The 52,477-nt window shown below is 47.2% G+C and overlaps 1 protein-coding gene across 1 annotated transcript; it reads right to left on the bottom strand.

Annotated features, from left to right (window-relative positions):
* Positions 1-18,373: 18,373 nt before the first annotated feature.
* WDR18 (WD repeat domain 18) lies at positions 18,374-51,259 on the bottom strand. Its single transcript, XM_020969418.2, has 10 exons — positions 51,011-51,259; positions 43,668-43,778; positions 33,265-33,398; positions 32,990-33,131; positions 31,441-31,584; positions 30,812-30,876; positions 30,505-30,629; positions 27,018-27,184; positions 19,880-19,948; positions 18,374-19,006 (listed from the first exon to the last, which is right to left on the bottom strand). Exons 1-10 carry the CDS (start codon positions 51,218-51,220, stop codon positions 18,875-18,877), a joined length of 1,299 nt encoding a protein of 432 aa, XP_020825077.1. The 5' UTR covers positions 51,221-51,259; the 3' UTR covers positions 18,374-18,874.
* Between the last annotated feature and the right edge of the window lie 1,218 nt (positions 51,260-52,477).

Below are 52,477 nucleotides of genomic sequence, written 5' to 3'. Positions count from 1 at the left end.
ATGTCCCTGGTTGGTAACCATCTTCCTTCTCAGACCTCCTAGAGCACTTAGCATGTCTCTCATGAACTTCTCATGTCATCTTGATCATGATAATTATCTGTGCTCGAGTCTTAATCAGCACCGACCCTTACATGGTGCCTTGGGATTTGCAAAGTGCTGTACATATGCATTTGTGATCTCATCTGAGCCTCACAACTCTGTGAGGCAGTTGCTACAGGCATCATTAGCTCCATTTTGCAAATGAGGAAACTGAGACTCAGGAAACTGAAGTGAAGCATCTACCAGGGGTGGAGGGGTCACTTCCGGTCTAGACTCACACAGCTGGTGAGGGTCAAACGCAGGATTTCAGACCCTGCTGTCCCTGATTCCAAGTCCAGCACTCTGACCACTCTTTCTCATGATGTCTGCTTATTCCTCTAACAAAATGTGACCTTTCTGAGGGCAGGGACCGTGTCTTTTCTAAACATAGGAGTCAAGACCTAGAACTTGGAGGGACTTTGGAGACCATTTAGTGATTAACCTCCTGATTTCACATGTAAAGAAACCAAGGGCTATAGATGTTAAGGAACTTGCCCAAGGTCATATAGCTAGTGGGTGGGAAGAAAGATGGGAGTGGAACCCAAGACCCATGACAGCAAGTTCAGCACTCTGGCCATTATACTTGGTTGCCCTCTACAAAGTTTTGGGTTCCCTTTGTATCCACCTCAGTCTTTTGTTCTCTTCTGGGCCAGGAAGTCAATGAATATTTGTGGGATGAGTGAAGGAGCGAGCGAATAAATGTTTGTTGAATGAATGAATGAGTGAATGTTGAGGGAATGAAAAAAACGAATGAATGACTGTTGAAGGAATGAAGGAATGAATGAATGAATGAATAAGGAATGGAACTTCTAGCCCTGGGGTTCTGCCAGCCAGCTCCCTGACCAGCCCAGTGACTAGGCTTCTTGGGGTGTTGGCTTCCTAACAATGACCTCCCTTTCCATATGAACAAGACTTGAAGATGCCACATAGCACTTAGCATGCATTAAAGGTTTACAAGCTGCCCTCCTCACTCTATCCTAGCCAGACAGGCAGTACCATCATTATTGCCTCCAAAGAGATTTATGACCGTGCCCAAGTAAATTTCAGAGCCAGGGCCCATCCCGCCATGCCATGGCATCATGTGGCCCTTTGCCTGGTGCTTTTGTGCCCTGACCCAACCTATCCACCAGGCATTCATTATGGGCCTATTATAACAAATATAAACAAAATTAAAAACAGCCTTTGCCCTCAAGGAGCTTACATTCTACTAGGGAAATCAAATATTGACACTAATAAAGAAATACATCAGAATTTGAAGTAGGAGGTAGCTAAGGGACACAGGAGATAGTGTCACATACTAAGATCTGAGTCCAAATCTTCCTTCAGTCACTTAACAGCAGTATCACCCTGGGCAAATAACATAACCTGCCTCAGTTTCCTCATCTGTAAGATGGGGGTAATAACAGCTCATATCTCACATGGTTGCTGTGAAGATCAAATTAGATAATATATGTACATATTAGCTATATAAATGCTAGCTGTTATACTTAGGGAAGGAGAGAGTATTAACAGGGGTGAGGGGAAATCAGGAAAGGCTCCCCAAAGAAGGTGGTACCATGGGATTATTCATAGGACCATAGGAGCTAGAAGGAACCCCAAAGGCTATCTAGTCCAACTCACCTCATTTTACAGATGGGGAAACTGAGGCAGCCTCAGAAGTGAAGTGACTTGCTAAGATCTCAAGGAGAGGGAGCAGAAGAGGTAGGGTTTGAACGCAGTACCTCTAACTCCAAATTAGTGTTCATTCTTCGCACTGCATCACAGTGCCTTCCCAAGAAGGCTGCATTCTATCCGTGTCCCCTTTCTCCTTCTGCCTCTGCTGACATCATCTTCCAATGCCTCATCCAAGTGTGGAGGTGACCCTGGCTATGAAGGCTATGCCAGCTAAGTGCATCAGCTGGCAGTCTCTACCAAGCCAGGAAAGCCCAGCCCAGTGGCAGACATGTCTGTCACTGGAGTTCCAGCCTGTCTAAGGGCAGAAAAACACTCCACCAGAAGGCTGGGAACCAGGTAAAGGAGTTTGCTTTTTGGCCCTGGAAGTTCATGGAAATCTCCTTTTGAGGTATGGAGGTATAGGGACCTGCATCAGTGGAGGGACTATGGGGGAAACCTGTAACATAAGCCCCTCCTATCTTTCTATTCTTTCATCTTACTTCCCAAGTTCTCTCCAACCTAGTGGCATTGGTTGCTTGGCTTTTCCATGAACAAGACACTCCATCTCTCAGCTCTGGGAATTTTCTCAGACTCTCCCCTATGCCTAGAATGCTCTACCTTCTTATTTCTACCTCCTGGCTTCTAAAGTCTCAACTGAAATCTTCCGTCCTCTATAGGAAGCCTTTCCTGATCCCTTTTAATTCCAGTGCCTTCCCTCTCTTAATTATTTCCTATTTAGCCTGTCTATAGTTCGGACACGTTTGTTTGCATGTTGTCTCCTCTGTTAGATTGTGAGCTCCCTGAGGGCAAGGAATGTCTTTTGCCTCTTTTTTGTATCTCTGGGACTTAGCACAGTGCCTGGCACACCGTAGGTGCTTAATAAATGCTTTTTGGTTCACTGATTGAAAGTATGTATATTTAGAAGTGATCATTCTCCCTTTGACTTCTGTGTCCCCTTTGACTCATTATTTTCTCTCACCTCTTATTTCAATTCAATTCAACAAATTTATTCAGTGCCCACCATGTGCAAAACACTGACCTCAGCAGCTGGACAAAATGAAATAGACCTGCCCTCAAGGAACTTACATTCTATTAGTGGAATATTACATGTGCACAAGTAAGCATAGGGGAGGGAGGGAAGACGTTGTTCTTCCTCATCTTCTCCTTCCAGTTTAGTTGAGATTGTCTTAGGATGTGATCAGAAAGTACTAGTCAGCTGTTAAACTGACTGTAATATATAAATCTGAGCCCTAATCCCTTTATGAAATTCAAGAGTAACTGGAGGCTTTAAATAGTTAAACTCTGAGGAGCTTGGAGACAATCAAAGCTTTAAAAAGTTGTAGAATTAGACAACTGAGGTTGGGGGGAGTGCAGGATTTCTCTTCCCCTCCCCCCAATTGATCATGGCATCTGGTGGTGACTTAAAGGTTGGAGATACTGTCTATGGAAGAAGGAATTTCTCTCTTCTCCCCCTGGATACTGGCCTTATAACTTTGAATATTTTTGTTCCCAATTAGATGTAAAAACAATTTTAACATTCTTTTTTTCAAATTTTGAATTCTAAATTCTCTCCCTCCCCCCTCATTGAGAAGGCAAGCAATCTGACATAGGTTATACATATGTAGTCATGCAGAGCACAGGGCTGTAACTTCAAATGGAAACAAGTGGACCAGTAGGAGATGCTGCATCCAGCAGGGGGCAGAATTATCACTGTGGTGATGTAGTACGCAGACAGACAGGTAGTCTACCTGAGGCATAAATAGACACAAAGAGACAGTCATACAGTAGAAGAAGCAGTTCAAGAGTAGGACCTCTGGCAGTTGAGAGAGAGTCAAGCTGCGGTGAGAACCCAGCTGAGCAGCCTGTCAGCAGAGATGCTGCACCCGACTGGAGCTGTGTGAGGATTCTATAAAGGGTATATCAGGAGCTGTAGGCTAAACGTGTACCTCTCTACCATCATAGGTTAGATTTGGACTCATTCTTCCCATGGATATTGTGTATATTGATGGGATAGTACACCCTGGTTTATGGAAGGAGTGATATGTAGAAAATGCTTTTAGTATGCCATCTAAGTAAATGTCTCTACTAAGAGCTCATTGTTAAAGGCTGACAGTTAGTAGGAAGTACACTAGTGGGGGCTTTTAAATTCTAAACGTTATGTATAACCTATACCAAATTGCTTGCCTTCTCAGTCGGGGGAAGAGGGAGCAGGAAGGGAGGAAGGGAGAGAATTTGGAACTCAGTTTTTAAAACAAATGTCAAAAATTATTTTTACATGTAACTGGGGAAAAATAAAATATTAAATAAATTTTTAAAAATTATAAATGTTATAGAAGTCCAGTCTCACAGGATTACCCTTAGAATCCAAGATAGCAGCCTCCTTCTGGGATCCTAATTCATAAATGTAAGTTATGGGAAGTGTCCTAGAGGGAATGTTACATAAGTAATTATAAAAGTAATACAACGTAATTTCAAGAGGAAGAGAGTATAATAGCAAAGAATTCGAGACAAAGTAGATGCCCATCAGTTGGGAAATGGCCAAATGGATGGTGGCACATGAATGTTGTGAAATGTCACTCTGAGAAATAATGAATATGAAAACTACAAAGAAGCTTGGAAAGACTTATTTATGTGAATTGATGGAAGGGGAAGCAAGCTGAATAAGGAAAACAATTTCTACAATGACTATAACGATGTAAGTGGAAAGAATGACAATGAAATTGAATTATTGTGGAATGATAATAGCCAAGCTTGGTTTGGAAGAAGAGATGAGAAAATGTACCTGCTTCCTTCCTGTAAAAATAAAAACAAAACACTTTAATCAATTAGACAACCACAAGTACCTCAAACAATAGGCTATTGTTACAACACTTGGGGATCTTTTCACAATCTAGTTACTGCAAAGGCACGTGAATAAATTTAAATGGACAAAGTCAAGAAAAAGTGGCACCATAATTGTGTAGAACTGGAAAAAAAATTACATTCATCCCACTGACTCCTAAAAGAGGTAAAATACCTCTGTATATTAACATTCTAAAATCTGCATGGCCACCTGCTCCCTTTCTTTAAAGTGGTGGATTATGGGTGCAGAACACTGCATACATTCTAAGACTTGGTTCGTGTGTGATTTTGCTGAGCTGCTTTTCTCTCTCTCCAGGGTCCTGTCCTTGAAGCTTAAAAAACATTGATAAGCTGAAGAGAGTCCAGAGAAGGGCAGCGGGGACCATGTAATATAAGGACTAGTTAAAGGACCTGGGGATAGTCAGCCTGAAGGAAAGAAGGCTTAGGGGGGGCACATGTCCATTGTTGTCAAATATTGGAAGGGCCCGAAGGTGTGAGGGTGAAGACGCGTTTGGTGAGGGCCCATGAAGAGAAGTGAAAGGCACATTCTAGCTCACTACAAAGGAAAAAAACTGCCTATCAATGAGTCTCCCTTTAGTAGAGGTATTCAAGAGGCAAGTAGGGGGATAAAGGATAGAGTAACATACTTAGAATCAGGAAGATCTGAGTTCAAATTCTGCCTCAGACACTTACTAGCAGTGTTTTTTTTTGGTGTGTGTGTCATTGTTTAGTTGTGTCTGATTCTTCTTGACCCCATTTAGGGTTTTCTTGGCAAAGATACTAGAGAGGTTTGCCATTTCCTTCTCCAGCTCATTTGACAGATATGGAAACTGAGGCAAAGGGGGTTAAGTGACTTGCCCAGGGTCACACACTAGTAAGTGTCTGAGGCTGAATTTGAACTCACGAATTCTTTCTTGACTCCAGGCCAGGTGCTCTATCCATGAGCCACCTAGGTGCCCTTATTAGCAATGTGACCCTGAGCAATTCACTGAACCTCTGTCTGCCTCAGTTCTTATTTCTGTAAAATAGGGCTAATAATAATGCCTCTATCTTAAAGGTATCTCATTTGGTCTTAATGAGATAATATCTGTAAGGCACTTTTAAGTTTTATAAGGTGCTGGTTATTATTATTTTTATTGAACAAAATAATGAAATGAAGAAGCGTTCATTTCTAAATATGTCCTACCCCCTCCCCTCTCTATCATTTAACAAAGAATAAGAAAGAGGGGAAATTATTTCAGCAAAATGAACACATCTTGTCAGCACATGCAATGGTCCATTCTCCTTACGACCCTGCCTTAGTAATAGTAGTAAGAGTAGTAGCTGACATTTCCATAGCACTTTAAAGTTTGCAAAGCACTTTACGGCCCTTATCTCACTTAAGCCTCATAACCCTATGAGACAGACATTACAGGTATCATTAGCCACCTTTTACAGATGAGGAAACTCAGGAACAGGAAGGTCAAGCAATTTGCTCAGGATCACACAGCTGAAGAAGAGTCAGAGGTGAAATCCTTAGCATTCCCAGTCACTGCCAACAGCCTCGTCCAGGCTCTCATTCCCACTTGCTCATAGTAGCCCCCTAACTCGTCTCCTCATTTCTGTTCCTGCTGTCAGATTTATCTTCCTCGTGATGCGAGTTCAAGACACACACACACACACACACACACACACACACACACACACACACACACACACTCCTCTGCTCATTGCCTCCTCCCTCACACTGGACTATGAGTCTATGAGGGCAGGCATCACATCCTGGTCATGTTGGTATTTCCCTTAACACCCAGATACAGCCTGGCATGACAGAGGGGCATACTAGAAGGAGTTCTAGATTTGGCATACTTACTGGCTGTGTGACCTTGGGCAAGTCACTTGACCTATGTGAGCCTCCTTCTCCTCATCTGTTAAGTGGGTGAAATGATCCTTCTATTGCCTGCCTCTCCAGATTGTTGTGACTTTGTAAAACAGAGAGCTGAAAAAAAAATGTCTGTACATTAGAACCATAGATTTAGAGCTGGAAGTGTCCTTCAATCTCATCTGGTCCAAGCTCCCTTTAGTTTACAAATAAGGAAACCAAGGCCTCAAAAGTTCAAGGCTATATAAGAAGGCACTTAAATGGCATATCCAGCATTCGAACCCAGGCCTTCTGACTCTAAAGTTTTTGCTCTTTTGTCGTTATTGACAGAATTTCAGAGCTAGAAGTGTGCTCAGAAACCACCTAGGCCAATTCCTAAGTGAACCGGAATCCTGGCCCCCTTTTGACCTCTATCAAAGAAACTCCCACTGTCCCCAAGGCAGCCCAATCTGCTCTGGGAAAGTGCTAAGTGTTAGGAATTATTTTTGTGTTGGTTTTTTTTCCTCCAACAAGACTCTCCCCCCACTCCCCCAACCATTTCTGCCTTCTGGGGCCAAGCGGAACAAAGCTAATTCTTCTTCCCAGTGACAGCTTTTCAAATACTTGAAGACAGCTCTCGGTTTCGCCTGACTCTCCTCCTCTTCTCCAGGCTAATGGAGACATGAATGGCAGACAGAAGGAGGCTGCAGCTGATTACCAAAGATGACCCGCACAGGACAATTGTATAAAAAATCCCCTCTAGATAACGTTTTGTTAGGATGGGTTTTTGTTGAACCGAAGGGGAGGCTGGTGTGGGGTTGGGGGAGGCTCAGGTAGGGGCAGTTTATTGTCCTGGAAGTAAGAAGCGCTGAGAGCGATCAGGGATCCAAATGTCACAAGCAGAGGCAGGGAGAGAAAGGAGGGCTCCCGATCTGGTTTCTAACCACGTTCTTAGCCCCCCTCTTGGGGCACCACAGCCTCTGGCAGTTTAGCACAAGCAGGAAAAAAAAGGGTTTGAAGCAACACTCAGCTCAGACTGGAGCTCATAGTTCCAGAGTCTGTTACTAGGTGTCTTTAGAAATGAGGGAAGATTTCATCCTCATTCCCTGTCCCAGAATAGCTGGGATGGGTGGGGGCAAGGAGCATCTCTTTTCACCATGCAAGGTATGACCTTCATCTCCACTGACCCACTGGCACCATCACAGATGGACTTCTGTCACTGGCCACCCTCCCTCATGCGTCTTGCTGCCCTCTTCTTCTTCCACCTAAGATGCCTAACTTTTTCCTAAGATGGTGAGATTCCTTTGGAGGGGAAGTTATGGTATAGTGAAGACTGCTGGATTTGGAAACAAGGAAGCTGGACCTGGGTTTTGAATCCCACTTACGGATAATCCTACAAGACAGATAGTATATGTTACCCTCATTTTACAGCATTTATAAGATTCTCTGTAGATCTGAGGTGCTATTTACAGATGACATTGGGCTGGTGGCATCAAACCCTAAAAAAGTTTCCAGATTCCTAAATACATCCCATAAGTGCTGAGGAGACAGGTGGTCTTCATATCCACACAGGGAAAACCAAATGGATGACAAAGCATATCTTCCAGAGTATGATATGCAGCTGGTTGGCTCCTCCAGAGCTCACCAATCAGCCCCTGTATTTTGGACAGACACTGCAAATGGAAAATTAGCTAGCCTCAGAATTGAATAGGAGGAGGAAAGCAGATCAGATTGGGGTAGTTTGATAATGCTTTTTAAGACCCCAAGATTCTCCTTGAAACAAAAACGCATCTTTTACTCACGATGGAAAATGCTATCCATATTCAGAGAAAGTACTATGGAGTCTGAATGCAGAATGAAGCACACTATTTTCTCTCTCTTTTTTTCTTTCTTGCAGTTTTTCCCTTTTGTCCTGACTGTTCTTTCACGACATGACCAATGTGGAAATATATTTAATACGATTGTACATGTATAGCCTATATCATATTGTAGGCCATTCTGGGGAGGGGCGAGAGGAAGGAGGGGGAAAAATTAGAACTCAAAATCATAAAAGTGAACGTTGAAAACGCTAAATAAATAAATACATTTTTAAAAAAGAAGAAAAAAAGCTCATCTTTCCCCCCATCAGTATTTTTCCAGTTATGCTGTACGATGTCATGGAAATAAAAGGCATTGGAGAAGTACGTGGTAGACATGGGTAGATGGCAATACATAAGCCACCAATAGATGAAGTGGTGAAAAGGCTGTCAGGGGAGAAAAGTGGGACTGGAACAGTGAGGGGGCGGGACTGACTAACTAACTAGTTGGCAGCCTGAGGGCCCAAGAGCATCAGAATAATGTCCAGACACCAGGGAGTCAGGCAGGCTTTTGCAAACAAGCTATACATAGGATAAATAGGAGATAACCTACAGAGAGAAGGTATTCCTAATAAGAGGGAACAGGGTGGAACCAAGATGGAGGATTAGACAGAGCAACCCAGCTCAATTCTCAACGTTCCCCTTCAAACTTTAAAATAACACCTCCAGTCAAATTTCGGAGCAGCAGAGCCAGCAAAAGGTCAGAGTGAGACATTTTTTTCCAGCCTAAAACAAATTAGGAGGTTGGCAGGAGAGGTCTGTGACACTCAGCCCAGAGAGAGTAAGAGGGTGGACTAACTGGTCAGAAAGAGATGATAGGGAACCATTTGCTGGTACTGGGTACAGCTGGCACTGATTGGCAATTCTGTTGCTCATAATGCAGTTCTGGGTGGACAGGAGCTCTGGGATTGGTCATGAGGGATCAGGGGCCCTGACAGCAGTTTCAAGGCAGAGAGGAAACTTCCCTGAGATCCTAGAAAAAGAGGGTAAAATAAGAATGGAAAGAATTCACCCACTACCTTCTGAAAGAGATCCCCAAATGAAAACTCCCAGGAGAAAATACTGCAAGCAACCAGAAAGAAATAATTCAAATATTGTGGAGTCACAGTCAGGATCATACAAGATTCAGCAGCTTCCACATTAAAGGAGCAGAGGACTTGGAATATGATATTCTGGAAGGCAAAGGAGCTAGGGTTACAACCAAGAATAACCTACCCAGAAAAACTGAGCATAATCCTTCAGGGGGGGAAATGCATATTTAATGAAATAGGAGTCTTTTAAACATTCCTGATGAAAAGACCAGAGCTGAATAGAAATTTTAATATTCAAACACAAGACTCGAGAGAAGAATAGAAAGGTAAACATGAAAGAGCAATCACAAGGGACTCAATAAACTGTCGACATTCTTATATAGGAAGATGACACATGTAACTCCTGAGAATTTTCACATTATTATAGCAGTTAAAAGGAGTTTAGATAGAGAGAAGGCATGATAAAAGGGAGGGCAGATTAAGGGAGGCAGCAGTCAGAAGCAAAACAGATAAAAAGTGAGAGAAATGAACAGGAGAAAATGGGATGGAGGGAAAAAACACAGTAATCAGAACTGTCAATGTGAACGGGATGACTTCACCTATAAAATGAAAGCAGGTAGCAGAATGGATTAGAAACCAGAATCCAACAATATGTTGTTTACGAGAGACACAATTAAAACAGAAAGACACACAGAGTTAAAATAAAGGGCTGGAGCAGAATGTAATGTAATATGCTTCAGTTGAAGTTAAAAAAAATAAACGTAAGGATAGCAATCATGATCTTAGAGCAAAAGCAAAAATAGACCTAATTAGAAGATAATAAGGAAAACTACATTTTGCTAAAAGATACCATAGACAATGAAGTAATATAAAAATATTTTCCAGGAGTTGTGAACTGATCCAACCATTCTGGAGAGCAATTTGGAACTATGCCCAAAGGGTTATAAAATTGTGCATACCCTTTGACCCAGCAATACCACTTCTAGGTCTGTATCCCAAAGAGATCAAAGGAAAAAGATCTATATATTCAAAAATACTTATAGCACCTCTTTTTTTGTGGTAGCAAAGAACTGGAAATCAAAGGGATGCTCATCAGTTGGAGAATGGCTGAACAAGTTGTGGTATATGAGTGTGATGGAATATTATTGTGCTATAAGAAATTATGAAAGAAGTGGTTTCAGAGAAACATGGCAAGACCTATATGAACTGATGCAAAATGAAGTGAGAAGAACCAGGAGATCATTGTGCAGAGTAAAAGCAATATTGTAATGATAATCAACTATAAAAGACTTGGCTACTGTGATCAATACAATGATCTAAGACAATGAAAAATGCTATCATCTCCAAAGAGAGAGAAGCGATGAACTCTGAGTGCAAACTGAATTATAATTTTCTCATTTTCTCTTACCTCTTTTTGTTTCTGTAATATGGCTAATATGGAGATAAGTTTTGTGTGATTTCTCATATATAATTAACATCATATTGCTTACTTACCTTCTCAGTGGGTGGGGGGTGGGGGGTTAGGGTGGTAGAGAGTTTAGAACTCAATATAAAAAGAATGTCTAAAATAATGTGTTGGGTTTTTTTTAAAAGAAGGATCAGGAAGCGCTTCCTATAAAAGGTGGGATTTTAAGTGCCTGCTGCGACTTATAAGAAGCCAGGGAAGCCAGGAGGTAGAGATGAGGGGGAAGAAAAGCATTACAGGTATGGGGGATGGCCAGAGAAAATGCCCAGAGATGAGAGATGGAGTGTCTGTCTTGTTTGTGGAACAGGAAAGAGACTGATGTCACTGGATCCCAGAGGACATGGGGAAGAGTCATGTGTAAGAAGACTGGAAAAGGAGGAAAGGGCCACTTTGTTAAAGGGCTTCGGATGCCAAATAGAGGATTCTTTATTTAAGCCTGAAGATGATAGGGAGCCCGCTGGAATTTATTGATCAGGGACTGACCTCGTCAGATCTGTGATTCAGGAAGATTAATTTAACAGCTGAGTAGAAGATGGGCTGGAGAGGGGAGAAACTTGTGACAGGCAGACCTAGCAGAAGGCTCCAGGTGTAAGTCCATTAGATCGTGAGCTCCTTAAGGACAGGACTGTCTTTTGCCTCTCTTTGTATCCTCAGTCTTAGCACGGTGCCTGGTACATAGGAGGTGTTTAATGTTTAATGGCTGAAGCGATGAGGCCCCGTACGAAGGTGATAGCAGTGTCAGAGGAGAGAAGTCAGAGTGAAGAGATGTGACAAAAATTAAATGGACAGGACTTGGCAACAGACTGGATAGAGAGGGTGGGAGAGATGAGAAGTCAATGACGTCTTTTGGCAGCCTGCATGCCTAGGAAAATGGTGATACCTTCATCAGTAATAGGGCAGCTTGGGAGGGGGAAGGGTGTGGGAGGAAAGACAAGGAGTTCCATTTTGGACACACTGATTTGAAGATGTCTACAGGAAACCAAATTTGAGATGTCTGAGAGGCCGTTCAATTTTTGAGACCAGAGATTAGGAGAGAAGGCTCCCAGCCAATCATACTGCCCTTGTGGAGGATTTACGGTAGGGCGTGGACAAGAGTAACCCAGGAGGAGATAGATCGTGATCTGGAACATTGAAGGAACATCTACTCTGATAAGGTCACAGTCCCACTGAAGTATCAAAATTTACTGATCAGAAAGTAGAATCTGAGAGATGAAGTATCTCAAAGCTACTACTGTAAATGTCAGAAGCAGGATTCAAACCCAGGTCTCCTGATTCCAAGCCTCAGTGCTCTAGGCATCTGGGGGATGCAGTAGATAGCATCAGACCTAGAATTAGGAAGACTCAAGTTCAGATCTGGCTTCAGAGATGTATTAGGTGTGTGACCTTGGGCAACCTGTTTGCCTCAGTTTTCTAATCTGTAAAATGGGGATGATAACATTACTCAGGATTGTTGTGAAGATAAAATGAACTATTTAGAACTCCCTTTGCAAACCTCAAAGTACTATATAAATGCTATTATTATTATCTGCTATACCATGCTTGTGTCTTAGTTTGAAAGATAAAGGATTTATGGGAAATGTGGTATCATTCAGAGAACTGGCACTGTACATGGCTCAGTCGGCAAGTGTTTAACTGTATTTTGTGACTGGGGACTGAGATGGGCTGATGGTTGGGTGAGCCACACATACTAAAGACCCACTAGAAAAATCCCACCATAAGGAATTACTACCACCAGGCCTTGGGAATAGACAAAAATGATACAGGTGCTTGACCTCAAGTAGCTTAGATTATTTTGAGTGGAAGACATGTACACACATATCAGGAGATACAAGATGTGCACCAAGAAAAGATGATTTTGGAAAGTACGAGAGGGATCAGGACAGGCCTCATGTAGGAGCTGGCTCTTGGAAGGACGCTCGGGATTCTAACTAGCAAAGGAGGGGGTGCATCCTGGCACGGAGAACAGCCAGCCTGGGGAAAGGCACAGAGCAGAAGATGAACTCAACAAACCCAGTCTGCCTGGATTGTAGAGTGTGTGAAGGGGAGTATGTGTACGAAACCTGGGAAGGTAGGCTGGCACCAATTTGTGAAGGGCTTTGAAGGTCAAACAGAGGAGTCTGGATTTGACTCCCCGGGTAACAGTGAGTCACAGGACTCTGGACTGAAGAGACTAGAGGCAAAGAGTCTAATTAGAGGTCTATTACACTAATCGAGGGGAGAGGTAATGAGTCGTGTCCAACTCTTTGCGACCTCATTTAGGGTTTTCCTGGCAAAGATATTGGAGTGTTTGCCATTTCCTTCTCTAGCTCATTTTACTTTTTTTTTTTGTTTTTGGTGAGGCAATTGAGGTTAAGTGACTTGCCCAGGGTCATATAGCTAGTGTCTGAGGCCGGGTTTGAACTCAGATCCTCCTGACTCCAGGGCTGGTGCTCTATCCACTGCACCACCTAGCTGCCCCTCTAGTTCATTTTAACAGGAGCCGAGGCAAACAGGGTGAAGTGACTTACCCAGGGTCTCATAGCTAGCGTCTGAGGTCCAATTTGAACTCGTGAAGATGAGCCTTTCTGACTTCAAGCCCAGTGCCCTGTGCACTATGGCACCACCTGGCTGCCCTTAACAACAACAACAGAGGGCCTGAACTAGGATGGTGGTCACGGGATGGAAGTGGATAGATGAGGCAGAATTGACAAGACTTGACAACAGATGGGACATAGGAGGGTAAGTGAGAGTGAAGTCTGGGGCTGTAAATGCGTGAGGTTGGAAGGATGGTGGCGTGCTCGACACTTAAATTTAGAGGAACGGCTTCGGGTGGTAGGAGGAGGAGGAGTTCTGTTTCAAACACGCAGAGCTGGAGATATCTCGAGATCATTCATTGTGAAATGTTCACTAGGCAGTCGGTGGGACTGGAGCCTGGGAGAGACTAGGGATAGACAAATCAATCTGGGAGTGATCTGAGTAAGGATACCTGAAGCTGGTGGAGCTGATGGAATCACCAAGGGTGTAGAGAGGAGGGCTGGAGACAGAACCTTGGGTGCTGTGGACAGCTACAGGGCAGCATGTGGAGGATGACCCAGCAAAAGCTTGAGGAGTTAGGAGGCTACATAGGGGGAAAGAGAAACTACTGTTTGGGGCAGGTGGGACTGTGATAACGAATAGGTTAAAAGAAGAGCTACTAGGGGCAGCTAGGTGGCACAGTGGATAGAGCACCGAGGACCTGAGTTCAAATCCGACCTCAGACACATAACACTTACTAGCTGTGTGACCCTGGGCAAGTCACTTAACCCCATTGCCTGGCCAAAAAAAAAAAAAGCAGAGCTATTTACACTTTCACTTTGTTCATTCTCCTAACTCTTAAAGTGGGCCACCGACCAGTCTTTGGAAGCTGACAGGAGTTGATAGCTCCCTAAGTAGGAAGGGAGCAAGCCTTAGATGACTTCTAGCTCACAAGAAGCACATCCCAGGGTACTGAGGGAATTGGCTAAGGTAAGTGATCTTCGAAAGGTCACAGAGAATGGAAAAGGTACGAGAGGGCTAGAGGGCAACAAGATGGCACTAGGCCTGGAGTTAGGAAGATCTGAGTTCAAATCTGACTTTGGACACTTCCTCGCTGTGTGACCTTGGGCAAGTCACTTGCCACAGTTTCTCTTCTGTAAAATGGGGACACATTGGAGAAGGAAATGGCAAACCACCTCAGCATCTTTACCAAGAAAACCCCATGGACAAAGGTCCATGGGGTCACATACAGACACAACTGAACTGGAGTAAGGCAAATATTGCCCCAATTTTTAAAAAAGGTAGAGAACAGAGCCTGAAAACTATGGGCCGGTGAGCCTGACTTCAATTCTTGGGAAAAATCTTGCGTGAAACAGTAAAGGGTGGTTAGTAAAAATCTTGAAAGGGAAAAATAAAGAGCCAGCATGACCATATCAAACAGGTCGTGCCAGACTAACGTTATTTCCTTTTTTGGACAGGGTTACTAGGCTAACAGATCGCGGGAGTGCAGTAGACAACAGATGACCTAGATTTTAGTAACATACCTGGACAAGATCTCTCATGGAATTCTGGAGGAAAAGATAGAGAGGTATAAGTTAGGCATTTAGTTAGCTGGGTTTGGAACTGGTTGGAATAAAGTAGTCATTTATTTACTGGAAGGTCTCTAGTAGAGTGCCCCAAGGATCTGTGCTGTCTAACACTTTTATCAATGCCTCGGGGAAAAGTCACAGAAGGCACACATGTCCAACTTGCAGATGACAAGGCTAAGAGGGCCAGCTAATATTCAGGATTCATTAAGATCTTAACAGACTAGAACACTGGCCTGTATATTATAGCGTGTATGAAATTTAATAGGATAAATGCTCATACTTGGGTTCAAAAATTCACTTTTACAAGTGTAAAATCAGGGTGCCACAGCCAGAAGGCTGCTCATATGAAAAGCCTGAGGTTTTTCACAGACTTTTAAGTTCACTACGAGTCAATGTGGGACGGCAGCCAAAAAGCTAATGTGACCTTGGGCCACACTGAAGATCAGAGAGCAGTGAAGCAGTAATTAGGACAGGGTGATCAGAGCTTTGTCTCAGGGTGCAAAAACTGTAATGTCCCAGGTGAGGAAGGACATTGATTAAGGGGGAGGGCATCCAAGACAGGGAAGGGCCTGAAGTTCAGACACAACATGACAGAAGTCTTCGAGTATTTTAGAGGTTTTCATGTGAGAGAGGAATTAAAATTTGTTCTGTTGGAACAAGGAGAAACCTGTAAAGAAACAAATTTAGGGGTGATTAAAGCAGTAATTGCTTACCTAACAACCAGAGATGACTCAGGAAGCCTTGGGCTCCCTCTACTGGATGCTTCCAAAGGCAGGACGCCCACTTGTAGAGAGGATTCTCATTCAGTTACAGATTGGCTTAGATGGATTGAGATCCTGGGGGCCCTAGGGCCAGACCTCTTGCTCTAGGCCTTATTTCTTCTCTGTAAAGTCAGCAAGCTCCAGCACCTGGCATGACCCCACGGGCAGTCAGCCTGTCCTCCTGCTCTCAGCGACCCATCAAGCAAATTGCTTTCCCTCACTGCCTGTGTGCCTGCACTAGGGCCACTACCTAGGGCCGATGCTGCACACAACCCCACTTCACGTTTCAGGAGATACTGACCAGCTGGAACCCATCCAGATGAGCACAATCACGGCGGGAAGAGGGCTTGAGATTATGTCATAGGAAGTTTATTTGGGAGTTCATGATTGATGAGATCTACAAGCCTTTATGATGTCTCCTATGTGCCAGACTCTTCGTGCTCAGTGCTTCGTAAATATTATTTTATTTGATCACTAGGTATAGGACTGGAATGACCTCAGAGGCCAGTGAGCCAATGTGCTTTCCACTGTACCAGCTAGATGGCACAATGGAGACAGCGTCAGACTTGGAGTTAGGAAGACCCGAATTCAAACCCTGCCTCACTTACTAGCTGTGTGACCCTGGGCAAGTCATATTCCCTCTACCTGCCTCAGTTTTCTCAACTGTAAAATGGGGATAATAGCAACCTGCCTAACAGGATTCTTGAGATCCAATGAAACGGCACCTTTGTAAACTATTAAAGTTGTGCAGCTAGGTGGCACACTAGACAGACTGCTGGGCTTGGAGTCAAGAACACCCAAGCTCAAATCTGGCCTCAGACATTTACTAGCTGTGTGACCCTGGGCAAGTCATTTAACCCTGTTTGCCTCAGTTTCCTCACTCATAAAATGAGCTAGAGAATGAAACGACAAACCACTCCAGTATCTCTGCCAAGAAAACCCGAAGAATAGGTCATGAAGAGTCAGACATGACTGGAAATGATGAAACAGTAACAAACCTTAAAGGGCCGCGGGAAACGCCAGCTCTGGACATTCCTGAGATTTCCAGGCCTCGGTAGGCTATAGCTGTGAGTTGTCGTGTTTTAAAAAACAAAACCCTTTATGGAGCCACTCATTCCTTCATTTATCATTCTGGTGATGCCTAAGGACTCTGATGGAGCCTGGCTGACAGATGGGGGACACACATCAGAGACTGACACCCCCTAGAAATTGGAATCCCACGGTCTTCCAGTAATGGGATCTCGGGGGTCTGCACTTGCACACAAACCTCCTCTCGGACCTTCTCTATGTGGTCCCCCAGCTTCTGCTTAGACAGTGCCACTGAAGGGGATGTCACTCCCTCTCAGGACAGCCCACCGCACTTTAGGCAGAAGTCATTACCTTTCAATCTTTCCCTGGACCTCCTACACCTTCCTCCTAGTTCTACCCATCGGCAGAGGCAGGGCAGGCCTAACCCCTCTTCCACGTAGTGGCTCTCCCATTCTCCCTAAGAGTTCTCTTCCTGTAAAACCAATCCTCATGAGATTGGGTCTTCTGGAGGCCTTCCGGCTTATCCGTGTCCTCAGAGGTTGCATCCCTGAACTACTCCTGATGCAGCCTAAGCAGCACTGAGGTCAGCTGGGGGTGTGTGGGGGGAAGGAGCAGGCTACTTAATGCTCTCCTCACTGCTAGAAGTTATCAAGTTGAAGGTAGTTGATGTATTCGATCTGAGTTTGCCAACCAAAATCTACCTTGTCTCCTTTGCCTTAGCAGGCCATTGTAAGGGAAGCCCCCAATAAAGCTGTGAAGGCCACAGAAACGGCTACAAGGCAGTAAAATGATGTGAATGCCCGGCCCACCCCAACTCTGGCAGAGCAACGCGCCCCAGAGCCAGGTGGGAGAAAGCCAGGAGCGGGAGTGGGGTCAGGATGAGGGCAGAGCAGGACAAAAGGAGGATCCATCAGTTTCTTAAGTCCATGGGCTTTTCAGAAGACCTACAGCATTAACAATTGGGTGAACCAGTCCAAATTTGCCAAGGATCGCCATCGGTTTACAAAAGAGGGGTTCAGAAACTCTGCATTAGCTAATAGCTAGGTAGGGTGAAAGCAGCCCCCGAAATGGTTATGTGCTCACTAAGGCCAATTGTGAAGACTTAGCAAACAGTGGGAAGGGGGAGAAAGAGCCCACACCTTAAAGCTAGGAAGAAAAAATACCCACACAGGTTTGTGACCTTTTTTGTTTTAAAAAAAACCAAACAATAAAAAACCTCAACTATGTGTGTGTGTGTATGTGTATATATATATATATATACATACACAGAGAGAGAGAAGAGAGAGAGAGAGAGAAGAGAGAGAGAGAGAGAGAGAGAGAGAGAGAGAGAGAGAGAAAGAGAGAGATGTTTCCTGAGACAAAGAACACCAAGTCTCCAAGGTAAAACAAAACCAAAACAAACAGGTCTGGCAGGGGCCTGGCTAATCCACACCATCAACCAGGGCTCCCAAGGTTGCTACGCAGAACCTCAGGTATGGTCAAGCCAAGGATGTTGGTGCCAACTCAGTGAGCGTGGAGCCCCCAAGCCTGTTGACCGTCTATTGCTCTGCCTCAATATTTTAAAAGGGGGAGGAGAATGTGTAGAGAACAAAGGGGAGGGTGAGGCTGTCCCGGTTATTACCGGGGATGCTCCCTCTTGGGCTACAGGGTAACGAGTATACTGACTGGGGGGGGGGGACTGATCAGGGTTACTGAAGGGAGCTAGGGCCTTCACCTCATGGGAGGGAAAAGAGAAAATGAAGGAGGAAAAAAGCCCTTTTATCAAAATCCAGGATCTCATGGACTAAAAAACTGTAAATTGCCCCTTGGTCGGTTGGTGACGTGTGCTAGCTGTGGTATCCGTGGCTCAGGAGACCCCGCATGACAGGGGCTCCCTCTCCCCTGTACCCGGCCCCTCTCTCAGCCCCCAGGCAGTTCTGAAGAGCCAGCATCTGAGCAGACAAAGTCCGGGCCTCAGCTCTCACCACAAGTGCAGAGTCTATGGCAGCTGGCCATTGTGGGCCCCCACCTGCTCCACAGCCCAGGATGTCACGTGAAGGCCATGCATTCAGAATCATAAGGGTGGTCTGTGCCCAGAAGGAGGAGTGGTCCCAGTGTGTGCGCTGAACTGTGGGATGTGGCCATCAGGGAATGTTCTGCCCCCAGAACTCATGGCTGTCAGGAGACCAGCTCCACGCAGCTCCGGGGCCGTGTGGCTGCTGGCTTCTCCTGGGCAGGCTGAGCGGGTGGAGCTGGGAGTCATTTGGGCGGCTTGGTGATGATGTGGCTGGAGAAGTCAAAGAGGTCCTTGTTGATTTTCCGCAAGGTGTTCACCTCTTCCTCCAGTTCAGTCACACGGATTTTCAGCTGCTCCTGGTCTCCCAGGGAGTTCTGGGGGGGAGACGAGACAAAGGGTGGGAAAAGGGGAAAAGGCAGGCTCTGGGCTGTCCTGCTTGGGAAAGCTCAAGCTCCTGGGTCAGATCGGAGGGAGCCTTGAGTTCCCACGGGCCTGAGGTCGCCCAGGTTGGGAGGCTCTGGCAGTGGAGTGCACACTCCTAGAGGCGCTCCCAATTTGGGAAGGCCCTGAAGGGGGGCCCCCGACAAACTCTGGGCATGCTGTCTGAGGACTTGCTCACCAAAGCGAGCAGACCCAGCATGTTGTACTTCATGAGAAGCAGCCACCGAGGTCTTACTCTGCACAAGTGGGTGGGGTGCGTGCAGGACACCGCCGTGAAGCTGTGACGTGTCACAGCGCAGTAAAAGGTGTTAGTACTCCAACCCTGGCCCCCAAACCGGAGAACCTGCCATCTGACTTTGGAGGACCAGAGCAGCTAGTTGTTTTCCTTGCTGTGCAGATCTGGCATAGGCCACAAGGGCACAGACCACGGGGCAGAAGTCCCAGAGGTCAATTCTGAGAGAACACAAGGAAAAACCCAAGTTGCTCAACAACGAGCTAATAGGTAGGTGATGAGTTCCCCATCACCAGATGCATCTAAGCAGAGGGAGAAGGCAGAAGGGATTTCTTCTTTGGGTGGGGCTCGGGCCTCTGAAGTCCCCCCAGTACTGAGAGTCTGGGATGCTGGGAGCTCTCTTTGGGTCTCTGCAATGACCGGCACTGTCTGCTCTCTGACCCACCTTCCCCAGCAGAGAGTCACAGCTCCATCCCAGGGAGGGCCAGCAATGGCCACTCCCTGGAAACGGTCTCCATGGGTTCGAGCTTGATCAGGCAGAAGGCCAGGGAGCTCTGGCATCCCAGACACTCACCTTGTCCAACGTAGTGCACATCACCGAATGCAGCTTCTCTGCTCTCTCCAAATAGCTCTTCTCAGATCCCTATAAGAGGAAGAAGTCGGGGTTTTCTCTCCATTCATAACACCTTTAATCACTGCCATTTCAGTGTAATCAGGAGTGAACATTAATCCCGTATCCCACCCCAAGCAGGGACTGTCAGTTTCCAAAATTTTCAACCTTAGCTAGTCTTCTCAGAGGTCATGCTATTCCACACAGGAAAGAGGGAGGGCTGGGAACCATCTCCTGGGCTCCGCCCCAGGCCTAACTGGAGGCCACGTGATGCCTGTCCTGGACCCTGTGCCCTCAGTGATAAACCTAACCTACGCAGCACCCGGCCAAGTCTCTTGGGTTGTGAGCTGACCTTACTAGTCACGTGATGGCCAAGTCCTGTTCTTTTCTGGGCCCTAGTTTCCTCACACAAAAGATGAGAACTGGACTAGACCAGGCCTCCCAGCTCAGACATCCTTGCTGTAACAGTCTCTGTTCTAAGAGTTCTGCCAACCTGACATTCTGTGTCCTATATTACAAGGGCCCTTCCAGCCCTGATGTCCTGAGTTCTAAGGACCCTCTCAGCTCTGACATCCTGTGTTCTAAGGGCCTTTCCAGCTCTGACATCCTGTGTTCCAGGGGCCCTTCCAGCTCTGACATCCTATGTTCTGAGGGCATTTCCAGCTCGGACATCCTGTGTTCCAGGGGTACTCTCAGCCCTGACATTCTGTGTTCTAAGGGTTCTCCCAGTTTTGGTAACCTAAAATTCTATGCAAGAGAAGGGGCTGGAGGAGGATAAGACAATGGTTCTGATTCCAGACTAACAGCACAGTTAGACAGGATGTGGCCTAGGCAAGAAAGAAAGGCAGGTGATCCCTAGGGGAGCAGAGGGGAACATGCTGTGTGGAGGTGGGGGGAGGTGAGTCCCTCCAGGGAAGGCCTCTCCTCCATCTAGGCCGCCATCCTAGACAGTAGGTAATCCCAGGAAGAGATGGATGGGCTGGGTTCTTTGATGCTTGCAGAAAGAGATTTGTTTCTTGGCTCAGGGCTGTCTGAAAGTTGTGCCTTTCATTAAGCTTGGGAAGGCTGCTCTCTGCAGAAGCGTCCTCTAGGCAGAGTTAATCCATCAGGCTTGACAGCTGACTGCTCTCTGGAAAGCCATCAAGCACCTGACAAGAATGGCAAACTGGGCACCCAGCATCAGGGCTACCCTCACCAGTCATGGGCCTGCAAAGAGAACCCCCCTCCCGTTTCAGAGAGAGAGATGCTGAGGCACACAAAGAGAGGCCCTGCCTGAGTTAGTGATGGATTCCCTGCACTCTCCACTATAGCAGACTGAGTGATGAATAGAACAGGGGCCAAGGCTTTCACTCCCTACAGGGCTTCAGTTCCCTTAACATGCCATGTCAGACAGTGGGCATTTCACTGTGTGCCAAGCACCGGGAAGGTACAAAAAAAGACAAAAACTGCAGCCTCTGCCTTCAAGGAGCTCACGAGCTAACGGGGGCAAACAATGTGCAAACAGCTGCATGTATGAGATCTACTCTGGGCAGAGAATGAGACCTATTCTGGGCAGAGAGGGGCCGACCTTAGGAGGACTGCACTGGCCCAGGAGAAATGTGCATGGTGGGGTTTTAGCCGGGATCTGAGGGAAGCCAGGGAAGGCTCTGCCACGAGGCAGGGAGAGCACTCTGGGTACGGGCAGGGGGCACAGGGAAGAGCCTGAGCTGTGCCCCGTCACGGGCCTGTGAAAGCAACAATGGCCAGTCCAGACTGGTAGCCACTGAAGGGATGGAAGATGGCATGGCTACAAAGGAGCCCAAAGGCTAGAGTGAGGAGCAAAAGCCGCTTATGACTCTGTACAAGTCAACCCCCCTTTAAAGCCTCATGGGATCCCAGAGGCCATCAAGTCCAACCCTGTCAGTGACCTGCCCAAGGTCACATGGTGATCATGTGACAGAGGCATATCTGGATGCTTTCCCCTGTACCAGACTGCTGCCTCAGTTTTCTTATCTGTCAAATGAGCTGAATGTTCTCATCTATTCTGGCTGATCATCAAGGTTCCCTGTGGCTTTAAATCCTACTAGGATTAACCTGGCTCCATAAACTTTCTTCTTTCTTTTTTATTTTTTTAGGCAATTGGGGTTAAGTGACTTACCCAGGGTCACACAGCTAGTAACTGTCAAGTGTCAAGAGGCCAGACTTGAACTCAGGTCCTCCTGACTTCAGGGCTGGTGCTGTATCCACTACGCCACTTAGTTGCCCCTCTTTCTTTTTTAAATATGCTGATTACTACATTTCCATTTTTTAATCCAAAGGATTTTATGTTATTTAAGAGATGATTCTGAGAAGGTGTCTATAGGCTTCAACAGACCGCCAAAGGGGTCCAGGTACAGTGCACAGAGCTTCCAGGGTTGGAGTCAGGAGGACCTGAGTTCAAATCCAGCCTCAGACATGTGACACTTGCTAGCCGTGTGACTCTGGGCAAGTCACTGAAACCTGACTGCCTCACCAAAAAAAAAAAAAATTAAGGCCAGTGTTAAATAAGCCTCAGTTAAGGGTTTGCTTTGTGCAGGAACCTGGGGACATAGAAAACCAGCCTCAGGGAGCTTACGCCAGAGAGAAGTGGTGAGTGAGGAGAGGCTGGGCCGCTAGAAATCAAATACAAAATCAGGTACGGGAATCATGCAAATGACAATGACTGGAAGCTCTCTCAGGGTTCTGTGGTCAGGAAGCTGTCTAGAAAAAAGGCGATCTGCACCGGACTTCGAAGGATAGGGAGGATTTTAACAACTGGCAGGGGTGGGAGTCAGAGGAAAGGAGAAAACGTATTTTAAATATTTTGGATGGAATGAAGCTCCCAGGGTGCATCAGGAAAACAGGCTACCAAGGGAGAATGAAAACAGACAGGGAAGGCATTGAATGCCAAGGTCAGCAGCTGGGACTGTATCTTTAAGACAACAGGAAACACCCGAAGGTAAAAACGGATTCGAAAAGAAAAGGAAGGCCAGGGAAGCTCCCCAATCATTCCCCTAGGACTTATGGCCTCCCTGGGGTAAGGTGCAGCGCAGGCCCATCCATCAGCCTTCCAAGGCTACCCTGGCAGCAGTTCGGAGGACAGGACAGAAAAGCAGCTGAAGGAAGTTCAGGTGATATAGTCCAGCTGTGAGGGGTTAGTGTCAGCAATGGGAGGGGGAAGCAGGGGATGCATGGGCCTCAGTTTCTCCATCTGTCCAATGAAGGGGGCTGGGCTAGAGGGATGACTTGTAAACTTCTTGCAGACCAAATTCTATGATCTTTCTAAACCAAATCTGAGAGATCCGAAGGAAGAATTATTAACTCAACTTTTTTTTTTCTGGTGGGGCAGAGGAGAACGTATGGGAGCTAGACCAGAGATGTCATTCGTGTAGGGAATTCCTAGTGTGGAAACTTCATTCACCAATGCTACCAGCCAATCAACTGTAACTTGTAGTCTTTAAGAGTTATGGAGGAAGGAAGTATCTGAGAGACTAAGAGATCTGAGCATGGCCACAGAACCTGGGGATGCCCAGCCAAGGCTAATCTGCTTCCAGTCTAACACGCTGCTGAAGTTTTTAAAGTTGCAGAGCACAGTAATCAAATTTTCATTTGAGCCTCCCAACAATCCTTGTAACTTGGGTTCTCTAGGCATGATTATCCCCATTTTACAGATGGGATTAACTGAGGCCCAGAGAGGTTCTGTGACTTGCCCACAGTTACCCAGCCAGCAGTGTTAGAAGTGAAATCCGGACCCAGGTCTTTCTAACTCAACACCCAACACTATCCACTTTGCAACACTGCTGCTCTGAGTATGAGGAGGGAGGGAAGAGGAGGATGAGCTCAGAGCTTCAAGCCTGGGCGATGTCACCATCATCAGAGACAGAGAAACTCTGAGGGGGAGCTGCTTCTCCTGCCACCCCGCCCCTGGCCAAGCTGAGGAGTGCTGTCTGGCCTGCCCCTTGACTTCAGCAGGCAGCCCCTATTGGGAACGCTTTCCCCTTTCCAAGTCACCCGGACGAGCTCGCCGAGGTCATTGGGCCAGGCTGGTGACTCTGGTCCCACAGACCCCTCCATCACAACCTCCAGTGAAAATGATCAGAGGCGGCCAAGGCTGAGCTCTCCTCCACAGCCAGAACACCCGGTCCGTGTACAATTCATCCTCTTTAGAAACACTTAATTTAAAAAATTTAAAAAATTATGTGAAAAACTTTTAAGTTATCTCCAGGCAGCTAGGAGACAGAGTGTGGGAGAAGTACACAGACGACAAAGCAAAGTGATTTTGCTTAAGGTCGGCTCTTCCTAGATGAGACTGGCTGCCCTACGGGCTCAGAGCGGGGGAGACCTTTCTAGCACCACGGCCCTCAGGAATCTGTGGGGCGTAGTAGACAGGGGAGGCAGACACTCAAGTCCTAGCCTTGGTCATGCCACTGGCTGGCTACTGATCTGGAGGACATGTCCCTCTGAGCCTCAGTCTGCTCATCTGTAAAACGGGGACAACATCATCTGCCCCAGAGACCTCACAGGGTTAGGTGTGGAAAGATGTAGAAGTCCTGTTAACTGTTCTGGTAAGGGCCTTCAGGGGCCAGGTGCTTCCCCAGGATTAAGGGAGAATGCAAAGAAGCCACTGAGATCTATGAGACCCCAGTAAGCATTTAATTACACTGATCTCGGCTTTATCTGCAGACAAGCCCTGTCTCCCAAGAAAGAAACCTTTCCCCTCCAACAGCAGACAATGGCTAGCACGGAAAAGATTTCAAGAAGTGGCTTTTAGGGGGCAGCATAGAGCTCCCAGCCTTGGAGTCAGGAGGACCTGAGTTCAAATCCAGCCTCAGACACATGACACTTGCTAGCTGTGTGACTCTGGGCAAGTTACTTAACCGCAATTGCCTCACCCCCCCCCCCAAAAGTTACTTTTACCATTAGAGGGGTGACCCACAATGGAGGCGCTGCCAACACGCACCCTCCAACCAACCTCCTCCTCCAGGGCTTCCCTGTGGCATGGAAGAGATCCCAAGTTCTCTAGGGCAAACCATAGGTTTGGGCAGGCGCTACCCACCTGGAAAGGCTCCAGGCTTAGGCTGGGCAGCACATCCGTCGTATGAGGACCAGCCTGGCTAAGCATGGAAAGGCCGGCCACAGAGAGGGAGGGATTTCTTTCCCCAGCCACAGGCTATTCATAGAACCAGTATGAGTCTTAAAAGGGGTCTGCCCTCTTCAGATGGAAAGGTGGGGGATTTGGCTTCAGAGCACTTGTATCTCAGTTCTTTCAGGTCCCTGTGAGACCCTGGGCAAGCACTTGCCTTTCACGGCCCAAGGGACCAGACGGCCTCTGTGGGCCCCCCAGCTCTGACTGCTGATCCTACGAGCCCCATTGGTGAGAGGTGAAAGCACACCTGGGAGATCACAGATCTCTCCATCACAGGACCCAGAGCACCGAAGACAGGGCTGGCTGAGGTGGCACTAGCTAAGATCCACAGAGCGAGCTCCCAGCATGGGAATTCCCTTCATTAAGGCAGGACCTAACTCACAGATGAACTGCGGAGTCCCAGGGAGCTGCGGGAGGCGCACAGGGGTTTAGGTGTTGTGTCTGAAGCAAGATTCAAACCACGGTCTTCCTGACCCCCAGCCCAGCACTCTACCCACCAACCCACAGTACTGTATATTACACACATCTGCATGCATGGGCATCAGCCATGACCACACCAGACCTCTGACAAGCGGGCGGGCCGAGAAGCAGGCTGGGATAAATAGGAAATGTTCATCAGACCCAGGTGGTATGGGTCTGGCCCAGCTCTGTAAATGGACAAGGGCCAAAACAAAGCCAGTTTTCAAGTACAAAGAAAATGGGCATTAGGCTAAGGCCAGGGAGAACGTGGGGGAGGGATTTTTCTGGGGCCCCAAGAGTATTTCTGCAAGGAGAAGACAGAAAGGCATACGTGGACCCCAAGCGATCTGCATAGCCCTGCTCTACTGCCCTTTTTGGTAATGACTTGGAGCAAGGCACAGATGGCATACTTATCAAATTCACAAATGCCATACATTTGGTGACTTAGCTGACAGGCCAGCATCCAAAAAGACCTTGACAGGCTAGAGTGATGGGCTGAGTCTAGCAGATGAAGTGTATCAGGGATAAATGTAAGGCCCTATTCTTGGACTGAATAAAGAACCCCACGAGCACTAAATGGCAGAGTTGAGGCCAGAGAACAGATCTTCAGAAAAAGATCCAGGGGTCTTAGTGGAGTACAAGCTCAGAATGTCATAGTATCACATGGTAGCCCGAAAAAGCCCAACAAGATCTTAGGTGTCACTGAGATCTCATCTGGAGTAATGCACTCTGGGTACCCCATTTTAGGGAAGACAGTGACAAGCTAGAATTCTTCCAGATAAAGGTGACCAGGACACTCTACAAAAAATAGCTGGAGGAAGGGAGGATGTTTATCCTAAAGTAAAGAATGAGGAAGGACACTGGAGTTGTCTTCTAGTAACTGAAGACCCTTCAAGTGGAAGAGAGAGATTAGGTGTGGGGGCCACCGGGCAACCGAGAACCCCAGGTGTGAGGTGTGGAAAGGCAGATTATTGCTGCTGCTCAACGAGAAGCTGGAGGATCACTTGTTGGGGAGCGATCGCTCACTCAACAAGCATTTCTGAAGCACCTACTGTGTGCCGCAGGGAGGGGGCTCCTATTCTGGCAGGGATAAAGCTGTGCCAGCCATGGAGGCCAGAAGAAGAAAACCTCAGGACAAGATTCTCGTGGTCTGTGACTGAACAAACGTGGCCTCTGCAAGCTGGTTAGACCTCCTGCCCTCCGTTCCCTCACTGGCTGGTTAAAATCCTCTAAAATGACTCGGGCCTTGCCTCTGAGGCACAAAGGACGACAAGAACAAGGTGGGCGCTCTCAGGGCGGCCCTGGAAGGCCCAGGATGCTGGCTGGGAGAGAGGATTTATGATGTCGCCCTTCAAGGCTCGTAAGGCACTTTTCTTACCACTACCTCCGGTGTTCCCATTCTGCAGATGAGAACACAGAGCATCGGCTAGGTGGTCAGAGAAAAGCCCAGGCAGGACAGCTTCCCCCTGCCCCAGGCTCCGGTTCTGCCAGATGTCATACCTGCCGGTGCATGCCAAGGCGCAGCATCACTGCCTCGTTTCCCGATCCTTCACTGCTCTCAGTTCCCAGAAGGTTCTTGCTGAACTTGGGCAGGGGCAGAGTTGGCTTGCAGTCTGGGTTGAACATGCTGGCTGGGGCCAGCACGATGAAGGCGTTGGTGACGGGACCTAGAGAAGGGAGCAATGACACGTCCTCAGGCACTGCCTCCCAAACACGGATTCGAGAACTCAGCAACCAGAGGGAAAAACTCCAGCTGTCTGAAGTACAGTGGGGGTGGGGTGGCATGGAGTAGCTTCTTAATTTCACTCACAGCAACCCCTGCCATGACCTACAGCCACTCCCCCATATGCCCCCCCCTAATCTGAGCAACTCCTGAACCAGGAAAGAAATGAAGGGTCCCCGGGAACAGCATCCCACAGCACCCTAGCAGTTTCGCTCTGGCCAGGGCAGAGAACAGGTCTCCCTCATTTGCCAAGGCTGGAAGCGCAGGACACTCATGGTCCTGGCCCACGGCACTGAAGCTGTGACCTCTTCTGTTTTCCCAGCCTGGGCTGGTTCACCTCATCACCACGGCTGGCTGCCAACCTCAACAGAAGCCACAGAATTGGAAAATGCCAGCACACAGAGGCCCCCACTTTGGCCTCCTGAGTTTAAAGATGAGGACACAAAGTTCCACAGCCATCACACAGTGAATTAGATGCTGAACTCAGAGGAAATTTTGCTGTGAAAAGGAAAAAGCCCGGCAGGAAGAGAGGAAGCCAAAGGGAGAAAATAGGCCATGTGGGTCTCCCAGTCTATGCAGAACAGCAGCCGGAGCTGGGCAGGAGCCCCAACTTCTAGGGCAGGGCTTCCTCACCTACACAACGTCCTAGGCCCCACAACAGGCCTATGGACTCCTTTCTCAGAACCATGTCTTTAAATGCACAAACTCCAATGCACAGGATTACAAAGGAAACTGAGTCATCAGAACATTCTGGGTCTGGCTTAGCCAGTCCTCACTCCCGAACACCAAACTCCTTCACACTGCAAGGTAGCAACCATGGGCTTCTGTGTCCTGAGCCTGAGGACAGCCAGCGTGTCGCTGGAAGGGCTTCCCAGGGACAGAAGACGGATCGTCTACTGCCTGAGGGGAGACCTGGATATGCCTCAAAAAGCATTCCACCACCTGGGTGGAGGGGGCTGAAACTGGGGGCCACACTGACTCTGTAGGCCCAACATCAACCCCAACATTAGGGGATCCTAAGCTGAGCTCTGCAAACTTGTTTTTCAAACAACATTTTGATAACTGAAAGTGGCGTCCTCTGTAACCTTCTGTACTTCACTATACTTTACAAACGTGATTCTTCACCAGCCTGCCCTCCCCAGGGGCCCAGGGAGTCAACAAAGTGAAGCACCCCATCTACACACTAATGAAAGCGTGGGTCTGAGTCTTCACACCCTCTGTACGTCTGCGGACGAGGGCGATGGTTCCTCTCGCGCCCTGTGCAGCCATCCCACAGAGAGGTGGACTGCTCAGCTCCCCACCGGCAGAGGGGGTCCTTTCTGATGAGAGGCCAACACCTCCTCGATGCAGCCAAGGAAGGCAGAGCCAAGGGGCACACCCCAGGGGCCTGATGCCCCCTCTGTGAGCTATCTCCTTGGAGGATACACAAGGACACTGTGTGTTCTGGCGGCAGGCAGATGGAGAAGGAAGCCTTGCCACTCCAACTGGCCCAAGTGGCAGAGGCGAAGGCCAGGGCTGAAGCCAAGGGGAGGGATGGGGAGGAGGAAGAGGAGTCAGCTTCCTCAGGACCAGGAGGGCTGGCCTTATACTCTGCCTTTGGGGATTTATGACTGTGGGCCCCACTCATCCTTCTTTCTGGAGTTCACTCACAGGTCAGGCATCGTTACAAAAAGGCAATTAGCAGAGAGCTCTTCGGGGTCTTAGGAGAAGAAATGAGCCCGCTAAGTACCATAAATAAATGGCTGCTGAAACCCAGGCAGCTGGAGGGTAATTACTCAGTGTTGACTGGAGCCCTTCTATTCCCTGGGGTGGGTGGGAGAATGACACCATCTCAGGCAGCCAGGAAGCAATCTGTGACCACAAGTAGGGTGGCACAGACTGGGCTCAGACTCGGGGGTCTCTGACCACCCCTTCCAGCTCTAAACCCCGCCTCAGTCAACACATCTGCACTATGCACCTCCTGTGTGCCAGGAAGCTACTGACTTATGGGAGGGGGGCTAACCACGGTGACGTCCCTGAACCCCAGCCACGCTCAGAGCCGGGGGCGGCAAGGGGAGGAGGGGCGAATCACAGAGACGTCTCTGAACCCCAGTCACGCTCAGAGCTGGGTAGGGAGGAGAGGGACTATCTCCGGTGTCCCGTGTGTCTCCCATAGCCCTGACATATCTGCTCTGTCTTGCCAGTAAGGCCCAAACCTCCATTTCCTCTCTTGTCTCTGGGCTTAAATGAGTCGTCTGACATCCGGCTCCAGCTTAATAAATGTCTGCTGAACTGTTCAAGGCCTTCTAGTCAGTGGCGAGGCTGAGCGAGACGGGCCAGACACCCTAATCCTCCCCTGGAGCAGGCCAGCCTCTGCCCACCCCTCCTCCTTCCAACCACTGCTGCAGATCTCTGGGACAAGACGGGCCTAAGCAGCCCTGCCCCCATCTCTGAGCTGCTGTGGCCAGTCCAGACAGGCAGGCTAACATTTTTTTTTAACTGGACCCAGGTCCCATCCTTTGCCCAGAAAGGGGCAGCAGGAAGGAGCTAAAGAAGAGGTGCTAGGATTCGGCTGTGGTACGAGGCTTCCTCTGCCAGCCAGCACTGAGGGCTCAGACAGGGCACCCAGTGGGGCAGCCCCTAGGAGCAGAGGCCAGGAAGAGCCAGGGCGAATGCAAAAGGCACAGAATGTCCAGTCCCCAAACAGAATTGCTACATGCCAACTACAAACTGAATTAGCAAAGTTACAAAGAGGAAGTGGGACCCGAATGGAAAGGTAGGAGAGGACGCCCCAAGCTGCCCCTCCATGGAGGTGGGAGGGCCACAGGGGTTACACAGCGCACCTGTTCTCAGATTTTCTCAGTGTATCCATTAGTTGTGGTGGGGATTTTTTTTTCTTTAAAAAATATTTTTTCTTTTATGGGAGGGCTTTCTGGGAAGAAGGGGAAGGATACTTGGGACTATGATGACAAACAGAAGACATCATTAAAACTTATTTTAAAAAATGTCTGGTCCTCCTTTCTGTACCAGGGGCTTATGACTCCACTCATGAGCAGAGACAGAAACATTTGTTGGAGAATGCTGAAAAGCTCAACTTCTTGGCTCACAAGGAACCTGGCTCTCCCTCCCAGCAGCCCAGGGGAAGGGCTCAGCTTCAGCCACCTTCTTCCTTTCCTGGCCGTATCTGCGTCCCTAGGAGATGGGCAGTGGGTGAGCACCCAGGGGTGCTATAAGCCCTACCCTGGAAAAACAAGGGAACCCTGTGGATCGGGGACCCCTTCCTACCTTTGTGGCTCACGGTTCGAATGCACTGCTTGCTCTGGATATCCCACAGTCTCACCGTTTCATCATGTGAGCCTGACAGCAACAGGCTGCCATCAGCTGACACTGAGAGACATGTCACCTGGTTCCTAGGAACAGAAGGACAGAGAATGGTACCTGGTTCTGAGGAAACAGAGTGAATGACAGACATGCTGGGTGTCCAGAGAGTAGGCCCTACCCTCTCCTCCACCCAGCCTATAGGACGTGACTTGATTCATGAGCACAGGGAAGCCTTGTGAGCCAAGAGCCTCCCCTCTGTCAGCCTCCTCACCGATGTCCTTTGAACAGCTTTCCATTCTCTTGTTCAGTGCGGAAGGTCTTCTCTCTCTGCCCAGGCTACAGGGGTCAAACAAGAAGGAAAGGGAACAGAATGAGGTAAAGGATGGGCTGAGTTCACAGCCGATGCACAGATAACAGGCATTTCAAGAGCTCCTTAAAACTTGCAAAGAACACTCCATCCATGACTAGGCCCTAGGAGCCTCACAACAGCCTGAGGAGGCAGGTGCTACAGGTGTTATTATCCCCACTGAAGAGATGAGCAAACTGAGGCTGGAGAAGTTATAAGACTTGCCAATGCTAAGAGTCAGGGTCAGGTCCTGAATCCCCAGCACGTTTTTCACGGTACACCCCACCAGGGAACATGGAGACTTGGGAGATTCCAAATTGCTGCTACTTGGGCAAAACAGTGCTGCTAGGAGCTCTTGTCAGGAGGCAAACAGGCCGGTGAAAGAACTCACAGTCTTGGCTCGGCTGCATGCCAAGCAGGAAGGGGGATGTGAATGTAGTCTGAAAAAAATCCCTGGGAAAATCAGCCAAGAACCCTGGATGAGTCCAAAGCCTACGTACTTCTAGGAGCACGAGGGGACAGACGGGCTGCTGGCTTTCCCCCCAAATACTCACCCAAGAGAAAAGGTCAATTTGGAACACAGACCCATCGCTGCCCCCGCAGAACAGGTGGTACTCAGCCAAGTCCATAGTCACAGACATGATGGCCATATCAAAGAGAACAGAGAGGAGCAGCTCACCGGAAGAGATCTCCCACAGCTGGTAGGGAGAGAAATACAAGGAAGACAAGACAACGTAGCTGTGCAATTGATTTGGAGGTTAAGAGCAGAAACTAAAACATCTGGTGTCCTAAGACCTAGAACTGGAAGGAAACTTGAATACTATCTAATCTAACCCCCCTTATTTTATAAGTAGGAAGGGATTTGTCCAAGGTCACACAGGTAGTAAAGCAGGAGAATCAGAATTCACACTCAGGTTCTGACTCCAAAAGGCAATCTTTAGGCAGCGAGTGACAAAGGTGCCCACCAGACATTAAGGTCAGAGACAAGTCCTCAGCTTATGAGGTTTTCACTTCCCATTCCATTGCCACAAGGCACAGACAAGCAAAGGGCACAGGAGTCCCCTTCTTGTAAGGGCAGGACCCTGGCAGCCAGGGTTCTTCCCTCCTGGGTAGCTCTTGGGAAGGGGGCTAGGATGAAGGAGCACTGAAATGCCAATATGTCTGTGGCACTATGGGTCTTCACAGCCCAAGCAATATTTCTTTCCTTAAATAATTCATTCCTTGGATTGTGAAACACTGGTTAAATTTCTGGGCCTCAATTTCCTCATCAGCAAATTGGCAAAATGATAGGGTTGGGCAAGAGAATCATTCTAGTGCCTCCTAGTTCCGAATCCCATGACACTAAGAACTTCCACTCTGAACCAAAAAAATCCACTGCTGACAATGCAAGAGATCTAGGTTGAGAGGGAAAGGGAAGATTAATAAGAACCTACCAGCGAGAGGGGTGGGGGCAGGGCACAGGGGAATCACGTTACCTCGCATCTGACCACTTCCCAGGCTGAGTAATCAAGGCCCATTCCTGGGAGAGGGTCATGTTGCACCTTCCCCTGTGAGCCAATTTCTAAGCCCTACTCTGGCCGCCCAGATTCTTCCAACGGATCCCATCAGACAAGGGGCTCATTTCAGCCCGGGAAAACAGACACTTCACCTCTAGTATCATTCCTCCCCCTCACTAGCATTTTGTGCAAACTACTGCTGGAGACATGCCCCTCAAATCTCTTGGAAGCTGTTCCGGGTAAGGGGTCAGATCATCTCTGTGAGATACAGAGGCTGATGAACAAACGGGAATGACCAAGCAGGAAGAAGGCCAGATGTGCCAATCACGCAGCTTCCCTCCGAACACGGAGAAGCTATAAACCTACAAGGCCTCACAGCTCTTCAGAGACAGCAGGGGGAAAAAAGCCTGCTGGTACTGGCAAGCCTCCATTACTTAAAAACAAAAGCCCAAACCTGAACTGACTGCAAAAGATATCTCCTGGGACCAGGCCCAGAAAGACTTTAACTCTTCAGAGCCCTCAGTCTGCCCATACTGTGGTCACTGACGGGTCACTCACAACTCTTGAGAGGACGGAGATCCTAGGAAGTACATGTGCCAGGTCTTACCTTCACCGTCTGGTCCAAGGAGGCAGTGGCGGCTCGGGCTAAGGGCCCCCCAAAACCACAGTGCAGATCTGTGATGGGAAGAGTGTGTTGAGACCACACGTGGCGGGGATCGGGAACTTTGGACTGTTCCACCTGCAACACACTAGGGCAACAGAAAGAAAAAGAGAGAGGCAGTAAACCTTGAGGAATAAACTGCCAACTCCCACTGGTTCTCCCACGTGGCTCAAGAAGGCCGTGGATGCCCAAAACAAGAGCGGGAGCAGGGCTTCCCTTACCTGTGGAGGCTCCACACCAAGGCCAGGCAGTCCTTGCCACCCGAGAGGAAGTGACTGCTGTCGTCCGTGAACACCAGGCAGGAAAGATCTTGGTAGTGTCGGTTCAGGATGGCCAGGAGGTTCCCTGTGGAAACCTGAGAAGAAGCAGACAAGTGAGGTTCTGGCTCTCCAGACAGGAGAGCGAGGCCGTGCAAACTGCCCGACAGCCCCGGCGTCAGATCCAGAGCCCCGAGGGCTGGATCCCCTGCCCCAATCCCGCCTCTTGGAGGCCTGCGGCTGGCGACAAGTCACTGCGCTCTCTTCGTGCTCTCTTTCCCCCTCTGCAGGTGGGGACAATGGTACTTGCATCATCCATCCTCTGGGGTCGTTGTGGAGAAAGCACATGGTTAGTCTTAGTTCTAGGGTCCCCCAGCAGAACACGAGCTCCTGGGGGGCAGAGACTGGGTTTTGGCCTTCCTGGTATCCTCAGTGGTGAGCCTAGTACCTGGTGTTCAATCGATGCCTGCTGACTGACCACGGCCAGCACACATTAGACCTGATCTCGAGCCCTGATACCAGGAGGGACTGGCTGGCTATGTGGGGCGAAGAGGAGAGCCCCAGACAGTGAGGTGGAGGCCCCACACGTCCTGGCCCTGAGCTTCCTGCATCTCAAAATAAAGACAATCATTCTGCTGCCTCCTTTTAGGAGGAAGCTGTGCCTTGAAGCTGCCACACATGGCAGTTTTATCAGAGCAAACCCAAGCTCATGTCCGGTCTGGTCTCTCTCCTCTCTGCACATCTACCGCCCTCGAAGTCGGCACCTCGTGGCACGTGATCAACCCCAGGATTCTCTGGGCCCCTGACTGGGCTGCCTCTCTCCAAATTCACCAGCAAGCTTCTGGAGAGCCCAGACTAGCTTTGACTGTTTTCTTACATCCCCAGTGTGCCTTGCTCATAATGACTAAGAAAGTCATATTATCTTTTGAGAGTGACAGGACAGCCAGGTGCTCTGAAGGATTCTGGATGAGAAGACATCCCAGGAAGATGTGAATTTAATCTTGTCAAAAAACGCCCACCAACTGAGGAATGGCTGAACAAGGTGTGGCATGCAATTGTGACAAATTACTGTTGTGCTACAGGAAATGATGAGCAGGCTCTGGAGTCAGGAAAACCCAAGTTCAAATCCAGCCTTAGACACTTACTAGCTGGGTGACCCTGAGTAAGTCACTTAAATCCGAATGCCCTTCCCCCACCCCCCAAAAAGACTCTCAAAAACAAACAAAAAAGAAATGAGCAGGTTAGGTTCAGAAAAAAACCGGGAAGATTTACATGAACTGATGCAAAGTGAAACGGGCAGAACGAGAACACTGTGCACAGGAGCACTAACGCTGTAACGTGATCAACCGTGAAAGACTGTGCTCCTCTGATCAAGACCATGATCCGAGACAATGCCAAAGGACCCATGCGGAACACTGCTGCCCACCTCCAGAGAGAGAAGTGATGAACTCCTGAGTGCCAAGAGAAGTGTAATTTTTTTCACTTTATTTTCTCTCTCTCATGGCAACATGGCCAACATGGAAATGCTTTGCATGATTTCACATGTACAATTAATATCATATTGCTTGCCTTTTCAATGGATGGAGGAGGGGTTGCAGGGGAGATAATTTGGAACCCAAAATTAAAAAAAAAAGTGTTAAAAATAAATAAGTTGAAAACCAAAACCAAAACAACCACAAAAGAACTCCCTACCCAGAGGACTAACCAGGGGCAGCTGGACGGCTGGCTTGGGAGACAGCTGGCTCCCCTCACAGGGGAGGCCGGACGGCCTCTTGTGGGAAGGGCTGTAGAGCGGATGCCTATTCAGGTGCCAGTCGGACCAAAGGGCCCCTCAGGCCTCTTCCAGCCCTGGGACTCTGTCCCTCCTGCAGGGCTGGCCCTCTGAGCATGTCACATGTTCCCCAGATCCCTGGTGCTTACTCACAGTGACTTCTGGGAACTTCACTCTCATCAATTTACTCAATGGAGGAAAACAAAGAAACACCAGCAGCAGCAGCAACAAAACAGCTCAGCAAAGGCTGATGCACACACAAGTTCCAGCCAGGCTGGCCTACCTGCAGTTGCCCTTATAGAACATTCCATCTCCAGCTTCCACCAATTCACACAGACTGGTGCCCATGCCTGCAGCGCTCTCCCCATCCTCTCAGCATCCTAGCTCCCTTTAAGGCTCGTCTCAAGTGCTGGGGAGGCCTGGTCTGACCCACCAGGGGCTAGCGTTCTCCCTACCCCTCTAATTCCCTTGCATCTACTTTATCCGTGCTGGAATGCCCTTCCAGTTTCAGAGGCTGAAGAATCCTGGAGAGCAGGGCCTATTGCACTCTTTGTCTGTGTGTCCCTAGCACAGTGCCTGGCTAAGCACAGAGGACGTGCTTAATAACTGCTTGCTAAGACAAAGCCCACCTACTCTCATCAGAATTGGCTTAAAGAGGCAGTAACATACACACTCAGTTGGGTATGGAAATCTATCCTGCCCTACAGGAAAGTAGCAGAAGGGGATGGGGGGGGGCGCGGTACAGATAGAAGGACAGCAGATTAGGGGAGCGGGTCAGCAGAAACAAACACTTCTGAGGAGGGACAGGGTCAAAAGAGAATGGAATAAATGGAGGGTGGCATAGGACAGAGGGAAATATAGTTAGTCTTTTACAATGTAACTATTATGGAAGCATTTTGCATGACTACACAGGTATAACCTATATCAAACTGCTTGCCTTCTCAGTGAGGAGGGTGGGGAGGGAGGGAGAGAATTTGGAACTCAAGGTTTTAAAAACAAATGTTAAAAATTGTAAATGGGGAAAAAATAAAATACCAAATAAAAAAAATTAAAAACAAAATTGAAGCCCACCATGGGCTGGCTGTGTCTGGGCCCCAGTCCAGATTCCAAGAGCAGAGCCTGCCCTCTCGTGGTCACAGAAAACACCTACACAAACACTGAGAAGACATGACTCAAGGTTGGTGGGGCAAAGGGACCTCTGAGAACACCCAGTCTGACCCTCTCATTTCAAAGGGGCGGAAACTCAGAAAGGTGGAAATGACCTCCCCACAGTCAGATAGATGGCAAATATCAGAGCTGGGATATGAACCCACAGTCTGGCCCCCACATACAGGGCTCATGCTGCTGTCCCCGGGGGCTTGCTCCTACTTGAGGTTCACTTGAAAATCCCCATACAAGGCAAGCTCAAGTCCCTCACCCCAGGAGGGCAGGGAGAAGGCTCAGACGGATACAAGTGTCCAGGCAGAAGCCTCTCAGTGCTGGCCACTCTGTCTGCAGCACTGGAGGACATCATGGACCACTCAAATACTTCACTCCAATAGTCTCAAATAGACTAGAATGCTTTAACCACGGTCATATTGAGAATCACAACTATCCAAGTCCCTTGTCTTAAAGGTAGGCTTATGCAGCCTGCAGGAAAAGTATTTCAGGAAAAACTAAACATTTATCCAAATCCATATACCAGGCTACATTACAATGAGGTTTTATTGGATTTAAAATTTATTTAATTTGGCAAATGTTTCAAGTGCCTACAACTGCACAAGGTGCTGGGGCCAAGTGGACAGAGCACTGGAGTCGGGAAAGCCCAAGTTTGAATCCTGCCTCAGATACAGCTGTGTGGCAGTGGGCAAGTCATGTGACCTCCCTCAGCCTCCCACTCCTCATCCAAAATGAAGATAATAACAGCCCCTCGCAGGGCTGTCGTGAGATTCAAATGAGATCACATATGTAAACTGCTTTGCAAAGCTTAAAGTGCCACATAAATGCTAGTTATGATTATCATCAATCATCATTATTGTTATTAATGCTAAGGGAGATAAAGACAGATCCTGTTCTACAGATGCTTACTGGGTAGTGGGAAGGGATAAGGGGTGATGGCTCTGACAAGTCTGAAGGGTTCAGGCCCCTCTGAGGACTGTGGAGTCCAAGGCTGCCCGGAGCTCCCTGGCTAAGAAAGAAATTTAGGGGCACCTAGGTGGTGTAACAGATAGAACACTGGCCCTGGAGTCAGGAGGACCTGAGTTCAAATTTGGCCTCAGACACATAACACTCACTAGCTGTGAGACCCTGGGCAAGCCACTTAACCCCAACTACCCTCACCAAAAAAAAAACAAAAAAAAAAGTTTAAAGCCTAACCAGTGATAATGATTTAACTCAGAAGTGGCCTGTGATCCTGAATGTTCTATAAAAAGGTGAGTTATTAATAACTGTACTCCCAGAGCAAGGCATGTCCCAAAATGAGATCTGTAATCATTCAATCTAACCATCCTGAAAAAGTAACCCAGGAAACAGCGTGGAGGAGCAGAGAAGCAAGGAGAGGAGTAGGGTCTACTGAGGGATGGCCAGCCCAGAGGTCTGGCTGTCAGGAAACAGACGGACCACAAACGCACAAGGAGCTGTGCCCATAATTCACCAGGAAGAGAGTGGGCAGGCCTGCCTTTGGCAACCTGCAGGGCTTTGAATGACCCCAAGCTTCTCCCTGAAACAAGGGCTCATCACGCAGAGGGAACTGGAGAGGTGGGCTTGGGTGAGTCACAATACACCCCTGAGAACTGAGAGGGAAGAAGAGTCAGCAGAGATCAGGAAATAAGGTAGACAGTCACTTATGAAGAGCATCGATAGACAGCACCATTGCTGAGCATGTCATGTCAAGAGAAATGTAGGATGGTCACCAGAACTTTGTATGTGCTCCTAAGGAAGATTTACACAGAGAATAGAGGAGTCTCCATGGAAGAGGGGGCATAAATGAGTTCAATCTGCTTTATCAGCAGAGTTCCTGGCACACAGCAGGTGCTTAATATATGCTACTTAACTGACTGACAATGGTGAGATCACATATCCACAGTAGAAGATGCTGGTCCCTAAGGTTTTTACTGTACCAAAAATTAGCATTATTTCTGTCAAATTAGCATAGCTAGACCATTCCAAAGACAGGCTCCCCATCAATAATGTCCCAAGCAACAAGCCATCATCCCAACCATACTGTGCTATCTATGAACAGCCTAGCCTATTACATAGAATTCAGACAGGTCAGCGGCTATGCCCTACATGTGGCCACTGGAATCCTGCGCTGCCCTGAGGAAGCAGGGTATGAAGAAGTACATCAGTTCAACAAGTGTGGCTAGGTACCACCTAATCTGAAAAAGATCTAGGGGTCTCAGAGGACCGTAAGCTCAGAGTGAAGAGTGTGAAAAGACCATGCAATCGTAGGCTGCTGTGGGGGGGGAGGGGGGACGATGACACATACTCTCCAGAATGATCTCACTGTTCTCTGCCCTGGTCATACTGTCTGTCTGCATCCCATCTCCCTCTATTAGGCTGGAAGCTCAAGGGCAGGGGATGACTTCTGCCTTTCTTTGTGTCCCTGGCATTTAGCACAGAGCACCATAGCAGGTACTTAATAAATGCTCGGTGGTGGTGGTGGTGGTGGTGGTGGTGGTGGTCCTGTATCTAGAGTTCTGTGTTCAGTTCTGGGTGATATCAGCTGGTGCTTCCAGGGGACGGCGACCAGGCTAGTGAAGGGCCTCAGAGTCATCCAATGAGGGAGAGAAGACATGATGACAGCCGCCTGAGGACTATCCGGTGGAAGGTGGGCTAGGATTGTTCTACTTGGCCAGAGAGCTAGGAATAATGGGTAGAAATTGCAAAAGTACAGATTTTGACTCAAGGAAAAAAATCCTAACAATCAGAACAGTCCCCAGATGGAAGTAGCAAGTTCCTCTTCCTGGAGGCCATGGAAGTCTAGATCTTGATCTCAAAGGGACCTTGGTTCCCTTCTAGTCCGACTCCTCATTGTACAGAGGGAGGCTCACGGTAGTAAAGAGACTTGCCAGGGTCACGTGGCTAGTGTCTGAGGCAGGATTTACATCTAGATAGTCCTATCTCTCGCTCACTTCCCTTATTCATTATGCCACGATACCTGCTTCTCAAAAATTAATTTTGTTTTTAAATTTTGAACTTAAAACACCAGCCATGAACATTTCCATTTGTAAAGAACACAAAAAGTTGTACATGAAACCTGAATATTCATCTTGTAATCTCTGCTTTTTAAGAAGTAAAAGGGACAGATTGCCGCTGTGTTTTGGGTAAGGTGGTCTGGCCTGCTTGGGCTTGCCCTGGATCACCCGGGTTCCTGGGCAGAGCTCTCCCTCCTGAGGCTAGGCCCCTTGGTTCTTTGGGGTTCAGAATACTGCATCTGCAAGGCCTCAATGGCACCTGGGAACTCGTGGGTGCCTGGGCGGTCCCAGCTACAGAGCCATTACTGCTCCCCAGGGCTTTCAAGGTCCCCCCGTGGGCTTCCAATCACCCCAGAGCTTCATTGGGGTAGGCCCCTGCTCCTGCTGACTCCAGACAGTGTCTTAGAGGCTACGGGTGTTTTGGGCCCATCTCTGCTCATGCTGGAAGGCTACTGGCTTTGCTGACAACCCTTTCCTATTGCCTGTGGGCTCCCGGCTGACTTTCTGTGCAGGTCTGGAGTGGAAGTAGTCACTCACTATATTTTCTCATTGGATTTCTGCATTATTTTTTGGTCCAGTGCAAACTTTAGGGTTTTGCTATCACAGCTGCATGGGAGTTGGGTGCCTGGCCTTCATTCAGCAAGCCATACTGGCTACATAGGCCCTAGGTGATTTCTCTACACCAAGTCTGTACTTGTTGGGGAAATAGTGGGGGCAGGGGGATTCAAGTATGAGTCAGGTTCCTTCCAACTCAAAGATTCTGGGACTCTCTAGGCTACTAATGGAGTAGTCCTGATTATACTACCCTCTACCTCTGTCTCAGTCTGTTAAGCTACGCACACCTTTCTTTTTTCCAAAGTATTACAATTATACAGCGCTCTGAGTTTTTAAAATGAGAGCAGTCATTGAATAAAAGGAGGAGAGCCCTCAGCGGGCCTCTAGCAGGAAGCAGAAATGCCCTTTACAGTATCTGTGACAGGAGGGCATCCAGTTTCTGGAGACAGGCCAATTTTGATGTCACCCTCAATATTATTAAGTATATATAACCGAGGCATAAAAAATGATCTTGGAATGGAGTGGCCTGCCTGATGTTCTGCTGGGATGCTACACGGGACTCTGAGGTGGAAGAACTGAGCTTCATTCCTGATTCTCGGTGAGATCCTGATCAAATCAGTGGGTCTCTCTAAACCTCGCTTTCCCCATCTGTAAAATGACACTACAAACACTTATCTGCATGGCCTCCTTCACAAGCATCACTGTAAACCTCCTAAGATGACAGAAAAATATATAGCATGTTCCTGCCCTATGTTCTGTGGCAATCCTATCCTAATCCGTTTCTGCATCTCGGTTTTTTCCACCAGGAGAAGGGGAACATAAATAATCTTTGCCTCAACTTTGATTCACAAGGATAAGAACCTTACATTTCATCGGGGGGAAGAGCTAGCATCTAACAAATCCCCTCTGGAGAAGCATTACAAAGTGTAACAGGAGAAAAGAGGGTTCAAAAATCAGGCACAAAAATGTAATGGGGGATAGGCTGGGGGAGGGGGACAGCAGGCCTCTCTTTGATTATGTACCTCGAGCTAGGAAACATGCTTTCCTTAAACAAAGGAGATGCCTGTTGGTCAGAGAACGGCTAAGCCAGTGGTGGTACATGAGTGTAACAGAACATTCCCATGCAGTAGGAAATGCCAAGTGTGATGATGCCAGAGACTGATGAAGACTGAAGTGAGGAAATCCAGGAAAGCACTGCACGGTGAGCCAAACAACATAAGCAGAAAGGCCGATGGCAATGACAAAACGGAAGCTGAGGCTGTGAGCTCGGGCTAAAGAGGTGAGAGGAGGCACCTCAACCTTCCTTCCTTGTAGGGGAGGGGGAACAGTGAGACTACAGGCGGGCAACACTACCACCAACGCCCAACTTTTCCCATGCATTGGTCAGTTTTACTGAACTGTCTCCTGCATTCTTTGTTTTGTTTTTTTTTAAAGAAATTCCATTAAAATTTTATTGATGTTTTCTGTTTTTCACATGACCATAGTATCCCACATATGGTGTTCTCCCCTATCCCCTTGCCGCTTCCCCAGAGCCATCCCAAAAGTCATAGTGGTTTGTTTGGTTTTTAGAGAAAGAGAGTAATCCACATAATTAGTCACTAGATTGAGAAAGCCCCAAAACACGCGTAGTGTGTAACATCTGTGGACTGCCCATTGCCTTCAAGTTGCAGGCTGGGGGCATCTTTTCATAACTTCATTTGGGTTCCACTTGATCTTTATAATTTGTCATGTTTATTTTTGATTCTTTGGTAGGTCATTGTTCTTTCTACCCATGTCTTTTGGAAATCCACTTCCTCATTCTTGAATTTTCTAAACTCACATAGCTTATTGAGCATATTCTGTCTTTCATCTGTGGACTCTCTGTATGTCTTATGCTGATCTCCCCCTAGTACGAAGTTCATTGCCTGAATATTACAAAATAAGGCAAATTTCTCCCTGCTCCCAAAATGAAGTACATCACAACACAGGAACAACAAAATCATACATGGGGTTTGGGGAATGGGATTTCCATCTGGAGGAAGGGTCAGGAAGGGTCATAAAGCAAGCGTTATCCTCATGTCTTCTTCAGCCTCATCTGATATTGGGTCAACAGTTAGAATATTTTCATTCTTGGAGTAGAGGCCAATGGAAAATAGAGTCCAGAGAGGCTCTAAAAAGGAGCTGGTGAAATGTACAGATGTGGCATCTACTGTCTGCATCATAAAACACTATGTCTCCTGCCTCATAATCCAAAAAGATCACTACTTTGTTGAGTTTTCCTTTTAAGGAAACTCTGGTCCTAGGTGTGGTACAGACTACACAGTTATTTTGTCTTAGACTTAAAAGCCAGTATCCAGTAGAAGACGGTAAAACCTCTCCAATTCTCATTACAGAGTTCTTACAAAGACCAACATCCCAAGCAGAACTGTTTCCCACTGTCACCTCCCAATAATGTCTTCCAGACTTGAAGCTCTGGGCCGCTAAACCTGGACCACACAGATCGGCTCTCTCCACAGTACAATGCAATTCCTTCCATGAATCTCTTTCTCTCATTGTTTTCATATATGTGGATATGATGATTCCAGGATGGGCAGTTTCAGGATCCAGACTGATTTCCTCACAGAATTTTGTCCTGATTATTTTTTTCTGATTCAGGCTCCTCCTCAAGTGAGGCTAGAGCAGTCTGAAGGACTGTGTTACAACCGACAGTTGCTGATTGGGCCAGAGATTCTTGATAAAACAAACTTTCTGGCATACAGGACATTTAAAACTGCCCCCATTAGCTGAATAAATGTAGCGGAGGATACAGTCTTCAAAGAAATGGTGACCACATTCTATAGACATGGCACTTGTGAAGAAATCTAGGCAGATAGAGCACATCATCTCTTCTGAAATACTTGAAGTAAGATATGAGGCCATGATTCTTTCTGATGCCTCTGATTTGGGTCTTTCCCTGTCCTTGGAGCTCTCCTGTTTCCAACCTTCGTTCTTTGCTCTAAGGGATGGTCAGGTGTTGTGGTGGGGAATACTTTGGGAAATGTAGGTGATATAAAAACATATCAAATACTTTTCTAAAAGCCTAATTTTTCCATGCCCATATTAATGGACTACCAGGGAAGTAATCTTAACAATAATTAACAATAATTTAAAAATATTTTAATAATAGTACAAGTGACATATAATTAGGAAAATAAATTTGCTGCTCACCCTGACAATGCTGCATATTATTTTGGGGTTCTCTGTTGTATTGTTATGTGGGCTAAAACTAAAAACTTGCTGTAGATAATCTGCAGGTGTGAGAGTAGATTTTACACACACACATACACACACACACACACTGCTACAGGTAAACTTGCTATTCAGAGACACCAGATTAACAGATTGAATCTCAAGACCCCAAAGCTAACTATGAATCCCCAAAGGAGAAGCAGCTGGCAACACAGCAGATACAGAGCTGCATCTGGAGTCAGGAAGACTTGGGTGACCCTCAGCAAGTCACTTACCTTCTGTCTGCTTCAGTTTCCTTAACTGTCTTCAATAAGGACAATAATAACGCCTACCTCCCAGGGTTGTTGTAAAGATCAAATGAGGTAGTATTTGTAAAAAGTGCTTAACACAGTGCCTGGCACACAGTAGGCACTACCTAAATGCTTATTTCCCCACCTCCCCTCAAAAGAGAAAGTTCAAACCAAAGGGACAGATTTTTGGACAACGGTGGAAAAGGCAGGAGTGGGGTCTTTGATTTTGGCCCTAGAAGATGGAGGACTCCAATTCTGAGCACCAACAGACAAGGCCAGATAATTCTGTCATTGAAAACAGTATTGATCCAGCCTCAGGAGAGGATTTCCGCTCCACAGCCAATGCTGTTCAACCTAATCTCTCCTTACCTCCCATAAGTATATGCTCTCTGCAATGCCTGCCAGGACATAGAGGCCATTGGGAGCCGCAGTCAGACATGTCACCAGTCCAGGGCACACAATCTTCTGTTGAAGCTGATCCTGTGGGGAATATGACACAGATGGTGTTGGCACTGAGCTGATGGAGAGGCTCATTCTCCTTTGTCTCTCTCTGAGTAACAAGGCCACTGTTTGCCTAGCAGAGTGAACATTCACCACACCCCTCTGCTGAAATGGATGAATAGAAGGTAAGAGGCCCCCCAGGCCAGGCCATTCAAGCCTGGATAGGGACATCTTAAGTGGAAGTGAAGACATTCCACCGCGCCCCCCCCCTCCCCACAAGGCCACAATTCCTATCTGGTCAAGAAGAGACAAGTGGGGCCTGAGGTGGAATCATCACTGTAAGAGAGACACACTTTTCAAAGAATGTCTACTGTGTCTATGCTTCTTGCAACAGAGAAGGAGGCAAATTAGATATGTAGAGGATTACACCTGGGAGTCAGCAGAGATTGGGTTAAATCTGGTCTCCAACAATCACTAGCTGAGTAAGTCACTTAAACTTGCTTCATCTATAAAACAGGAGTAGCAGCACATGAAGTAATGAATGAAAAAGCATTTATTAAGTGCTTACTGTGTACTAGGTTGCCCCAAGGGCACACATATAAGAAAGGAAGAGGTTCTTCCATTTTAGTGGAAGGGAGACAACACAAAATGGAGAGCTACAATGGGGGGGGGCGGGGAGATGGAGGGGCAGGGGCACTCTCACTTTGTGTAAGATAAGGTCAAAGTTCACCTCTCAGAGTCCAGAGGGGAGGTGGCATGGTTTGGAGATGGCCTGGAACATTGTGCTTTGTAGATATTGCAGGGCTTTTTTTGTTTTGTTTTTTAACAAATTGAAGGTCTATGGCAACCCTATGTCGAGCAAGTCTATTGGTGCTACTTTTCCAACACCATGTGCTCCCACTGAGTCTCTGCATCACATTTTGGTAATTCTCACACCATTTCAAATGTTTTGTTATAATATCTGGGATCAGTAATCTTTAATGTTACTATTGCAATTGTTTTAGGGCCCCACTATCTACACCCATATAAGACAGAACTTAATCAATAAATGTTGTATGTGTTCTGACTGTTCCACTGACCAGCTGTCCCCAGTTCAACGTCCCCCATTCCTCTATTCCCTGAGACACAATAACACTGACATCAGGCCAATGAACAACCCTACAATGGCCTCTAAGTGTTCAAGTGAAAGGAGTCAATCGATGGGGCAAACTTCATTGTTGTGGTATTTGCCACAGCCACCCCAATCTTCAGCAGCCATCAACATCAAGGCAAGACCCTCCACCAGCAAAAAGCTTCCTACTGGCTGAAGGCTCAGATAACAGCAGTATTTTTTAACTAAGGTATGTACATTGTTCTTCAGACTTAATACCATTGCATGTTTAATAGACTACGGTATAATATAAACATACCTTTTATATGTAGTGGGAAATCAAAAAATGTGTGCAACTCACTTTATTGCGATATTCACTTTATTGCAGTGGAATACACAGTTTCTCCAAGGCATGGCTGTAATATTCTCATGAAAGCTGAAGGCACACTGTAAATCCGAGTTATTATGCAAAGATATATAAGAACCTTAGATAATGGGAAAGGAACTCAAATAGTTATGCAACACCTCCTTTGTACAAGGTGCTGGGAATACAAAGCAGGAAGCATATTTAAAAACCTTCATTTCAGTTCAACTGAAAATATTAGGAAATAAATATTTTTCTAACCTGAAGTCCTTTCCATATTGTTTATAAGGGTAAGAACAGAAGCTAAGGCCCAGAAACTGTGACTAGGAAATGCCTTTTGTCTAATGAAGATCCTGGCCTTGCCCAACCCTAGAAGGGATGAAAGTTTTAACTCATTTAAGCAAAGTATCTGGATTACTATCATTCCCCCCTCCCCCCATCACTGCCTTGGTGTGTCAGAGGGGCTTGAGTAGCTCAATGAAACTATGAGCTATGCTGTGAGAAGTTACTCAAGACAGATAGATCATAATGGATGAGCCTTTTGAAATGAAATGGCAAACCACTCCAGTATCTGCCAAGAAAACCCCACGGACAGTACTAAAATGATAAAAGAGACGACACTGGAAGACGGGCCCCTCAGGTATGAAGGTGTGCAACACGTTCCTGTGGAAGGGCAGAGAACAACTATAAGTCTATCCAGAAAGAATGGGCCAAAGCTGAAAGGAAGCTCAACTGTGGATGTGTCTGGTGATGAAAGCAAAGTCCGATGCTGTAACAATGATTATTGCATGGGAACCTGGAATGTAAGATCCATGAGCCTTCAGGGTAAGCTGGACATGGTCAAACAGAAGATGGAAAGTTGAAACATCAACATGTTGGCTGTCAGTGAATTTAAATGGATGGGAGTGGGTGAATTTAATGCAAGTGATCACTATATATACTACTGTAGGAAAGACTCCCTTGGAAGAAATGGAGCAGCCCTCACAGCCAACAGAAGAGTGAGAAGGACAGGACTGCAGTATAATCTCAAAAATCACACTGATTAGAATCCAGGGTAAACCATTTAACATCACAGTAATACAAGTCTATGCTCCAACCACTGACGCCAAAGAGGCCAAAGTTGATCAGTTCCATGAACACCTTCCGGAAATAACACCAAAAAGGATGTCACATTCATCGCAGGGGAATGGAATGCTTAAGAAGGAAATCAAAAGATCATTGGAATAACAGGCAAGTTGGGTCTTGGACTACACAATGAAGCAGGGCAGAAATTAACAGTTTTGTCAAGATAACTTGATAGTCACAGCAAATGCTCTTTCACAAGCCATGGGCATCACCAGACGGTCAATATCCAAATCAGACTGATTACACGCTTTACAGCCAAATGTGGACAAGCTTTATATAGTCAGTTAAGACAAGCCCTGGAGCCGACTGTGGCTCAGATCATGAGCTTCTCCTTGCAAATTTTAGACTTAAATTGAAGAAAGTAGGGAAAACCATCAGACCATATAGCTATGACCTAAGTAGCCTTTCTTATGAATACGCAGTAGAAGTGATGAATAGATTTAAAGGATTAGATATGGTACATAGAGTGCCTGAAGAACTACGGACAGAGGTCTGCAGTACTATACAGGAGGCAGCAACAAAAAACATCCCAAAGAAATAGAATAAGAAAGCAAAATAGCGGTCTGATAAGGCTTTTCAAAAAGCTGAAGAAAGAAGGAAAGCAAAAGGGAAAGGAGAAAGGGAAAGATATACCCAACTGAATGTAGAATTCCAGAGAACAGCAAGGAGAGATAAAGCTTTCTTAAATGAGCAATGCAAAGAAACAGAAAAAAAAAAACATAATAGGAAAGACGAGATCTCTTCAAGAAAACTGGAGCTATCAAAGGAATGTTTCATGCAAAAACAGGCATGATAAAAGACAAAAATGGTAGAGACTTAACAAAAGCAGAAGAGATTAAGAAAAGGTGGGGAGAACACAGAAAAGACCTATAGAAGAAAGACCCAGACATCATGGATAACCAGGATAGTATGGTTACTGATCCAGAGCCAGATATCATGGAGAATTAAATCAAAAGTGTGGTAAGAAGCACTGCTAACAATAAGGCTAGTGGAGGTGATGGAATTACAGCTGAGCTATTTAAAATCTTAAAAGATGATGCTGTTAAAGTGCTCCATCCAATATGCCAGCAAATTTGGAAAACTCAACAGTGGCCACTGGATTGGAAAAGATAAGTTTATGTCCCAATTGCCCAAGGAAGGGCAATGCCAAGGAATGTTCAAATTACCAAATAACTGTGTTCATTTCACAACCAGCAAGGTTATACTTAAGGTTCTGCAAGCTAGGCTCCAGCAACATGTGAGCCAAGAATCATCAGAAGTGCAGGCTGGTTTTTGAAGAAGCAGAGGAACTAGAGACCGAAGTGTCAACATTCACCAGATTGTGGAAAAGGCAAGGGATCTCCAGAGAAACATCTTCATTGACTACATTGAAGCTTTCGACTGTGGTTCACAACAAAATGTGGCAAATCCTCAAAGAGACAGGAGGACCAGATCATCTTAAGTGTCTCCTGAGGAACCAGCAGAACCAAACACGGACCACCCGGCTGTTTTAAGACTGGAAAAGGAGCATAACAGACCTGTATATCGCCGCCTTACTAATTTAACTTATATGCAGAGCACATCCTGTGAAATGCCAGGCCGGATGAAGCAAGTCAGAATTAAGGCTGCTGGGAGAAATATCAACAATCTCAAATACACAAACGATACCAGTTTGATGGCAGAAAGTAAAGACAGATTAAGAAACCTCTTGATGAGGGTGAAAGAGGAAAGTTTAAAAGCTGGCTTGAAGCTTCACATCAAAAAAACTAAGTTCTTGGCAACTGGTCCCATCACTTCTTGGCAAACAGAGTGTGAAGAAACGAAAGCAGTGTCAGATTTTATATTATTGGGCTTAAAAATCACTGCAGAGAGTGAATGCAGTCATGAAATTAAAAGACACTTGATACTTGGAAGGAAGCTATGGCAAATCTGGACAATATACTAAAAAGGAGAGATATCACCTCGCCGACAAAGGTAAGTACAATCAAAGCTATGGTTTTTCCAACAGCAATGTATGGCTGTCAGAGCTGAACTGTAAGGAAAGCTAAGTGCCGCAGAACCGACACTTTCAAATTGTGGTGCTGAAGAAGACTTCTCAGAGTCCCTCGGATGGCAAAGAGATCAAATCAGTCAATACTTAGAGAAATTAATTCAGCCGATTCACTGGAAGTCAAATACTGAAGCTGAAGCTTAAATACTTTGGCCACATAATGAGAAGGCAGGACTCCTTGGAAAAGACCCTCATGTTGGGAAAGATCAAAAGCAAATGGAAAAAGGGACAGCAGAGGATGAGATGGAGAGACAGTGCCACGGGAACAATAAATGTGAATGAACTTGGACAGACTTAGAGAAATGGTGGTAGAAGTACGCAATTAGCACGGTGCCTCTTATCTGGAGAGGCAGAAGGGCCTGGCATGCAACGGTCCATGGGGTCACAAAGAGACTAAACAGTATGACAACAACAAAGGCTGCTTTTTGGTTCTGGATGAGGGTATTGAACACCAGGAGGAGGGCTTTCTGAACCTCAGAGGGGTGCATCAGAGAAGGAAACGAGTAGTTTTAAGAGTCGATTAAGTGACCATTGTTCTACTAAACAGAGTAGGTTAACCCCAAACTAGCCTTTTCCTTGTTCAAGACTTCTACAAATGCTGCCCTGTGGGAGAGAGATGTCCAAAGGCATGAGGTGACTCTGATAGTTTGGGCATTTTTCTCCCCAAAAGAACAAAGCCTGAATTTAGAATGATGTTAATTAATAAATTTCTGGCACACTTCTACTTAATATTTTTACTTCAACACAAGTATGATCATCTCTATCCCCAAGGAGCTTACTGGAAAAGGAAAGGGGAACCATAACACAAATATGAGGATAAAACAAAGCGGTGCTTGAAAGGGGAAAAGGAAGTAATTTTTTTTAAGTACCCTAGGAGAAATCTGAAGAGGGAGAGAAACACTTTAAGAGGAGGAGATAAGAAGAGGGAGGGATACATTCTAGATGCAAAGGCAGGCTTTTATAAATCTCCTTTGTGCATGAAAAGCGGGAAGGGAAACAGGATGAAATAAGGTTGGAAGAGTAAGTTGCAGCCATGCAGGAGACAGGCAGCCTAAGGATTATGTATTTTGTGGCCAGGCCTGTGCAAAAGAAAGATTATTTGGAAGGAAGGAAGACTTGTAAAAACCAAAGGTAGAGAAGCCAACTGGAGGTTTTATTACAATGTAAGACACTACATCCCAGCAGAACAACGGGACAGTTTGTTTTGGGGTTTTATTTTGGTCTCCGTTTTCCCGACAATTAGCACAGTGCTTCTTAATACTAAACTAAAATGGTGCCCATGGCGGTAGAGAGAAGAGATGCTGTCCAAGTAGAATGGAGACTGCTTGGCTAAGGTGGGAGCAGAAAGCAAGCTGAGCTGTTCTGGCCTCAGGAAGGAGACAGAGCAAGAAACAGGGTGTGGCTGAGCCTTAGGTAAGGGGGGAGGGGGTAGCATCTCCAGCTGCCTTCAAAGCCCTCAAGTGCCCACCCCTCCAGGAAGCCTCTCCCAATATCCACCCCACTGCTAGCACCTTCCTGCCCAATTACCTTCTATCCACTTCATACATGCTTCGTGTTGGCTTATAGCAACATCTCCCATTCCCTCAGTCGCTGGTGCCTCATCCACAACATTTTACTTTGGGTGTATTTCGCCTGAGAGAGGGAGCATGGGATAGCCTTAACGCCAGAGCCTTCTCTCTGTAATTATCTCCAGGGTATACTGTCTCTATCTCGTTCACACATCGATGTTTTCACGTTGTCTCCCTCATTAGACTCTGATTCCCTTGAAAGGACCACGTCTTCTGGCTATCTTCGTGCCCTCAACGCTTAGCACAGAGACAGGCACATGGCAGGAGCTTAATAAATACTTAGTTATGGACTGATAGACACAGTTCTGTATCCCTAGCCCTGATATTTTGTATGTACATAATACATACATACATACACACACACACATATATGTAATTATGCATTGCCTCCTCCAGCTGATTGTAATTTCTTTGAGGGCACAAACTTTTCCCTTTGTGACTTTTGTGTCTCCAGAGCCTTGAGCACAGTAGGTGCTTAATAAATGCTTATTGATTGACTGGTGACCGGAAAACACCTCAAAGATCACCTCATCTAACACGCCCCCCTCACTGGGGTCTTGAAACTGAAGCCCGGGGAGGGGAAATGATTTGCCCAAGGTCACTCAGCTGGTGGGAAGGGGCAGGACCTGGGCCCATGCCCGCCAGACTCTTGGTCCAGAGCTCTTTCTAGAAGATGGGAAAGGAGGGAATTATGAGAAGAGGAGGGAGTGGTTAGGCTGATGAATGGAGGAGGAAGAGGATCGCAGGGATGGGGAAACACATGGGGGAGGAGGAGCACGCACAGGGGGAGCGAAGCACGAACGAGGGGAGAAGAGAGACGCAACCAATGGGAGCCTCGGGTGAGCTCAGCCACGCCCCCTCCTCCCCTCCCCCTCCTCCTCCCCTTAAGGAGGGCCGCGCGCTCTTTGCCCCCTACCTACCCTCGGGGGAGCTCAGGAGCCAGGCCCTAGCCTCTCCTTCCCCCTTTCCTCTCCCTCCCCCTCCCAAGCTGGCTGCGCCCACCCAACCGTCCAAACCGAACTTTCCCAGCCCAACGCGGGCCTCTCCCTTCCCCGCCGCCACTCTCGCGCTCTCCCGCCCCGCGCCTGCGCGAACCTTTCGCTGCAGCTCCCAGGCACAGATGTAGTTTTTGCCGAGCTGTCCCGCCAGCAGGTGCTCGCCGTTGAGCAGCGCGAGGCTGCGGGGCCCGGTCTGTCCGCCCCGGTACGTGTGGAGGCTGGTGCCCGAGTGTAGCTCCCACACGGCGCAGTTCCACATCTGGCCCGCCGAGTCCGTACACACCGCTACTTCCACGGGCGCCGCCATCTTTGCCTCCTGCACACTAACCCCGCCTCCCTGCCCCCCGCGGTGCGGTGATTAGTCGAAAGCTAGCCCCGCCCCCTGTTCTTTTTGGGGCAGGGGTGGTGACTGAGGGCGCAGCGCCCTCTGTAGGGCGGGAGGACCTAGCGATACCCACTTGCTCGCGTCTGGCCCGCCCCACTTTCCGATGTGATGCAGTACACGTGGGAGGGAGGCTAGAGCTTTTGCTAGTAGTGACCGCGGGCCGGTCGCCTAACTTCCCGGGGCCTCGGTTTCCTTATGCATAAAATGAAGGGGTTGAACTACAGTGCTCCCAAGGTCTCTTCCAGCTTTCTAACCCCTGAGACTATATCGGATCTGAGTCACTGTTGGTTAGAAAATTAGCCTTCATTTCACGAAGCTCCTCCCTCATCTTCTTGCTATGCGAATTTCTATAGCAAATTTTCCAATTTGCAATTCAAGTAATTGTACTGAAATCTCATAGGTTCTATGTTCCAAAGTCCTTCCCAGCCCAGACATTATGTCTTAAGTAGTGGTATGCTAGTAAACTTTTAACAACTGGGTCTCCAGTACCACATTTTAAAATTTAATCTGCATTATTAAAATTATTTCCATCACTTTCTTCCGTTTAGGATGATTAACAAAACAAGTCCCTGGCAGGTCTCTCCCAGCTCTGATGTTCTCTGTTCTAAAGACCCTCTAGATCTGACTTTCTATGATTCTAAATGAAATAAATCGTGGACACAAAGCAGTTGGGAATTGTGTTGTCTCCTCCCATTAGAATGTAAGTTCCTTGAGGACAGGGACTGTCTTCACTTTTATATCTGTATCCCAGTGCTTAACACAGTGCCTAGCAGCTGATACTTTTTTTCCTTCATACAGTCAGACATGTAAAACGTTTATAAAAATATGAGTTACGGAATACGGCTGAAAAACTGTAAAACAGGGGACAGAGCTCCTGGACAGAAAGGCCTGGGTTCAAATCTAGCTTCAGGCACAAGCTATGTGACTCTCGGCAAGTCACTTAACCTCTGCCTCAGTTTCCTCATCTGTGAAATGGAAATAATAATAGCACCTATCTCCCAGAGTTGTGAAGATAAAAAATATGACATTTATAAGTGCTTTGTAAACCTCGAAGTACTGTATTTTGTTGTTCTTCAGTCATGTCTGACTCTCCGTGACCCCATTTGGGGTTTTCTTGGCAAAGATACCGGAGTGGTTTGCCATTTCCTTCTCCAGCTCGTTTTACAGATGAGGAAACTG

This window comes from Phascolarctos cinereus, unplaced genomic scaffold, assembly GCF_003287225.1.
Source record: "Phascolarctos cinereus isolate Bilbo 61053 unplaced genomic scaffold, phaCin_HiC Scaffold_4;HRSCAF=312, whole genome shotgun sequence".
NCBI lineage: Eukaryota > Metazoa > Chordata > Mammalia > Diprotodontia > Phascolarctidae > Phascolarctos > Phascolarctos cinereus.
Note: the sequence above shows the minus strand (reverse complement) of the source record. Positions and strands in the feature narration are given on the sequence as shown.

Bases quoted from the DNA above. Each gene is read 5' to 3' on its own strand.
- WDR18 (XM_020969418.2), bottom strand. From the start codon at position 51,220: ATGGCGGCGCCCGTGGAAGTAGCGGTGTGTACGGACTCGGCGGGCCAG. The intron at 30,630-30,811 runs GTGAGGAGGCTG...TTCTGTTCCTAG, and splicing joins AAGCTGTTCAAAGGACATCG to GAACCAGGTGACATGTCTCT. The intron at 19,007-19,879 runs GTGAGTGTCTGG...TCTCCCCCCCAG, and splicing joins TGTGCACTACGTTGGACAAG to AACTCCCTGGGAGACCAGGA.